General features: G+C 42.7%; 2 protein-coding genes across 4 annotated transcripts; both read left to right on the top strand.

Moving 5' to 3' along the window:
- Window positions 1-14,915: 14,915 nt before the first annotated feature.
- On the top strand, window positions 14,916-30,005 carry LOC110494421 (gigaxonin). Of its 3 annotated transcripts, none has more exons than XM_021569450.2 (12): window positions 14,916-15,189; window positions 15,579-15,776; window positions 16,135-16,249; window positions 16,488-16,838; window positions 17,067-17,287; window positions 17,696-17,817; window positions 20,186-20,298; window positions 21,569-21,718; window positions 21,812-21,948; window positions 25,306-25,440; window positions 26,946-27,055; window positions 27,184-30,005. In XM_021569450.2, the coding sequence occupies exons 2-12, from the start codon at window positions 15,586-15,588 to the stop codon at window positions 27,363-27,365; spliced, it is 1,827 nt and encodes a 608-aa protein (XP_021425125.1). In that variant the 5' UTR covers window positions 14,916-15,189; window positions 15,579-15,585; the 3' UTR covers window positions 27,366-30,005. The 3 variants fall into 3 exon arrangements, with proteins under 3 accessions (XP_021425125.1, XP_021425131.1, XP_021425116.1); XM_021569456.2 differs by having other exon boundaries at window positions 14,916-15,285; XM_021569441.2 differs by lacking the exon at window positions 14,916-15,189 and adding an exon at window positions 15,228-15,498.
- A 912-nt stretch (window positions 30,006-30,917) lies between these two features.
- Window positions 30,918-70,058, top strand: LOC110494415 (C-Maf-inducing protein). The gene is made up of 21 exons (XM_036953831.1): window positions 30,918-31,782; window positions 59,053-59,178; window positions 59,269-59,319; window positions 59,519-59,680; window positions 59,865-59,906; window positions 61,486-61,548; window positions 61,963-62,043; window positions 62,203-62,306; window positions 62,473-62,577; window positions 63,023-63,424; window positions 63,896-63,961; window positions 64,588-64,614; window positions 64,723-64,771; window positions 64,873-64,980; window positions 65,075-65,191; window positions 65,309-65,449; window positions 65,820-65,867; window positions 66,084-66,230; window positions 66,393-66,498; window positions 67,348-67,418; window positions 67,502-70,058. The coding sequence occupies exons 1-21, from the start codon at window positions 31,462-31,464 to the stop codon at window positions 67,553-67,555; spliced, it is 2,391 nt and encodes a 796-aa protein (XP_036809726.1). The 5' UTR covers window positions 30,918-31,461; the 3' UTR covers window positions 67,556-70,058.
- The last annotated feature ends 2,031 nt before the right edge of the window (window positions 70,059-72,089 follow it).

The following is a 72,089-nucleotide window of genomic DNA, read 5'->3' as shown; positions in this document are numbered from 1 at the left end:
TGTGGAATCAGTGAGGGTAACCAGAAGGGGTCTTGTGATAATTGTTTATGTTTCTGCTGGTCATTGAATTGTTTTGCTTTCAAGAAAGGGCACCATTATAAAGGAGTGATTACTGGGGTAGAAGTAAACGTGTGAAAGTTGACCAACTGAGGTGGAAGATTCCCGGTGTTTGTGATGCTTGTCGTTTGGTGCGACGCAGACAGGGTGGTATGTGTGGTGAAACAGAAGAGTCATTGTCTGTTCTTTTGAGTTCAGATGTTGAGTTTTTGCCTGACAAAGTGATGTTAGGATATAAGTTATTCTGTACGAGCTTTTGTGCCGAATACATTACGTTGTTACAGGTGTCAAGCTTATGGGCATGTTGCAGCAGAGTGTATGAGGGAGGTTCCTAGGTGTGAGAAGTGTGCAGAAGGGCGTGAGACAAAGGAATGTGTAGCATTGGGGAAAATAGTGGTATGTGTTAATTGTAGGGGTGCCCATGGGTCTGTGGAACAGAAATGAAGTGTGAGAGAGGCAGGTTGAGGTTTTCAGTGTTAGAGTACTGCAGAATTTGTCATATGCTGAAGCAGTGAAGAAAGTAGAGGAAGATGGGTCAAGGGGGAGGGATCCTGAGAGGAGTGGTGTGAGTAGTAGATCAGTACCAGTACCGAGGGATAGGGCAACAAGTGATAAATGTGTACGAGACTTGACGTCAGAAGAGTTACAGGGTGTGTTAAGTAATGGTGGCCCATCCATTCAGGCTGTTGGCCTGAAGTAGGACTAAATACAGTGCCTTGCGAAAGTATTCGGCCCCCTTGAACTTTGCGACCTTTTGCCACATTTCAGGCTTCAAACATAAAGATATAAAACTGTATTTTTTTGTGAAGAATCAACAACAAGTGGGACACAATCATGAAGTGGAACGACATTTATTGGATATTTCAAACTTTTTTAACAAATCAAAAACTGAAAAATTGGGCGTGCAAAATTATTCAGTCCCCTTAAGTTAATACTTTGTAGCGCCACCTTTTTCTGCGATTACAGCTGTAAGTCGCTTGGGGTATGTCTCTATCAGTTTTGCACATCGAGAGACTGAAATTTATTCCCATTCCTCCTTCAAAACAGCTTGAGCTCAGTGAGGTTGGATGGAGAGCATTTGTGAACAGCAGTTTTCAGTTCTTTCCACAGATTCTCAATTGGATTCAGGTCTGGACTTTGACTTGGCCATTCTAACACCTGGATATGTTTATTTTTGAACCATTCCATTGTAGATTTTGCTTTATGTTTTGGATCATTGTCTTGTTGGAAGACAAATCTCCGTCCCAGTCTCAGGTCTTTTGCAGACTCCATCAGGTTTTCTTCCAGAATGGTCCTGTATTTGGCTCCATCCATCTTCCCATCAATTTTAACCATCTTCCCTGTCCCTGCTGAAGAAAAGCAGGCCCAAACCATGATGCTGCCACCACCATGTTTGACAGTGGGGATGGTGTGTTCAGCTGTGTTGCTTTTACGCCAAACATAACGTTTTGCATTGTTGCCAAAAAGTTCAATTTTGGTTTCATCTGACCAGAGCACCTTCTTCCACATGTTTGGTGTGTCTCCCAGGTGGCTTGTGGCAAACTTTAAACAACACTTTTTATGGATATCTTTAAGAAATGGCTTTATTCTTGCCACTCTTCCATAAAGGCCAGATTTGTGCAATATACGACTGATTGTTGTCCTATGGACAGAGTCTCCCACCTCAGCTGTAGATCTCTGCAGTTCATCCAGAGTGATCATGGGCCTCTTGGCTGCATCTCTGATCAGTCTTCTCCTTGTATGAGCTGAACGTTTAGAGGGACGGCCAGGTCTTGGTAGATTTGCAGTGGTCTGATACTCCTTCCATTTCAATATTATCGCTTGCACAGTGCTCCTTGGGATGTTTAAAGCTTGGGAAATATTTTTGTATCCAAATCCGGCTTTAAACTTCTTCACAACAGTATCTCGGACCTGCCTGGTGTGTTCCTTGTTCTTCATGATGCTCTCTGCGCTTTTAACGGACCTCTGAGACTATCACAGTGCAGGTGCATTTAGACTTGATTACACACAGGTGGATTGTATTTATCCTCATTAGTCATTTAGGTCAACTTTGGATCATTCAGAGATCCTCACTGAACTTCTGGAGAGAGTTGGCTGCACTGAAAGTAAAGGGGCTGAATAATTTTGCACGCCCAATTTTTCAGTTTTTGATTTGTTAAAAAAGTTTGAAATATCCAATAAATGTCGTTCCACTTCATGATTGTGTCCCACTTGTTGTTGATTCTTCACAAAAAAATACAGTTTTATATCTTTATGTTTGAAGCCTGAAATGTGGCAAAAGGTCGCAAAGTTCAAGGGGGCCGAATACTTTCGCAAGGCACTGTATATTTAAATAGTGGAGTAGGATATATTTTGGGGGGTTGCCGGGGCGGGAGGGTTTGTGAGTGTAGTGTTTTTCATGTATTTTTTTCAAGCTAAGTATAAGGGAGTTATACTCCAGTCTAGTAGGTGGTGGTAGTGCAACATTTATTTGATGCCAACCACCATTAAACCTAGAAGAAGAAGAGTAGGTTACCTTGAAAACAACAGTCGTACATCTTGGATACAGTCTCCAGTTCTTATTATACCTCAGTACTTCAGCCCCATTCAGCAATGGTGTGCTTCAAATTAAAATACTTTCGGCTTCATACGCCATCAGGTGTTTTTCATAGAAATATGTGGATGACATCAGCACCACCACTATCTACTGATTTTAATGTTTATGGATTAATCAGACAAGCCTGGACCAAGCAGCCCCCTAGCTCTGAAGTTGATTATTAATTAGCTAGATTCTTCAACATCAAAAAAAATGACACATTTCTTCAGCAGCAGTGAGAAGTCAGGGCTTTGGATAGTAGCTCCAAACCTCGCTCTTTTTTCTTCCAGGAGGTTAACTGTAGGTTGCTAGGTGCTTGAAGTCCTAAAACCCAGAAAGCCATCCCTATGGGGAAAATCAATGGGGAAGAATAGGGTTTTGGGACAAACTCAGAAAATAATGTCTGAGGTTAACACGGGCTTAGGAGATCTTATACGTTTTGTTATATAACATATCAGTCAGTTGACATGACCTTTACGAATTATGAAGCCTTTGTGCTTATTTGTCATTACATAAATGCTTAAAAATGCAGGAAGAAAATGCGCTAGCTGATGAGGATTATCTCATAGAACAAAATGTATAAGATCTCCTAAGCCTGTGTTTACCACAGACCTTTTTTCAGCGTTTATCCAAAAACGCCATTCATTTCCCCATAGCGACGAAGCGTCCAACAAACCATGGCAGAGTTAGAGCCTACAAAAAAATGGCATTACTATTTCTCTCTATATCCAGGGATCTGTTCCAGTGGCGACCCTTCATTTTTGACAGGGTTTGCCTGTTTTACATGTTATTTTGGCACTAATACGTGTCACATATCAGTTTGCAAACAATGTAAAAAAATATATAATAATAATAATTCAGTTAATAAAGCAGAATACAAGTATGGTCTCTTTTTTGCTTTCTTGAGTAAGGCAGCTTCAAAATCCAGGTGTTTCAGCCTAGCTCTGTGCTTTCTGTGGTGGTGGGGCAGCCAGTGGGAAAAAAACTGAGCGTAGGGGTTGGTCATGTTCTCTAGTTGCGCTGTGATTGGCTCAGTGTTCTGTCACTCATGGGGACACAACGTCACCGCCTAGTCTAAAAGGTAGAGCTCGAAAATTGAAGCCCCTTGGGTGCTGCCATAGAGTTACATTAGAAGTGCCCATCCAAGAAGGCTCAAGATCATTGGTTACAGATAAAAGGATGTCAAATCACGTTATATCTACAGTAGCTTTGATTGGACTGATAATGTGAACATCATACTTTTAAAATATTAGCTAGCAGTCATCATCATGAATTAAGTCGACAATCTACTGGCAAATCCATTTTAATCCTTGTCATATGAAGAGAACTAATGAAGAGAAACTATAGATAAAATGTATCGGTGCTCATTGGCCATAAACATTACACAACAAGTTGGAAATTGCAAATTCAACAATGAGTGGTTTGGAAGTAATCAGTGGCTAACTGCAAGCAATTCAAAGCAATAACTAGCCTGCTATTGAGTGGAGTGGCTGTGTGATCCCAAGTCTGGCATAAAGGGTCTCTTTTCTAAGCTTAAAATGATAAACATTCAACATTGGCAATGCTGTCAATGAAGCATGATTTGTGCCGCACTCAAAACAACTGTTACACTCAGAACTGGGAAATCTGACTTCAGTGAGTTCAAGACAACTGGGCACTCGGGGAAAAAACTAGCTCCGACTGGGAAAATATGTTTTGAACGGACATCCAAGTCAGAATTGTAAATCGGGAAATTGGGCCTCTTTCTGGCGCTACAACCTGAAGATCACTGATGTCATCATGATTCAACCTTGTATTTTTTCCAAGTTCCCAGTTGTCTTGAAAACACCATAAATCCAGAGAATGCCAGACTGATGACAAAATTTGCCCACGAAGGACCGCCGCACCACCTTCCTGTTCAAGTGAGTATAGCACAACAAGGAGAGTCCAAAAATGTATTGTATGCTGCTGCATAAATTATGTAATATGCCAGGGAGATATGTATACTGTAGCTAAGAAAGTAATACTAAGTGTATGTTGTGTAGTAAGCTGTTAGTAGCCCACATGCCTCACCCTAATACTTTGGTTTCTTTTCCCCTCTTAATTTTGTCTACTGTTCTGACTTGGTGGTGCACATGTAGCCTTTAACATGTTTTAGAGAAATATAATCATTGAATATTGTAAGAGCTTTCATTGTCTGTTTATATGCCCCCTTTATTTATCCTACTGTTCTGACTTGGTGTACAGGGACAACACGGTAAGAATGTTCCATGTTCTGAATTCTGTCACTGTACATTTAAAAAGTGCTGAACAAATAATTATATTTCCTGTCCATCCTAGCTCGCTCATTAATGTTTTAATATAAATTACGGATTGCCTCTTATCCGCATGTTGTCCCCTTATGCCATAGTTTGTACATCTCAATTGTTAGTAGAAACTACATTTGTTTAAGCAAGTCAGCCATATCAGCTGTTTTTTTAAAGACAGTAAATGAGGCCGAATTAACTGTTTTGCTGCCAGAAAAGGCTCCGCTGATAGCCAGGGGTAGCAGTGGTAAGGTGTTGGGACTGCTATTAGGACTGCGCTGCTGGGACTGTGCTGTTGGGGCAGCGATATGTAGGCCCTACCGTTTGTCACCGTTATAGTGCAATTAATGTATTGTTCAGTGTTGTGTAGTGGCATGCATCCCACATTTATTTTTTTAGTTTGCCCCACCAAGATTTACATGCTAAAATCGCCACTGATCTATTCAATCTTGCAACAGTAAAATGTCATGGCTAAAAGGTATCCATCCAGCTTTTGTCAAATTAACATCAGATTTGACTTTGCGTAGCAGGTTATGAGAATTAGGTTAAGGTTAGGAAAGGGGTGAACTTTTGACATTCATTTGACAGCAGTAAACTGGAGCACCAAATATGCCATAATTAGAATTAAATGAATAAATAAATGCACACAAAAATATATATAAATACATGATTGGTGTCACACTTTTTCTCCATCCCTATCAAACACAGCTGATTAAATCAAATTGTATTCTAAACTGAAGATCATGAGGAGTTGATTATTGGATTCAGGTGTGTTAGCTGGGGCTGGGGCAAAACTGTGACACCAATCAGGCCCCCAAGGACTGGAATTGCCCACCCCTGTTGGGAATGTCCATTTGGCCAGAAAAGCATGGTAAGCTAACGTTACTGAGTGAGTATCATGCTAGCTAGTTTGACCACAACTGATAAAGTTGAGGTGGCTAGCTAGCTGCAATTTACAGGCACTCAGTTTTACACTTAGCTAGCCAGTTAATGAATTTAACTGCAATGATCATAAATCATTGCTAGCTAAGGTACCTAAATATCTGTCAGATGTAAAGCAAGCAGTATCGTGGCATGTCAGAAGCAATCCATGTTGACTAGCTCACGTTAGCTAGATCATTGATTAAGAAATAGAGTGGATACTTAATTAATAGGGTTGTCATTTAGTTAGCCAATGTCATTCTTGACATCATCCATCTTTGAAGCGGTTTGGCTGCAAAATTAGGTCTCAACAATCCAGGCATCTAAGATAGCAGCTAGCTACCTACAGTCAAATAAGAAGAAACATGTTGTTGTCATGGAATAATTCTCCTATGTGAAGCTAGCCACAATACGGATTAGCCAGAAGAGTGGAATTTGCTGTTCGCCTTAGCAATTGTTAGTGAGATGAAATGAGATGTGATACCACAATATATTAGCTTGGTATAAATTCACATATATGCCATGTAATTTGTCATAGCTATTATCACAAAATTGCATGTATACTTTTAATCAGATCTATTGCATTTACATACATGAATGTGGTGTAGGCAAACTGATACATTAATTCAAAATACAGATACCAGGTTGAGACTTTTGACCAGCAGGATCATTGAGCACTGTGTCAGTAAGTCATGAAATTGTTTTCCTTCACATTGCATGATACTAGGGAGGAGGCCATGGGCCAGTGGGAGGTCAGGGCTCTCTCTTTCTAGTATTCACTACCTCTCTGTCTCTCCAGGTGCTACTAAAACAGACTGGTTCATGAACATCCGGAGCTTTCTGACCAACTACCTGCAATCTCTCCAGATTGGATTGGATTTACTGTACTCATGTCAAAACTCATGCGCTCTCCTCCCTGTAAAAGTCCCCCAGACATTTATCAGATACATTACACAGGTGTCAACTAAAATATATATCCTAGACAAGATTGAAGAATGAGACAAGACAAAGTGAATATATGTAAGTGACTGTGTCTGTAGCAGTTTGTATGAATTTGAGTGGTTACTTGCAATACATGTTGACAGAATGGCTGCGAGACAGAGAGTGAGAGAACTGTTGCTGTACTCCCAGCACAGGAGGTAGGTGGCACCTTGAAGAGGAATTTTACCCTGGAGGAATCTGGGCTTGTTTTCATCATGTCTGAGGCATTTCTAGGACGATGAGATAATTACCCAGGAGAATCGCAGGTCAGGGCTTTGCGTGCGGAATGATAAACCCTATGACGGCTTCCGGTGTATTGATGGGGGGGGGGGGTAATCAAAATGTATGTAGTCCTGCTTTGTGGCATTTTGAAGGGTCTATGTTAAACTGATCATACTATACGTTTTTGTGGGTATAAATATGGTTGTCCTTGGACGTCTTTCAGAGATGTTCCTATTTCTTTCTATTAGGCTAGATATTGTGTAAAAGTAATCTCTGTGCCTGTGCACATGTATGCATGTTCAACTCGTCTATCCTAATGTTGATGCTATGCTGGCATGGTTCAACTGTTGTTCAAATTGTATAAATGTTTTAGTTAGTCTTCCAGAAAATATTGTGTGGTGCCTGGGCTTCTTCCTGGAGTGGATTCTAGATACAGAAACAGGATTCCTTTGCCTGCGTGTGTCATTGTAGAAGAACTGTATCCCTTGAACCATATCCCTCGAGGGATGAGACATTATGCTGGATTTCAAGCAGATGACTCATGAGGAGTTGAATGGCAGGTAGATCATGACAACACTCCTTCCACAACTTTACAAGTATTTCCTGAACTTACTGTATGTTTCTTTGGAATGGCAATTTTTTGACCATCTCTCCCATCTGCTGATCACCAGTTCTCTTAGCTAAAGATTGTTACAACGGATAATGTGATTTAACTGATTTATGGGGTACATTACTGGTCGTTACAGGATACAGTTGATGTCAAGTTTACATAAACAACTTTTAATGACTCCAACCACTCCACACATTTCTTGTTAACAAACTATAGTTTTGACAAGTCGGTTAGGACATCTACTTTGTTCAGGACACAAGTAATGTTTCAAACAATTGTTTACAGACAGACTATTTCACTGTATCACAATTCCAGTGGGTCAGAAGGTTACGTACACTAAGTTGACTGCCTTGAAAACAGCTTGGAAAATTCCAGAAAATGATGTCATGGCTTTAGAAGCTTCTGATAATCTAATTAACATAATTTGAGTCAATTGGAGTTGTACCTGTGGATGCATTTCAAGGCCTACCTTCAAACTCAGTGCCTCTTTGCTTGACATACTGGGAAAATTAAAATAAATCAGCCAAGACCTCAGAAAAAATATTTGTAGACCTCCACAAGTCTGGTTCATCCTTGGGCGTAATGTTCAAACTCCTGAAGGTACCGCGTTCATCTGTACAAACAATAGTACGCAACTATACAAACCATGGGACCACGCATCCATCATACCGCTCAGAAAGGAGACGCGTTTTGTCTCCTAGAGATGAACATATTTTGGTGCGAAAAGTGCAAATCAATCCCAGAACAACAGCAAAGGACCTTGTGAAGATGCTGGAGGAAACAGGTACAAAAGTATCTATAACCACAGTAAAACGAGTCCTATATCGACATAACCTGAAAGGCCACTCAGCAAGGAAGAAGCCACTGCTCCAAAAATCGCCATAAAAAAGCCAGACTATGGTTTGCAACTGCACATGGAGACAAAGATCTTACTTTTTGGAGAAATGTCCTCTGGTCTGATTAAACAAAAATGGAACGGTTTGGCCATAATGACCATCGTTAGGTTTGTCTCGCAAGCCGAAGAATACCATCCCAACCGTGAATCACGGGGGTGTTAGCATCATGTAGCATCATGTCGTGGGGGTGCTTTGCTGCAGGAGGGACTGGTGCAAATTATGTGGATATATTGAAGCAACATCTCAAGACATCAGTCAGGCATTTAAAGCTTGGTCGCAAATGGGTCTCCAAATAGACAATGACCCCAAGCATACTTCCAAAGTTGTGGCAAAATGGCCTAAGGACAACAAAGTCAAGGTATTGGAGTGGCTATCACAAAGCCCTGACCTCAATCCGATAGAAAATTTGTGAGCAGAACTGAAAAAGCGTGTGCGAGCAAGGAGGCCTACAAACCTGACTCAGTTACACCAGCTCTGTCAGGAGGAATGGGCCAGAATTCACCCAACTTATTGTGGGAAGCTTGTGGAAGGCTACCCAAAACATTTGACCCAGGTTAAACAATTTAAATGCAATACTACCAAGTACTAATTAAGTGCATGTAAACTTCTGACCCACTGGGAATGTGATGAAAGAAATCACATCTGAAATAAAAAAATTCTCTATTATTCTGACATTTCACATTCTTAAAATAAAGTGGGGATCCTAATTGACCCAAGATGATTTTTTTTTACTAGCATTAAATGTCAGGAATTGTGAAAAACTGAGTTTAAATGTTATTGTCTAAGGTGTATGTAAACTTCCGACTTCAGCTGTAGGTAATGTTTGGTGTAGCACAGAGAATTTTCCACCCACCGATGCCGTGTCCGTCCTTGATTTGGGGAAACATGGGTCTTAAAATGTCTGTGTCCAGTTGCAGGGGGTCCGTTTGGATTTACAAAATGATCCATTATTAAAATAAATACTTTTTTTGCTCCATAAAGTAATCCAACAATATGTGCACCGCCATCATGTCTATTTCAAGTCTTCTCATTGATCGAGATGGCTGTCTGTCATCATGACATGCAGAACTTTAGGGCGGACACCCACCTGTCTCGATCAATGAGAGAAGACTTAAAATAGACAAGATGTCAGAAAACAACTTTTAAATCACATTATCTGGTGTAACAATTTGTAGCTACGGTTCTCTGCACTTGTGCGTCTCTACACCTGAGACACACTGAACTACACTGTTCATACTAATTTTTTTTGTATGTTACTTTTACCATATAACATTTGTTGAATACCCAGTTCTCTTGAGTTAACATTTGTACACACAAATAAACATTCTTTGAGATCTGAATGTCTAGCATCTGTTTGATGCTACTGAGCCCTATCTTCTGTGAATCCATAAGGACAGACAAATGTCTATGATTGATAGAAAATATCCATATTTATGTTATGATGGCTTTCCAACCTTGTTCCTGGAGAGCTACCATTCTGTAGGTTTTCAGTACAACCCTAATCTAGCTCACCTGATTCTAATAATTAGCTGATTGATAAGCTGAACCAGGTCAGTTACAACTGGGGTTGGGGTGAAAACCTACAGAAGGGTAGTGCTCCAGGAACAGGATTAGAGACACTTGTCTTAACACAGGAGGTTGGTGGCACCTTAATTGGGGAGGACGGGCTCGTGGTAATGGCTGGAGAGGAATAGGTGGTATGGTATCAAATATATCGAACACATGGTTTCCAATTGTATTTTGTAAAGTGGTTTCTTGCATCAAACAGCACATTTTCAGTCACCTTGTCTGAAGGACAAGTGAATGAACAGGTTGTCAAACCCTGCATGTGTTTTTCAAAAGTCTCATGGAATGTAGGCCAACATTGAACACCACACATTTTATGCTACTGTAGGCTGAATGATATAATAGCTATTTCCATGTTATGGGATGCATTTTTCTCCATGATTTTAGATGATAAGCCATTCTGGTAGGCCAGATAATCAAATAGCCACAGTAGCCTACTTGGCCACTGTTAAAACTAACTTAAAGTGACTACAGCATCAGTGTTCACAGTAAACGTGTGATGGAGGTGTCAAAATTCTGTGCAAATGTTCAAGTCTGCTCTCAGCATTGATTATGAGCCACATTATTCAGCCTATTGTGTGAATTGAACATATACATTCAATACATTCAAAGTCCTGCAAAATGAGCTACAGTACAATGCTAATATTTGTAAACTCTTCACAGTTGTGTTCTCTGGATGTCACTGAGTAGGCTGATACCCAATTTTCAGGACCCAAGATCCATAGGTAAAGCTGTACATTGCGATATGAATGTACAATAGGCTGAATAGTGAGGCGATTTCCCACAGTTAAAGTCCTGCAATAAGAGCCCAGACGCTAAGATTTGTGTAAACTCTTCACAGTTATGAACATTTCATGGACCCAAGATCCATAGGCAAGGCTTTACCATGCCTCCAACGCAATTCTGAAGTCTTAATACATCCAGAGTGGGATTTTCAACTGATACATTTTTTTTGTTGGTCAAATTAACTCATTGTTGAATTGCTATAACAACATTCCGAACTTGTTAAGCATTATCTAGTACAATTATGTTATGATTCCACTATTTGTATCTGTTTGTGTCCATTTCAATGCTGACTTTTATTTTGATGCTCCCTCGAGCAATTTATATATATTTTTATTTGACCTTTATTTAACCAGGTAGGCTAGTTGAGAACAAGTTCTCATTTACAACTGCGTCCTGGCCAAGATAAAGCAAAGCAGTTTGACACATACAACAGAGTTACACATGGAATAAACAAACATACAGTAGAAAAGATCTATATACATACAGTGTGTGCAATTGAGGTAAGATAAGGGGCAATAAATAGGCCATGGTGGCGAAGTAATTACAATATAACAATTCAACAGTGGAATGATAGATGTGCAGAATATGAATGTGCAAGTAGAGATACTGGGGTGCAAAGGAGCAATATTAATAAATACAGTATGGGGATGGGCCATTTACAGATGGGTTATGTACAGGTGCAGTGATCTGTGAGCTGCTCTGACAGCTGTTGCTTAAAGCTAGTGAGGGAGATTTTTGCAGTTCGTTCCAGTCATTGGCAGCAGAGAACTGGAAGGAAAGGCGGCCAAAGGAGGAATTGGCTTTGGGGGTGACCAGTGAGATATACCTGCTAGAGCGCGTGCTACGGGTGGGTGCTGCTATGGTGACCAATGAACTGAGATAAGGCGGAGCTTTACCTAGCAAAGACACGTAGATGACCTGGAGCCAGTGGGTTTGGCGACGAATATGTTGCGAGGGCCAGCCAACGAGAGCGTACATGTCGCAGTGGTGGGTAGTATATGGAGCTTTGGTGACAAAACGGATGGCACTGTGATAGACTGCATCCAATTTGTTGAGTAGAGTGTTGGAGGCTGTTTTGTAAATGACATCGCCGAAGTCGAGGATCGGTAGGATGGTCAGTTTTACGAGGGTATGTTTGGCAGCATGAGTGAAGGATGCTTTGTTTTGCGAAATAGGAAGCCAATTCTTGATTTAATTTTAGATTGGAGATGCTTAATGTGAGTCTGGAAGGAGAGTATAGAGTCTAGCCAGACAGTTAGGTATTTGAAGTTGTCCACATATTCTAATTCAGAACCTTCCAGAGTGGTGATGCTGGAAGGGCGGCCAGGTGCGGGCAGCGATCGGTTGAAGAGCATGAATTTATTTTTACTTGCAGTTGGAGGCCACGGAAGGAGAGTTGTATGGCATTGAAGCTCGTCTGGAGGTTAGTTAACACAGTGTCCAAAGAAGGGCCAGAAGTATACAGAATGGTGTCGTCTGCGTAGAGGTGGATCAGAGAATCACCAGCAGCAAGAGCGACATCATTGATGTATACAGAGAAGAGAGTCGGCCCGAGAATTGAACCCTGTGGTACCTCCATAGAGACTGCCAGAGATCCGGACAACAGACCCTCCGATTTGACACACTGAACTCTATCAGATAAGTAGTTGGTGAACCAAGTGAGGCAGTCATTTGAGAAACCAAGGCTGTTGTGTCTGCCGATAAGAATGTGGTGATTGACAGAGTCGAAAGCCTTGGCCAGGTCGATGAATACGGCTGCACAGTAATGTCTCTTATCGATGGCGGTTATGAAATCGTTTAGGACCTTGAGTGTGGCTGAGGTGCACCCATGACCAGCTCTGAAACCAGATTGCATAGCGGAGAAGGTATGGTGGGAATCAAAATGGTCGGTAATCTGTTTGTTAACTTGGCATTCGAAGACCTTAGAAAGGCACGGTAGGATCGATATAGGTCTGTAGCAGTTTGGGTCTAGAGTGGCTCCCCCTTTGAAGAGGACGATGATCGCGGCAGCTTTCCAATCTTTGGGAATCTCAGACGATACAAAAGAGAGGTTGAACAGGATAGTAATAGGGGTTGCAACAATTTCGGCAGATCATTTTAGAAAGAGAGGGTCCAGATTGTCTAGCCCGGCTGATTTGTAGGGGTCCAGATTTTGCAGCTCTTCCAGAACATCAGCTATCTGGATTTTTATTTATTTATTTAATTTCACCCCCTTTTCTGCCCAATTTCGTGATATCCAATTGTTAGTAGATACTATCTTGTCTCATCGCTACAACTCCCGTACGGGCTCGGGAGAGACGAAGGTCGAAAGCCTCCGAAACACAACCCAACCAAGCCACACTGCTTCTTAACACAGCGCGCATCCAACCCGGAAGCCAGCCGCACCAATGTGTCAGAGGAAACACCGTGCACCTGGCGACCTGGTTAGCGTATACTGCGCCCGGCCCGACACAGGAGTCACTAGTGCGTGATGAGGCAAGAATATGCCTACCGGCCAAACCCTCCCTAACCCGGACGACGCTAGGCCAATTGTGCATCGCTCCATGGACCTCCCGGTTGCGGCCGGCTGCGACAGAGCCTGGGCTCAAACCCAGAGTCTCTGGTGACACAGCTAACACTGCGATGCAGTGCCCTAGACCACTGCGCCATCCGGGAGGCCCAGCTATCTGGATTTTGGTGAAGGAGAAATGGGGGAGGCTTGGGTGAGTTGCTGTGGGGGGTGCAGGGAGGTTTACCGGGGTAGCCAGGTGGAAAAGCATGGCCAGCCATAGAAAAAGGCTTATTGAAATTCTCAATTATAGTGGATTTATCGGTGGTGAGTGTTTCCTAGCCTCAGTGCAGTGGGCTGCTGGGAGGAGGTGCTCTTATTCCACATGGACTTTACAGTGTCCCAGAACTTTTTTGAGTTTGTGCTACAGGATGCAAATTTCTGTCAGGAAAGCTAAGGCTAGCTTTTTCAAACTGCCTGTGTATATTAGTTTCTACCTTCCCTGAAAAGTTGCATATCATGGGGGCTGTTCGATGCTAATGCGGTACGCCAGAGGATGTTTTTGTTCTGGTCAAGGGCAGTCAGGTCTGGAGTGAACCAAGGGCTATATCTGTTCCTGGTTATAAACTTTTTTGAATGGGGCATGCTTATTTAAGATAGTGATGAAGGCACTTTTAAAGAATAACCAGGCATCCTCTACTGACGGGATGAAGTCAATATCTTTCCAGGATACCCGGGCCAGGTCGATTAGAAAGGCCTGCTCACTGAAGTGTTTTAGGGAGCGTTTGACAGTGACGAGGGTTGGTCGTTTGACCACAGACCCATTACGGATGCAGGCAATGAGGCAGTGATCGCTGAGATATTGGTTGAAAACAGCAGAGGTGTATTTGGAGAGCAAGTTGGTTAGGATGATATCTATGAGGATGCCCGTGTTTACAGATTGGATGTTGTACCTGGTAGGTTCATTGATAATTTGTGTGAGAATGAGGGAATCAAGCTTAGATTGTAGGATGGCCGTGAACCGCAAATTGTACTATTGTGGCTAATCCTTTTTGTGGCTAGCTTCACATAGGGGGGTGCAAAAGCAATTGTGCTAGGCACTGTGACATTGATCAACCAATGCTTTTTTATACCCTGATGAAAACCGCTTGTCTGTCAACGTTGGATATTAGGTTATAAAATTATTGCATCTGAGCTCTCCTTTTAGTTTTTCAAGTGTTAGATACCACCGACAGATGTTTGATTGACACAGATGTTTTATTAACACCCCCTCATTATCATATTGGAGTAAGAAATACAGAAATGACAAAAAATGAATTAAAGTTTGAATTAGATAAATAATAAAATACATACAGATATGTATTTTTGTATTTTTTGTATTTCCTTGCTCATTCATTTGTCGATTTTATTGATTTATGTCATTATGACAGGTTTGGTCCTACATAGTAAACTAGTAAAGAGAAAACAAAAAACTTTAGTCGCGGGAGAATGACGTTTACCACGTAGAGTTTGTGGGCGTAACATGTGTGCGTCGAAAATACAGCACAATGGGGGCTGTGTTCGATTACTTTGAAGATGTATCCACCCTTTCTTCCTCGTGCATACACTAAACTGTATGAAAGCGGGAAACAATGTTGCCACGTATCCATATTTATCTCAGAAATGTGATTGTTCCAGGGGAAGGAATGTAAAAGTATTTTAACGGAGCCTGGCTTGTAAAATAGAAAAAGTGTGCTAAACGCTTCTTTAAAAAAAAAATATTAATCTCGCGTTCTGCTTCTGACTTGTGTGGCCCATGCAAGGTAGGCTACAGTGAAGTGGGACGAAGCCAATGACTATGTCATTCCATTTGGGACGCTCCCTGTTATTTGTTTATATCTAGTTAGTTAGCGAGCTAGGTAAAGTAGCGTACTATTATGGTTATGAATGTCACATGGGCCTGTGTGGTTGTATTGAAATGTTTGACCCTGCCAAGTATAACGTTAGATGATTAACTACCTATGCCACTTAATATTCAGCCCAAAATCCAGTCCAATAATTTCGTATAGGCAGCTGGCTAATTTTGCATGCTGACGTTAGCCTAGCCTACGGTCGGCTAATTCTGCATGAAGGTAACTCTGGCATGGTAAATTGCTTTATTCCTAGTTCGCAAGCCGGGCTGGTGTGCTAATGACATGTTTTTTCTCTGTAGGAACACAATGTCCAGTACTGAGTCCGAGGTTAGCGTTGCAGGTTCGGTGGTGTCAGACCCTCAACACTCTCAGAAACTTCTCAAGGCCCTTCGCTCCTTTTGGCAAGAACAATGCTTCCAAGACGCAGTGTTAGTACTGGACGGGGAAAAGATTCCAGTCCAGAAAAACATTTTGGCTGCGGCTAGTCCATACATCAGGTAATCCGTTAGTTATGTCTTGCTTTACCTTTGCAGAACTGTTGATGAAATCCATTCGATGGTTATTATAACTTTGATACGGCTGGGGATGTGACATTGTTTCCAGCTGTCAACAGGGCGTCTCCCGCAGTGTCCCACTCGATGCTGGTAGACTGTCAGATTTTTTTACCTGTCATGCTGATCAAATTTGTATTGGTTTAGTACACATATTTTGCAGACATTACCGCGGGTGTAGAGAAATGCTTATGTTCCTAGCTCCAACAGTGCAGTAATACCTAACAATACACTCAAAACCAAACAAAAAGGAATGAAGAAATACTAGAATGCGACACATACCGTATTCTGACATATTCCATAGAACAAAACTGAACTACAACCCTCCAAAGGAAGATGGATCCATGTACACCATTGAGCTTCAGGGAATCTCTGTCACTATCATGAAGCAGATCCTGGACTACATCTTTAGTGGGGAGGTGAGTAGTGTGCAATGCTGTAAATGGGCCTAGAATAATGTGTAAATGGGACTAGAATAATGTGAACATAAATGGGATTATTTTACTGGCTTTTAAATTGCCTATAACAATATTGTCCTGTACTTCCTAACTCTTTTGAGGGAATCCATATTCCTATTTGTAGCTTACAGTTTTTGAATCTTATGTTCCCTACTTGAACAACCCTGATCTTCCGTCCTGCTCATTGTTATGTGTGTAGATCAGTCTGAGTGAGGACACCATTCAGGACATGGTGCAGGCTGCTGACCTGCTGCTTCTGACAGACTTGAAGTCCCTGTGCTGCCAGTTCCTAGAGAGCTGCATTGCTGCAGAGAACTGCATTGGGATCCGGCTCTTCTCTCTACATTACTGTCTGCACCATGTTCACCATGTTGCCACAGATTTCCTCCAGACACATTTCCGTGATGTGGCTGCCACGGACGAGTTCAGGGAGTTACCCCCAGACCGGCTGTGTGAGATCCTGTCCATGGAGAAGCTCAACGTGGGCAATGAGAAGCATGTCCTGGAGGCTGTGGTGCGCTGGCTCGGTCATGACCTGGAGGAACGGAGGGTGAGGACCTTGTTTTACTACTAGGGGTGTGGGGGTTCTGCCCTTGTTTCTGTCTGTCAGAAAACAACCTGTGTAGTATTCCATGGCTACAAAAGTAGAATTATAACTACAATTATGTTCAGAGACTACTACATCATTTGAAGGACTTTTTTTCGCACACTATTTGCCTATCCATTACTATTGGCCTCTCAGCTCATCCCGAGTAACCTATTTCTGATCCTTCCCCAGGTGCACATGAAAGAGGTGATGTCATCAGTGTGGATCCAGGGCCTGGACCAAGGTTACCTGAGGGAGCAGGTATTGGGAGAGCCCTTGATGAGGGAGGTGATCAGGGAGTACTGCAACGCTCCACTGGGGGGTGCTGCACTGCAGGGTGAGGCTCTTCTAGCCGCCTTCAAACCTCGTGGCTACTCGGAGTGCATCGTCACTGTAGGAGGGGAGGAGAGAGGGTGAGTATTTGCTGACTCTTACTCTGGGAGGATGTCCAGGCATAAGATGTCTACATTCTGTTGAATGTGTATATGAATCATACAATGTGGCCATAACGCATTAATTCTCATTTTGCAGAATGCTGTGGTTTTGTGTGCGTATGCTTGTTATACAAACAGTTTGCAATGGAAGTTCTTGCAAAACATTCAGAGAACTGAAATTTATGACAAGCAAGATGAGAATTTATTAAGGGCCGTAAGAATAGTGTGGTTGATATACTGAGAGATTTGAGGTGACAGAGATTTTTATGGTGACACAGAGAGAGGATGATGTTAGAGAGAGGATGATGTTAGAGAGGGAGCCAGTGTGTCAGATAAAACCAACAGGATATAACTCACTTGACTTCCTGTTCTCTGGTTCCTGTTTAGAACGAGGAAGCCGTCAGCCATGGCACGCTGCATGTGTCCACTCTATGATCCAAACCGTCAGCTGTGGATCGAGCTGGAACCAATGAGCATTGGCCGAATAGGGCATGGGGTGCTGGCTGCAGGTTGGTATTGAATCCAGACCTAGTTTTATTTTTACAGTACCAGTCAAAAGTTTGCTCAGCACTTGTTGACTGCTTTTCCTTCACTTTTCATCCCAAACATCTCAATTGGGTTGAGGTCGGGTGAATGTGTAGGCCAGGTCATCTGATGCAGCACTCCATCACTCTCCTTGGTCAAATAGCCCTTACACAGCCTGGATGTGTGTTGGGTCATTGTCCTGTTGAAAAACAAATGATCGTCCCACTAAGCGCTAATCAGAGGGTGTATCACTGCAGAATGCTGTGGTAGCCATGCTGATTAAGTGTGCCTTGAATTCTAATTAAATCACCAACATGCTTCAGGGTGGGAACCAAACATGCAGAGATGATCTGTTCACCTACTCTACGTCTCACAAAGACACAGCGGTTGGAATCAAAAATCTCAAATTTGGACTCATCAGAACAAAGGACAGATTTCCACCTGTTGAATGTCCATTGCTCGTGTTTCTTGACTTAAGCAAGTCTCTTCTTATTATTGGTGTCCTTTAGTAGTGGTTTATATACAGCAATTCGACCATGAAAGCCTGAATCATGCAGTCTCCTCTGAACAGTTGATGTTACTTGAACTCTGACGCATTTCTTTTCTGAGGCTGGTAACTCTGTAATGAACTTATCCTTTGCAGGAGAGGTAACTCTGGATCTTCCTTTCCTTTTGCGGTCCTCATGAGAATCCGTTTCTTCATCAGTGCTCGTTCAAAGTTCTTATGTTCCGTATGGATGACCTTCATGTCTTAAAGTAATGATGGACTGTTTCTTGTTGCTTATTTGAGCTGTTCTTGCCATAATATGGACTTGGTCTTTTACCAAATAGCCCTATCTTCTGTATACTCCCCCTACCTTGTCACAACAACTGATTGGCTCAAATGCGTTAAGAAGGAAAGATAATCCACAAAATATTTTTTGATTTGTTTAACACTTCTTTGGTTACTACATGATTCCATATGTTATTTCATAGTTTTGATGTCTTCACTATTATCCTACAATGTATAAAATATTAAAAATAACAAAAAACCCTGGAATGAGTAGGTGTCCAACTGTTTGACTGGTACTGTACACACACAGTATATACAGTGTGTTCGGAAAGTATTTCGGTCCCTTTTTCCACATTATGTTACAGCTTTTTTCTAAAATGTATTAGATACATTTTTATTGGCGGGAGCTGGATCAAGCTGTCGATCCAGAGCATCCCAAACTTGCTCAATGGGTGGCATATCTAGTGAGTATGCAGCCCATGGAAGAACTAGGACATTTTCAGCTTCCAGGAACTGTGTACAGATCCTTGCGGCAAGGGCTACGGATAACGAACTGTGTGTGTACAGTACCAGTCAAACAGTTGGACACCTACTCATTCCAGGGTTTTTTGTTATTTTTAATATTTTCTACATTGTAGGATAATAGTGAAGACATCAAAACTATGAAATAACATATGGAATCATGTAGTAACCAAAGAAGTGTTAAACAAATCAAAATATATTTTGCTGAAGCATAAGGTGATGGCGGTGGATGAATGGGACGATAATGGGTCTCAAGATCTCGTCAAGGTATCTTTGTGCATTCAAATTGCCATCGATAAAATGCAATTGTTCGTTATCCGTAGATTATGCCTGCCCATACCATAACCCTACTGCCACCAAGGGACACTAATCACAATGTTGCCATCACAAAACCTCTCACACTCACAACGCCATACATGTGGTTGTGAGGCCGGTTAGACGTACTGACAAATTTTGTAAAATTATGTTGGAGGTGGCTTATGATAAAGAAATAAATTCTCTGGCAACAGCTCTGGTGGACATTCCTGCAGTCGGCATGTCAATTGCACACTCCCTCAAAATTTGAGACCTCTGTGGCGTTGTGACAACTGCACATTTCAAGTGGCCTTTTATTGTCCCCAGCACAAGTTGCACCTGTGTAATGATCATGCTGTTTAATCAGCTTCTTGATATGCCACACCTATCAAGGTGGATGGATTATCTTGGCAATGGAGAAATGCTCATTAACAGGGATGTAGAATACATTTGTGCATAAAATGTGAGAAATTGGCCTTTTGTGCTTCTGGGAAATTCTGGGGATCTTTTATTTCAGCTCATGAACCATGGGACTAATACTTCACATGTTGTTTGTTATTTCATAGTGTTGATGTCTTCACTATTCTACAATGTAGAAAATTGTAAAAAATAAAAAGAGTAGGTGTGTCCAGTCTTGACTGGTACTGTACCAGTGGAGTCTTCATGGCAGTTTATAATTATGGATCCCACAATTCTCATGTAAGTCAAACCCAACCCAGTGTAAGGGATCAACCATGAATTAACACCATTCTTTGTCCTCTCAGAGGGCTACCTCTTTGTGATGGGTGGTATGGATGAAACTAAGATGGTCCTGAGCAGTGGGGAGAAATATGACCCAGACACAAACACCTGGACCCCAATTCCTTCCATGAAACAGGTATTCTACTTAATTGATAATGCCCTCGAAACCGGTGTTTGGAGGATATATTGGCACGGGTGGTGGTTTGCCGGCCCTCGACAAAACATGCCAATATATCCTCCAAACATTGGCTTTGAGGGCATTATCACTTTTTTAATACAATGGGGTTACCAACATATTCATATAATGATTGACATATTTTCATATGTTGGTTTTATTCATGCCATGTCATCCTTCCACAAGATATATAGTTCTGACACAAATCTAGGGTTGCTACCTAAGCCGGCTGGTTGTTCGTTTGCCATTTAACGACTAGGTCACGTCTGTCTTTTTATTCTGTATCTATGAACGCAACCCAGTTGTTCCTTCTAAATGTTCCATTGCCATACTGGCTGGCAACGTTCTTATCCCTTGCTTGGTAGCTAGCCAACTATGGCTAACTTAGTCATGTCAAACAGTGTAGCCAGAATAACAATAGTACCTTCATTTGCATTTATGCAAGCTGTTTTCTAGTGACATTTATTTGGACACATCCATAAGAATGATGCCAGCTGATTCATGATTTCGACTGGCTGAGAAACGCTGCCTGTCTGGCTCATCCCGACTCCCGACACGTTCATTACTATAGGATAGTTGGAGATCAAATTTGAATATTGAAACAATGTTGCAATTGTCGGAGAGGCAGGCGGCAAGGTTTATACAAATCTCCGCTGTTGAAAACTAAATGTTAGTATAAAAGAAATGTGAGATAATGTCTAGATGCTTTTTATAGTTGATATCAAGTTTATAAATTGCCTGGTTGGACTGATGACTGGATTGCGCAGTCAGATGGAACAGAGTAAATAGGAATTTTAACGTCATAGATTTAGCCGGTGATAACTTGTGGAATTGACACCTTCTGGAATGCGGTTTTAACCAATTGGCATTCAGGATTGGACACACCCGTTGTATAATACTGCACACAACATAGAAACTGCAACTTTTTTTCCCTTTGCAATCCTTCTAACCTGTCAGTAGCAACATTCAACCCACTTGTTTCATAGACATTTCAAGTGATGCCATTTTGAAGTTACTTCAATTGGTTATATAGACCAAATGTCTTACACTGAACCAAGTAATTTAATCCATCAAACGCTCCATGTGTCCTTTTTACTTGTATAGGCTACTCACTGGTAGCCATGTTTTAATGTTCCTATCTATCCTTCTAAAGCGTTATCGTTCTGAGTAATGCCACCAGGGGACAGTATTGCCCACTGTTATTAAAGGCTTCTGCTCTTTGTTTGGTCAGGCGAGGCAGAACTTTGGTGTTGCAGAGCTGGATGGGATGATCTATGTTTTGGGAGGAGAGGATGAGGACATAGAGCTCCTGACTGTGGAGGTTTTCGACCCTCACTTTAACACCTGGACAACCCAAACCAGCATGACAATGGTCCGCAAGGTGAGACATGAGCACATCCAGCTTGCTATAAACACATTCACAAATTGCAACCTCTCCAAATCTCTCACCACTTGCCCAACGATCTCTCCTCAGATTGGCTGCTATGCCACCATGAAAAAGAAGATCTATGCAATGGGTGGTGGGTCATATGGAAAGCTGTACGACTCAGTAGAATGCTATGATCCGAAGACCAAGCAGTGGACTGCAATCTGCCCTTTGAAAGAGAGAAGGTACAGAATCAACTCAGTAGTTAAAATAAAATAGTTCCTGTCAAAAGTTTGGACACACCTAGCCAAGGTTTTTCTTCATTTTTACTATTTTCTACATTGTCTTTTCATGTAGTAACATTTTTGTATTTATTTTTTTAATCTAAATATCTTAGCGAGATTTCAAAGTAGCCACCCTTTGCCTTGATGACAGCTTTGCATACTCTTGCCATTATCTCAACCAGCTTCACCTGGAATGCTTTTCCTTCACTCTGCTATCCAACACATTTCAATTGGGTTGAGGTCGGGTGATTGTGGAGGCCAGGTCATCTGATGCAGCATGCCATCACTCTCTGTTGTCAAATAGTCCTTACACAGCCTGGAGGGGTGTGTTGGATCATTGTCCTGTTGAAAAACAAATAATAGTCCCACTTAGCGCAAACCAGATGGGATGGCGTATAGCTGCAGAATGCTGTGGTAGCCATGCTGGTTAAGTGTGCCTTGAATTCTAAATAAATCACTGACCGTGTCACCAGCAAAGCATCCCCACACCATTACACCACCTCCTCCATGCTTCATGGTGAGAACCACACATGCGGCGATCATCTGTTCACCTACTCTGCGTCTCACAAAGACAACGGTTGGAACCAAAAATCTCAACTTTGGACTCATCATACCAAAGGACAGAATTCCACCGGTCTCATGTCCATTGCTCATATTTCTTGGCCCAATAAAGTCTCCCTTATTGGTGTCCTTTAGTAGTGGTTTCTTTGCAGCAATTTGACCATGAAGGCCTGATTCACACAGTCTCCTGTGAACAGTTGATGTTGAGATGTCTGTTACATGAACTCTGAAGCATTTATTTGGGCTGCAATTTCTGAGGCTGGTAACTCAAATGAACTTAACCTCTGCAGCAGAGGTAACCGAATCTTCCGTTCCTATGGCGGTCCTCATGAGTGGCAGTTTCTTCATAGCGATTGATGGGTTTTTTGCGACTGCACTTGAAGAAATGCTCAAAGTTCTTGTAATGTTCTGTGTTGACTGACCTTCATGTCTTAAAGTAATGATGGGCTGACATTTCTCGTTGCTTATTTGAGCTGTTCTTGCCATAATATGGACTTGATCTTTTACCAAATAGCCCTATCTTCTGTATACCACAGCTACCTTGTCACAACACAACTGATTGGCTCAAACGCATTAAGAAGGAAAGCAATTCCACAAATGAACAAGGAACACCTGTTAATTAATGCATTCCAGGTGACTACCTCATGAAGCTGGTTTAGAGAATGCTAAGAGTGTGCAAAGCTGTCTTCAAGGCAAAGGGTGGCTACTTTGAAGAATCTAAAATATACTTTGATTTAACATTTCTTTGGTTACTACATGTGTTATTTCATAGATTTGATGTCTTCACTATTATTCTACAATGTATAAATTGGACTAAAGAAAAACCCTGGAATGAGTAGGTGTGTGTGTGTGTACACACTCTCACTAATGTTTAAACGTTTGGGATCACTTAGAAATGCCTCAAGTCCTCAACTTGCAGCTTCATTAAATAGTGCCCGCAAAACACCAGTCTCAACGTCAACAGTGAAGAGGCCACTCCGGGATGCTGGCCTTCTAGGCAGAGCTGCAAAGAAAAGCCATATCAGACTGGCCAATAAAAAGAAAAGATTAAGATGGGCAAAAGACCACAGACATTGGACAGAGGAACTCTGCCTAGAAGGCCAGCATCCGGGAGTCGCCTCTTCATTGTTGACGTTGAGATGTGTTTTGCGGGTACTATTTAATGAAGCTGCCAGTTGCGGACTTGTGAGGTGTCTGTTTGTCAAACTAGACACTAATGTACTTGTCCTCTTGCTCAGTTGTGCACCAGGGCCTCCCACTCCTCTTTCTATTCTGGTTAGAGACACTTTGTGCTGTTCTGTGAAGGGAGTAGTACACAGCATTGTACGAGCTCTTCAGTTTCTTGGCAATTTCTGGCATGGAATAGTCTTTATTTCTCAGAACAAGAATAGACTGACGAGTTTCAGAAGAAAGGTCTTTGTTTCTGGCCATTTTGAGCCTGTAATCGAACCCAGAAATGCTGATTCTCCAGATACTCAACTAGTCTAAAGAAGGCCAGTTTATTGCATCCTTAATCAGCACAACAGTTTTCAGCTGTGCTAACATAATTGCAAAAGGGTTTTCTAAAGATCAATTAGTCTTTTAAAATGATTTGGATTAGCTAACACAACGTGTCATTAGAACACTGGAGTGATAGTTGCTGATAATGAGCCTCTGTACGCCTATGTAGATATTCCATTAATCAGCCGTTTCCAGCTACAATATTCATTTACAACATTAACAATGTCTACACTGTATTTCTGATCAATTTGATGTTATTTTTATGGACAAAAGAAGTCTAATAAAAAAAATTAAAACACATTTCTAAGTGACCCCAAACTTTTGAATGTGTGTGTGTGCTTACCGAAAGTACTTGACATTATGGATTTATGGTACAGCCTTATTCTAAAATGGATTAAATTGGCGGGAACTGGACCACGGTCATACACTTTTATCCAGAGCATCCCAACCATGCTCAATGGGTGTCATGTCTGAGTATGCAGGCCATGGAAGAATTGGGACATTTTCAGCTTCCAGGAATTGTGTACAGATCCTTGCGACACGGGGCAGTGCATTATCATGCTGAAACATGAGGTGATGGCAGCGGATGAATGGGATGACAATGGGCCTCAGAATATCATCACGGTTTCTCTGTGCAATTCTGTTCGTTATCCGTAGCTTATGCATGCCCATACCATAACCCCATCGCCACCATGAGACAAACCTCTCGCAGTCACGACGCTATACACGTGGCCTGCGGTTGTGAGACTGGTTGGACGTACTGCCAAATTCTGTGAAAAATAAACATTAAATTCTCTGGCAACAGCTCTGATGGACATCCCTGTGTGACAAAACTGCACATTTTAGAGTGGCCTTTTATTGTCCCCTGCACAAGTTGCACCTGTGTAATGATCATGCTGTTTATTCAGCTTCTTGATATACCACACCTGTCAGGTGGATGGATTATCTTGGCAAAGGAGAAATGCTCAAAAACAGGGAGGTAAACAAATTTGTGCACAATTTGAGAGAAATAAGCCTTTTGTGCATATGGAAAAATGTTGCATCGTTTTTTTTCCACAGCTCATGAAACATGGGACTAATACTTTACGTGTGTGTCAGGTTTGACTTTAGAATAGAATACGCCGTTATTGTCCACATTTAGATGGAACATTTTATGAAGAAATCCCCTGTGAAGGATTTGTTTACTGTTGGTGTTGCTATTGATATGTTGTCATTGGGTGACCCCTGATGTTATGGTGTGAATGTCTCTGCCTTCAGGTTTGGCTCAGTGGCATGTGGTGTGGGTCAGGAACTCTATGTGTTTGGAGGCGTGAGGAGCCGTGACTCAGACAACCCAGAATCCAGCACCATGACCACCTGCAAGTCTGAGTTTTTCCATGATGAGATGAAAAGGTCAATAATAGGGCTTGTTACTTTGATCAAGAACGTACTTATTTGAATTTATGCTTCAGCCAGAATGTGTTGGACTGGGTACATCCTTGTTACCTAAAGATGTATGTACAGTTGAAGTTGGAAGTTTTTACATACACTTAGGTTGGATTCATTCAAACTCATTTTTCAACCACTCCACAAATTTCTTGTTAACAAACTATAGTTTTGGCAAGTCGGTTAGGACATCTACTTTGTGCAAGACACAATTTTTCCAACAATTGTTTACAGACAGATTATTTCACTTATAATTCACTGTATCACAATTCCAGTGGGTCAGAAGTTTACATACACTAAGTTGACTGTGCCTTTAAACAGCTTGGAAAATGCCAGAAAATTCTGTCTCCTAGAGATGAACGTACTTTGGTGGGAAAAGTGCAAATCAATCCCAGGACAACAGCAAAGGACCTTGTGAAGATGCTGGAGGAAACGGGTACAAAGGTATCTATATCCACAGTAAAACATGTCTCATCGTCATAACCTGAAAGGCAGCTCGGCAATGAAGAAGCCACTGCTATAGAACCGCCATAAAAAAAGCCAGACTACGGTTTGCAACTGCACATGGAGACAAAGATCGTACTTTTTGGCGAAATATCCTCTGGTCTGATGAAACAAAAATTGAACTGTTTGGCCATAATGACCATCGTTATGTTTGGAGGAAAAAGGGGGAGTCTTGCGAGCCGAAGGACACCATCCCAACCGTGAAGCACAGGGGTGGCAGCATCATGTTGTGGGGGTGCTTTGCTGCAGGAGGGACTGGTGCACTTCACAAAATATATGGCATCATGAGGCAGGAAAATTATGTGGATATATGGAAGCAGCATCTCAAGACATCAGTCAGGAAGTTAAAGCTTGGTCGCAAATGGGTCTTCCAAATGGACATTGACCCCAAGTATACTTCCCAAGTTGTGGCAAAATGGCCTACGGCCAACAAAGTCAAGGTATTGGAGTGGCCATCACAAAGCCCTGACCTCAATCTGATAGACAATTTGTGGGCAGAACTGAAAAAGCGTGTGTGAGCAAGGAGGCCTACAAACCTGACTCAGTTACACCAGCTGTGTCAGGAGGAATGGGCCAGAATTCACCCAACTTATTGTGGGAAGCTTGCGGGGAAGGCTACCCAAAACATTTGACCCAAGTTAAACAATTGAAAGGCAATGCTACCAAATACTAATTGAGTGTATGTAAACTTCTGACCCACTGGGAATACAAGCTGAAATAAATCATTCTCTCTACTATTATTCTGACATTTCACATTATTAAAATAAAGTGGTGATCCTAACTGACCTAAGACAGGGAATTTTTACTATGATTAAATGTCAGGAATTGTGAACCTGAGTTTAAATGTATTTGGCTAAGGTGTATGTAAACTTCCGACTTCAACTGTATGTATGTGGTCTCTGTTTACTGTATTTGTAGTTGATCAAAAATATTTAAAGTGTTTATTTTCCCAACCACGCTCTGTCCAGATGGATGTACCTTGATGACCAGACTCTCTGTGTTCAGACCAGTTCCTCTTTTGTGTATGGCGCTGTCCCCATTGGTGCCAGCATCTATGTAGTGGGAGACTTAGACACTGGTGAGTTAAAGGCAGGCTCCTGAAGTAAATTACCACTACTTGGCAAGCATTGGCAAATACATCTTACTGTATGCGTGCACTGTGTAATGTATACATCGATCTCTAAAGGTCTGTGTGTCTCTGTGCAGGTACAACCTATGACTATGTGAGAGAATTCCGTCGCAGCTCTGGGACGTGGCACCGCACCAAGCCCATGCTGACATCTGATCTGTGCAAGACTGGCTGTGCAGCCCTGCGCATCGCTAACTGCAAACTGTTCCGTCTGCAGCTGAAGCAGGGCCTGTTTAGACTCAGGGTCCCGACCTCCTAGATGGAGCTCATTTAGGTGCTCTGTCTCCACACTCACAGCAATGGAACATGAGAATGGAGGTTGAAGGGATGACCCAATGGGGACGTTTGGAGTATTTATCTGCATATTTTGGTGGCTTTCTTAGGTTCCATCAGGGTATTATTCTATGTGTGGGTACTTGCTTGAAGAGGGATGGCTTTTTAAACATGACGTTATTTCATATGCAATTTAACAATGGGTATGATTTGTAAATAGGTTTTACTGACCATTTACCCATTGCTTTTTGTTTACTACGTTCTTGCTGCTGTTTGGTGGGTTTTAAAGAATTTAACACAAATTTTAAGGGGAGAAAAGCAAGAATGCCATAGTACTGTCATTCATTATAGCATAGGTAGTCATTTTTAAGGAAAATCTATACCCATGTCTAACACTGCATTTTTTTGTTAAAGATCAGTCGCTGAATGACAACGAGACATCCCATTTTCGTTGTTACCTTATAGTAGCTAAGGGATTCGTGGCCTTTGAATAGACTTGGGCGATATGGACAAATCCATAATTATATTGTGACTGAATTGTCACGATAATGATACATTTATTGTATAACATTAATGTGCATCGGTTACTTTTTACATTATCCTTAGGTACAACACTCAAAGTAGTAGTTATCACTTGTCCTGTTAGCATTCGCCCATATTAGCAGCCTTATTTCGTTTCAAACTTCACATTTATTTAGTATAGACTACTTATCGATATCAGTAAGATGTCCTCGGTGGTGGGTTTGGTTGGTGGCAATAATTTTTCTGGTTTATCATGACAACTAGAGATACACGAGGAGACTTCTAAAATAACAGATGTGGTTTTACTTGTTCCCTTAGCTAAGGGACTTGTAGCCTATAAAATAAGCAAAATGTTGTCTTTACCCACAAACTTAACTTAGACTGTTTTTAAATGGACAGCTTTGAATGAGTAATGCCAGAAGCTGGAGCATACTTTGTATTGAAATGGTAACAGGTTTTATATAACGTTACTGTATCTTAAGTGAAATCTCTTTGGGACGTGCGTGTTTAGTGAATGTAAAGCTGAGTTAAGCCCCTTCCTTCCATTGGTTTCCCCTTAACCAAGCACTCTAGGCACTGTGTGGGCCAGAAATGGATTTAGAGTTACTGGTGTCACTCTTAAGTTGCTGGATGTATTTTGCTGATGACTTTTGAACTGGCTTTCCAGTCATTGTGGATGATTTTCTTGGCATCTGTTAACCCCATTTGTTCTGTGTGAGTTACAGCTGTTGCTGTCCATCCCATTTGAAGGGAAACTTGTCTCTCACACGGTACAGAACTCACAGAAACATATTTTTAAAATTCATTCACACGCCTTTATGAAGCCAACAGAGCTCAGGACACTTCTGAAAAGCACCAAGAACAAATGTAAGAACGGGTATCACAATTTACAATTAACACTGTATACTTGCAGCATGTTAGTGTATTGCTGAGAGACTCAACATTCCATAGTCTTTAGTGTAAACTGTGAGAGTGACACTATCTGCATTCTAGTGGTCCAAACAGTGCTTTCACAAAACATTCACCCATTGTGTAACTATCAGAACACTGTGATATGCGCTTTATGCATTGTTCTTTGAGGAATTCTGCAATAGTACCATCAAGTGGTTGTTAACCAAAGTTGGGATGTGAGAGGACCATGAATTCAAATCTGTTTATTTTTGTATTCAATTTTGTGGGGTAGCAAGGAAGGTGTCATGGAAAGAGCTCAATTATGAGTCTTCAGTTTAACAAGATGATTAAACAACACTGGCCAACTCAGTAGTTATTCCTCTGTGACTTCAGCCCTGGTTTAAATCAAGTAGCATTCAGGGTGTTGGAGTTTTGTTTTTATGTTTCAGAGGATTCAGGAGAAAATGAAGAGGTATTCCTCAAATAATCCATTATATTTGGGTAATTGTTTGTTTTAATCTCTCGGAAACAGATTTTCTTGGTAAACTGTTACAGATTCAGTGACACTGTTGACTTGTAACTGTGTGTGTCTTAGATGAGGGGCAAGCATCGGATTAAGACAACAGGTTTACTGAAGATAATCAGGATGGAGTTAACCAAGCTGCTCTCATGACTTTCTCAATTTAACTATAGTCTTGTGACTCAACACCGAGTGGCTAATGTTAAACTGAGCCCTGAGAGACTACTGCTTCTGCTGCAGTTTGGACACAGGATTTAGGCTGGGATTCAGCTTGGAGCACTGCCCACTGAACTTCCACTAGAAAAGACTTGTGGCATGTGAAGGGAAGCCTATCAGAAAGCCACCAGCGCACTACACTGCATTGACAAAACCTGTTTGAGATTTACATTGAGCATAATATTTTTTTAAAATAATAATGCAGATTGTAAAGTAATTAATTCCACAGACATTAAGAAACCTCATGTTATTCCATAAGGTCTTGAGCTTGTTTGTAGGCCTTCATCGTTGCATTTCAGTGTGGTGGATCATTTTAAAAGACACTACATATGGGGTTAAAGTTCCTCATATCTGACATTTCAAAACTGCATCATGACAGTCACTGTTTTTCTTTCACTTTCAGCTTTACTTAACATTCAGGCATGAGCGGCTGAGGCACATCTGCAATGTCGTGGTCAAGTTAAGTAATGGGAGTGGTTGGAATGGAAAAACTTTCTGAGAAATGTGTTCAGCTCCCAGTTGGAGCATCAAACTCAGTGGTCAGGCGATCTTAGAGCTTGTTTTCGACAGTGTGACCCATGAGATAATGAGTGCCCAAGATACAGTACGTCTCAAGCTCTTTCTACTGAGTCCCCACAAATAGAACAGTTTGAAAATGTTGTATAAAGACTGACTTAATGAAGAGAACAGGTACAATTGCTCATGACAGTAGTGTATGGTTACTCTATCTCTGCAATACTTATTCTACTCAATATGCTCTTCAGCATGCCCCTAGTCTTGTCAACATAGACTGTCATATTCAGTGGGTTTGTAACAACTGTTTCTTAGGTGAAATCTGGACACATGGATACTGGTAGTCTCTGACCCACTGCTGAAACAGTTTTAATGGGGTGTTGTGCACTCCCCAACCAGACAATTTGGATGCTTATCAATAATTTCTGCAAAGTACCAACGTTGAGGTCACAGTTAAAGGGAAACTGTTTGTGGTTCATGCTTATTGTAGCCTAGTGTTCATCAAAATGCAAAATATTTAGCAATAAAATGGAAAATAAGCCTTTTTCTGTTTGCAATTTAAACTGTACCGACAACTAATTAAATAGGACGACTTCCTCACATTAAATATTCGCATATGTTGCCCTCAGTATCATATCAGGTCTTATGATTCTTAAGGCCCATGATCCCAGCAACATTTATTGAATAGACTGATAGATTTGTGTCAAACGCCGTCTTCAACAAAAATGGAGACGGCACTGCTAGACGAGAGATAATTAGCATTTGTCGTACGTCCTCCATTTTTGTATTGAGGAAACTGCCCTCCTATCGCACAGACAGCAGACAGTGGAGCTAAAAGACTTACAGCGCATCCGCTTGCCTCCCCATTGACGTCACTTTGGTATCACATGAACGAGAAAGGACCAATCCAAGTGGCTCTATCGAAGTTATTTTGCGAAGATAGAGGAAGACCGAAAAGGGAACCTTACCAATGAACATTTAAAGACAAAAAACCGTCGCCTTTTGGATTTGGGTCTTTTGTATCAGAGCTACGTGATTAGTATAAATTAAATCTATGGATTATGTTAGCTGAACTGGGGCTGGCAATGGCCCAAACATATTGAATAGATCGTTGGGGGAGCGAAACGCGACGTTGTAGTGGGCTTTGTACGGATAAAGGATTATTTGCCTACACAATAACTGCTCCGTCGTGAAATACCCCCACCAAAGATTCGTTCATGGCTTTTCTGTCAGTGTCTCCGCCGTGTCTGTTTTCCGCTCGCAACACCATTTTAACTATTGAGGTCGCATCGCTGTAGTTTTGCTCCCAAGCCCTACAATCTACACACCGCCGGCTTTCCTTTTTATATATATATATTTTTTTTTTAACTACTAAAAGTACATAGTTACATAGTAGGATAATTTTTGCGACCAAATAAATATGGATTTTAACAGCAGCGGTGGGGGAAACGAGCTACATAATAACCAATTCTATCAATCTGAGGAGAGCAAGCCTTTGCTTGGAGAGATGTCTGTGCCGTTGGAGGGGAATAATAATAAATTATGCGCCGGGCCGTGCAAGAGAACCCTGCAACATTGCAGCAGCGGGATGCGATATAAACTACTACAGGAGGGAGACATCCAGGTGTGTGTGGTCAAACACCCTCGGACCTTCCTCAGCAAAATTCTAACCTCAAAATTCTTACGGAGATGGGAACCGCACCACCTCACCTTGACAGACAGCAGCCTGGCGTCTGCGACGGTGAGTTGCTACTGTAGTTAACTGTTTCCAAAGGCCCTAATGTATTTTTTGAGGGGGTGGGTGACATTGTTTTCACTTGGGATCATCGATTAAGCACGACGACTGACTTGTATGTCACTAACAGCAGAAATGTAGCCAATATTTGTTGAACATGTAGCGTTTCCTTTGTTACCTTCCATGTTCCATTTGCTCAGCTGATAATGTGATCACAACATTGTTTCTTTATTTCCCTCCTCCGTGACAGTTTAGTCGCTACACCTATACGCATCCTCGGACGACTATTTGCTGTGCTTTTATTCTAGCTGGCTACGTTTTTCAAATACCATTTGATAATCTCTAGGACTATTTGTTTAATCAAACATGGCTGTCCTACTGTTGTGCTACATAGGCAAGCACTGGCGTGTAATTTGATAAGAGCGCAAATTGTGGTGTGTGTGTATATATAACATTGTTTTGTGAGCAGCGAGATGGCTAGCACGCTCGTAAGTTTATTTGATTACGTTTTCTATAGGCTATGGAAGCTGAATTGGGTCTACTGTTATTGATCTCCCAACAGCTGCCGCCTATGGATTTGTCACCAAGAATAGTGTAGCATGTCAGCGGTCAATTTAGTTTAATTTAGTACATTCAATAAGTTAATTGAAATCCAATTCATGTATAAAATACTCAAACAATATGCACTTATCAATTAAGGCATTACATTTCAATGCACTTCCTGAATTCACTGAATTGACACCAACTGTGATTTAGGGGGTGTAGGCCTAGCTCTCAAACTCTAGATGGCATTCTGCCTTCACCCTACAGTTCTATGCCATTAGCTTCTTCCACGACTGCCTCGTGAACTACAACCCTTTTAACATTTAGAAACCTCAATAATCATTGCTTGGGATAAGGGCCATATCCTTCAAAAGCCTTATCTTTCATAAGTGAGAAGGAATCCTTCAAATAAAAAAAGATGCTAACTGGCAGTTTTGCACAGATCCATACAGCTAGGTTATGGGTGTCTCCACCCGATGAAACTACATTTCCGCTACACTTCCCGAGGATGCTGACACACTAGTATTCGGAGTGTGCTAGATAGCTAATTAGCACGAGTGGTCGCCTCATTTTCCGTCAAAAAGCGTAGCTCATAGATTAAAGTTATTTCTAAGAATATGGGTGTTAAATATACACTGAACAAAAACATTAACGTTAAGTGTTGATTAGAGGTCGACTGATTAATTGGCATGGCTGCTTACCGATTGTTATGAGAACTTGACAATCAGCCTTTTTGGATGCTGATTACGTTGCAATCCACGAGTAGACTGCGTGGCAGGCTGACCTGTAACGCGAGTGCAACATCAAAAGGACCTTGTGGCTGCAGGGAGCCAAGGTAAGTTGCTAGCTAGCATTAAACTTATCTTATAAAAAAACCATTTTAACATAATCACTAGTTAACTACACATGGTTGATATTACTAGGTTAACTAGTTTGTTCTGCGTTGCATATAATCAATGCGGTGCCTGATAATTCATCACTGAATCACAGCCTACTTCAACTTCGCCAAACGGGTGATGATTTAACAAAAGTGCATTTGCGAAAAAAGCACAGTCGTTGCAATAATATACCTAACCATGAACATCAATGCCTTAATTAAAATCAAAACACAATTATATATATTTTTAACCTGCATATGAAGTTAAAAGATTCATGTTAGCAGGCAATATTAACTAGGCAAATTGTGTCACTTCTCTTGCGTTCAGTGCAAGCAGAGTCAGAGTATATACAGCAGTTTGGGCCGCCTGGCTCGTTGCAAACTGAAAGGCCATTTTTTTCCCAACAAAGACTAATTAATTTGCCAGAATTGTACATAATTATGACATAACATTTTAGGTTGTTAAATGTAACAGTAATATTTAGACCTAGGTTTGACACCCGTGCGATAATACGGAACGGTTCCTTAACGTTTTGTTTTCAAAATAATAGTTTCCGGATCTGACCATATTAATGGCCAAAGGCTCGTATTTCTGTATTTATTATAATGAATTAAGTCTGATTGAGCAATGGTAGGCAGCAGCAGCAGGCATCATAAGCGTTCATTCAAACAGCAGCTCTTAACAATGCTTGAAGCACAGCGCTGTTTATGACTTCAAGCCTATCAACTCCGAGATTAGGCTGGCAATACTAAAGTGCCTATAAGAACATACAATAGTCAAAGGTATATCAAACACAAATGGTATCGAGAGAGAGTGTCCTATAATTCCTGTAATAACTGCAACCTAAAATTTCTTACCTGGGAATATTGAAAACTCATGTTAAAAGGAACCACCAGCTTTCATATGTTCTCATGTTCTGAGCAAGGAACTTAATTAAATGTTAGCTTTTTTACGTGGCACTTTTACGTCTCCAACACTGTTTTTGCATTAGTTAAACCAAATTGAACATGTTTTATTTATTTGAGACTAAATAGATGTTCTTTATTATATTACGTTAAAATAATAGTGGTCATTGTTCATTCAGTATTGTTGTAATTGTTATTTATTACATATATAAAAATGGGCCGATTTTTTTTTTTTTTTTTAATCATTATCTGCTTTTTTTGGTCCTCCAATAATCGGTATCGGCGTTGAAAAATCATAATCGGTCAACCTCGTGTTGATCCCATGTTTCATGAGCTGAAATAAAAGATCCCAGAAATGTTCCATACGCACAAAAAAACATTTCTCTAAAATGTTGTGCATGAACTTGTTTACGTTCCTGTTAGTGAGGATTTATCCTTTGCCAAGATAAACCATCCACCTGAAAGGTGTGGTATATTTGATTTTTAACCTTTATTTAACTAGGCGTGTCAGTTAAGAACAAATTCTTATTTACAATGATGGCCGACGCTGGCCAATTGTGTGCCGCCCTATGGGACTCCCAATCACGGCCGGTTGTGACACAGCCTGAATTCGAACCTCAAGCGCTGAGACGCAGTGCCTTAGACCGCTGCGCCACTCGTGAGCCCTCTCAAGAAGCTGATTTAAACAGCATGATCATTACACAGGTGAACCTTGTGCTGGGGGCAATAAAATGCCTCTCTAAAATCAGCAGTTTTGTCACACAACACCATGACACAGATGTCTCAAGTTTTAAGGGAGTGTGCAATGGTGGCATGCTGACTGCAGAAATGTCCACCAGAGCGGTTGCCCGAGTTAATGTTGTCTCATTTTAGAGAATTTGGCATTACGTCCAACCGGCCTCAGAACCGCAAACTACGTGTATGGCGTAATGTGGGCGAGCAATTTGCTGATGTCAATATTGTGAACAGAGTGCCCCGTGGTGGTGGGATTATGGTATGGGCATGCATAACCGATGAACACAATTCCATTTTATCGATGGCAATTTGAATGCACAGAAATACTGTGATGGGATCCTGAGGCCCCTTTCTTTTAAGGTATCTATGACCAACATATGCATATGTATTCCCAGTTATGTGAAATCAATAGATTAGGGCCGGAGGGTGCACTACCGTCTTATCCGCTCTTGACCAACCATGCTATTTTGTTTTTTCGCATTGTTCGTAACATGTTTTGTGCATAATATTGCTGCTATCATCTCTTATGACCGAAAAGAGCTTCTGGACAGCAGAACTGGGATTACTCACCTCAAATTGGGTGAAGAGTTCTTCAATGAGTCGGACGCGTGGGATATACTACGGACACCTGACCAGGCCCAGATCCCCGTGAATCGCTGGAAAAGGAAATGTCGGTTTCACGGAAAGAGATCCGGCTGCCTTGTGAGGATCAGGCGACGTGTGACTAATCTGCCCTTGCCTTCCGTTCTGCTAGCTAACGTTCAATCACTGGAAAATAAATGGGACGAACTGAAAGTATGTATATCCTACCAACGGGACATTAAAAACTGTAATATCTTATGTTTAACGAGTCGTGGAAGAACGACAACATTAAGAACATACGACTGGCGCGTTATACACTCCATCGGCAGGACCGAACAGCAGCCTCTGGTAAGACGACGCGGGGGCCAGAACGTGTATTCCAAGCATGCACTGACCAACTGGCAAGTGTCTTCACTGACATTTTCAACCTCTCCCATGTTCAACCTCTCTGAGACTGTAATACCAACATGTTTCAAGCAGACCACCATAGTCCCCGTCTCTGAACATGACTACCGACCCATAGCACTCACATCTGTAGCCATGAAATGCTTTGAGGCTGCTCATGGCTCACATCAACATCAACCGAGAAACCCTAGACCCATTCCAATTTGCATACCGCACCAACAGATCCACAGATGATTCAACCTCTATTGCATGCATTCCACTATGCCCTTTCCCACATGGACAAACTATGTGAAAATGCTATTTATTGACTACAGCTCAACATTCAACACCATAGTTCCCTCAAAGCTCATCACTAAGCTAAGGACACTGGGACTTAACACCTCCCTCTGCAACTGGACCCTGGACTTCCTGTCGGGCCACCCCCCAGGTGGTAAGGGTAGGTAACAACACACCGCCACACCGATCCTTTAACACGGGGGCCCCTCAGGGGTGCGTGTTCAGTCCGCTCCTGTACTTCCTGTTCACTCATGACTGCATGGCCAGGCACAACTCCAAAACAATCATTACGTTTGCTGATGACACAACAATGGTAGGCCTGATCACTGACAACGATGAGACAGCCTATCAGGAGGTCAAAGACCTGACCGTGGGGCGCAAGGACAACAACCTCTCCCTCAACGTAACCAAGCCAAAGGAGATGATTGTGGACTACAGGAAAAGGAGGACCGAGCATGCCCCCATTCTCATCGACGGGGCTGTAGTGGAGTAGGTTAAGAGCTTCAAGTTCCTTGGCGTCCACATCCCCAACAAACTAAGATGGTCCAAGCACACCAAGACAGTTGTGAAGAGGGCATTACAAAACCTTTTCCCCCTCAGGAGACTGAAAAGATTTGGCATGAGTCCTCAGATCCTCAAGGTTTTACAGCTGCACCATCGAGAGCATCCTGACCGATTGCATCACTGCCATCCAGGACCTCTATACCAGGCGTTGTCAGAGGAAGGCCCTACATATTGCCAAAGACTCCAGCCATCCTAGTCATAGACTTTTCTCTCTGCTACTGCACGGAAAGCGGCACCGGAGTGCCAAATCTAGGTCCAAGAGGCTTCTAAACAGCTTTTACCCTCAAGCCATAAGACTCCTGAATAGCTGATCAAATGGCTACCCAGACTATTTGCATTTTCTTAAATATATACAGTACCAGTCAAAAGTTTGGATACCTACGCGATATCTAAACTATGAAATAACATATGGAATCATGTAGTAACCAAAAAAGTGTTAAACAAATAAAAAAATATGTAATATTGGAGATTCTTAAGTTCTTTTGTGGAATCTCTTTCCTTCTTAGTGCGATTGAGCCAATCAGTGGAGTTGTGACAAGGTAGGGGCGATGTACAGAAGGGAGCCCTATTTGGTAAAAGACCAAGTCCATATTATGGCAAGAAAGGCTCAAATAAGCGAAGCCAAATAACATTCCATTATTTTAAGACATGAAGTCAATCTGGAAAATTGTGTGGTCACATAAATTGCTATGATGAAACTGGCTCTCAGGACCACCACAGAAAAGGAAGACTCAGTTACCTCTCCTGCAGAGGATACGTTCATTAGAGTTGCCAGCCTCAGAAATTGCAGCCCAAATAAATGCTTCACAGAGTTCAGACACATCTCAACATCAACTGTTAAGAGGAGACTGCGTGAATCAGGCCTTCATGGGCAAATTGCTGCAAAGGAACCACTACTAAAGCATACCAATAAAGAGACACTTGCTTGGGCCAAGAAACATGAGCAATGGACATGAGACCTGTCCTTTGGTCAGTTTTGTCTGAATTTTAGATTTTTGGTTCCAATCACCTAGTCTTTGTTAGACGCAGAGCAGGTGAACGGATGATCTACACATGAGTGGTTCCCACCGTGAAGCATGGGGGAGGTGGTGTGGGGGTGCGTTGCTGGTGTCACTGATTTATTTAGAATTCAAGGCACACTTAACAGCATTCTGCAGTGATATGCCACCCCATCTGGTTTGCGCTTAGTCCCACTATAATTTGTTTTTCAACAGGACAATGACCCAACACACCTCCACCATAATTTGCGAAAAAATACATTGTAGGATTTTCAATGTGATTTTCTGGATTTTTTTTTCTCATTTTGTCTGTCATAGTTGAAGTGTACCTATGATGAAAATTACAGGCCTCTCATCTTTGTAAGTGGGAGAACTTGCACAATTGGTGGCTGACTAAATACTTTTTTGCCCCACTGTTTACTACCCAATAATGTCAATAAAAACATGTTATACATTTTTGCTAATTTATTGAAAGTTAAATACAGATCTCATTTACATAATTATTCACACCCCAGTCAATACATGTTAGAATCACCTTTTGGTAGTGACTACAACTGAGTCTTTCTGGGTAATTCTCTAAGAGCTTTGCACACCTGGATTGGACTTCATCAAGTTTGTTGTTGATCTTTGCTAGGACAGCCATTTTCGGGCTTTGCCATAGATTTTCAAGTATATTTATGAATGCTATTTCCCAAAATGGAACGATTTATTTATTGCTTAAGGTAATTATTCATGGCTCGCTTTATTTTATTTTAAAACTAAATGAATGATTAACTTGTATGCTTTGATGACATGAATCAATGATTGATTGATACAGTAGCCTATAGAAGTATAGGCGATATTAAGACTAAACGGGATGTGCTCTAATTTCTACAGCTCGATGGTGGTTATACAAGGCTGCTATACTAAGCAGTGCGCGCTAACCAAGGTTGCCAGGTGCATGGTGTTTCCTCCAACACATTCGTGCGGCTGGCTTCCAGGTTGGATGCGCGCTGTGTTAAGAAGCAGTGCGGTTTGGTTGGGTTGTGTATCGGAGGAGGCATGACTTTCAACCTTCGTCTCTTCCGAGCCCGTACGGGAGTTGTAGCGATGAGACAAGATAGTAGCTACTAAAAAACAATTGGATACCATGAAATTGGGAGAAAACGGGGTGAAGTTCATTAAAAAAAAAATACATTTAAAAAAAATATATATAATAGTAATAAGGAGATAAAGGAAAAATAATCATTATTTTTAATTATTTTTGGAACAGAGGCTGTTCTAACGGGAAAAAAGTGTAAAGCCTTTTACAGCAAAACGAAGATTTAAAAACAGCCAACTTTGTACATTTATTTACTTGACATGTCGTTGCATGAGGTTTGGTGCTTACGGAGTCAGTAGGCTATTAAACACTCAAACAGGCAACAGAAGCAGGATCTGTCTTATTTCTGTAGATATATTGACGATTTATAAAGCCAGGCACATTTAACAGTTAAGATATTTATTATACACCTAATTATGTTTGGGTTTAATTTCTCCTCACTTTTCTTAGACAATAAGGCAAGGGCTATTTTCTCATCTCCTCATTCTGCTGCTGCCTCCACGGTATTGTTCTCAACACCAATATGCTGGTTAACTTTGCTATTATGCACATAGCAACATGTTCTAGGAAAAGGCGCCAATTCAACAGCGCACTGATGTGTTTCAGAACCGTGGACAGCGACCGCTAACCAAAGAGGGAGATTGCATTTGGTATAAAATAATCTTTTTTTATTGGTGTTGCACAATGGTTATGTAATATAATCCTATACAATTTCAGTAACATGTCTTGGACTGATGGACTATGCCACCCCCACGGCCTCCATAATGGATCAGTCCAATCAGACAGGAGCAATTCAGACAGGTGTCTTGTACACCGTGATATTTTTTTGTCTACTGCTCAACTAAGGCTGTTGGACGACCCAAGATTTTCTTATCGACCAAACAATCGACCAGTCTACTTAATTGGACCAGCCCTAATATAGAGTGTTCATAACAAGGTCATATACGGTTAATTAATTGCACGTTGAGGCCCCCAAGGAAATAATTTCCCTCATACCTTGTAATTCCACAGCTTGACTATATATCAGACAAGTCCGGTCAATAACTAGTTCAATCACAGATGATAGTGCAGAACAGTTGTTTTGTACTAATAACGACTTATTGGAGTTCTATTCGAATGTCGTATTGGGTAACCAAACTCACTTAAACCTGAGCCACGTCCCAACATTCTCAGTGGCATTTTCTCACATTCCAAGTGCTAACACATCAGACTTCCTCCTTTCCTGTCATTATTTATATTAGGGGGGGAAAGCCAGCCCTGTGGATGCTTCAGGTTCAATAATTGAGGTAGGCTACTTTATAAAGAGGTCTTAGGGACCAGTATGAGAAGTGACTCACTACTTAAGCATAGGGCAGTCACTATTGAGAACCTGCATCATATTTGCATAACACTAACCTATTTCAAGAACTTCCTGTCACTCCTCCTTTTCAAAGGCCTCCAATAAAAATGATCTTGCAGTTCTGATATTTCAAGGGTCCTGTTCTATCTTGAAGCAAACACAAACTAAGAACGGGAGGTTGACTGTCTAATAGAGAAGGGTTAGGCCACATTGCTCCCTAAAGGGCTCAGATTGGACTGAGATACCTCACTATCAGCAAGAAACTGAACACACTATCTAAACACAAAAAAAGTAAGACCTAAAAAGCCCAAATTGTTTTCCACGTCATACTCCACCTAGGGCTAATATTGTAGCGTACAATGAAGTGAAGAGATGTATAATACACATTTGTGACACACTGAAGCCTCGTAGAACCTCATGGCAGACATCAATACTGTTTTCACATTCAAATACATGACCTTTTTTGGGGGATAATCACCCATTATGAGAAGATTTGACTTATTGTCTGTAATGAAGCTGCCGTGCCCTGCCATATATGGTTTCTTATCATTGATCTGAATTGGACTTTTCCCTTTGCCAGAACATGCAGTAGTGGGAGAAAGACAGAAAATGTGTGTAACAAAATAATTACATTCATTTTAGATATATAGGCCTGTTTGTCCACCTGTCCTGTGTTTGTATTTATTATGGATCCTCCTCGGGTCCAGCAAAATTAAGGCAGTTATAATTCTTTTAAAAACATTACAATACAGTCACAGCAGATTTCACAACATTAAGTTTGTGCTCTCAGGCCTCTACTTTACTACCACATATCTATAAAACAATCTGTGTATGTTATCAGGTGTTTATCTGTTTGTGTTGCATCACAGTCCCCGCTGTTCCATAAGGTGTATATATATTTTTGTAATCTAATTTTACTGCTGGCATGAGTTACTTGATGTGGAATAGTGTTGCATGTAGTCAAGGCTCTGTGTTGTATTGTGCACTTCCCATAGTCTGTTCTGGACTTGGGGTCTGTGAAGAGACCTCTGGTGGCATGTCTTGCATGGGTCTCTGAGCTGTGTGCCAGTAGTTCAAACAGACAGCTCGGCTGCTTTTAGTTTTTGAAATATTTAGGACTAACTTATTCCTTGTCACCCATTCTGAAACTGCAGCTCTCATTTCAGTCACTGTGGTAACTGACGTGTTGAGTCATCCGCATACATAGACGCACTCAAAGCCACTGGCATGTCCTTAGTAAATATTGAAAAATATATGTTTACCGTCTTATTAGAAGTGTACAGTGGCTTACCACCTTAAGCGTCTAACCTTTGCACCTAGGCCTACTGTATGCCATAACAATGATGAGCAGGGGTTTTAGCTTTGTGCTAATTGGACCAAGGGGTGTTAATCAGAAATCCCTTTACAGGAAATGTTATAGATATTTGAACTGAAGTCAAATTTAAACTTAAGTTTATATGTCGTGTACACATATTTGCAGATGTTATTGCAGGTGCAGCCAAATGCTTATGTTTCTAGCTTCAACAGTGCATTAATATCTAGCAATACAATATCCCCAAAAATATGAAATGTCAGAACAAGCAATGAGCAAAAATATTTCACTGTCCCAGTACTTTTGGAGCTCACTGTCTCTATACACACTACATGACCCAAAGTATGTGGACATCTGCTCGTCTAACATCTCATTTCAAAATCATCATGCGCATTAATATGGAGTTGGCCCCCCCTTTTCTGCTATAATGGCCTCTACTCTTCTGGGAAGGCTTTCCACTAGATGTTGGAACACTGCTGCAGGGACTTCCATTCAGCCACAAGAGCATTAGTGAGGTTGGGCGATTACACCTGGCTCGCAAGCAGCGTATCAATTCATCCCAAAGGTGTTCGATGAGGTTGATGTCAGGGATCTGTGCAGGCCAGTCAAGTTCTTCCACACCGATCTTGACAAACCATTTCTGTATGGATCTCACTTTGTACATGGGGGCTTTGTCATGCTGGAACAGGAGAGGGCCTTCCCCAAATTGTTGACAAAGTTGGAAGCACAGAATAGTCTAGAATGACATTGTATGCTGTAGTGTTAAGCTTTCCCTTCACTGGAACTAAGGGGCCTAGCCCAAACCTTGAAAAACGGCCCCAGATAATTATTCCTTCTCCACCAAACTTTACAGTTGGCGCTGCATTTGGGCTGATAGCGTTTTCCTGGCATCTGCCTAACCCAGATTCGTCCATCAGACTGGCCAATGGTGAAGCGTGATTCATCACTCCAGAGAAGGCTGCTCCAGAGTCCAATAGCGTCGCCCTTTACACCACTCCAGCCGACACTTGGCATTGCTAATGGAGATCTTTTTCTTTAGGGGACAGATCAGCTTGTAGCTTCCATCAATATAATTGTCTATCATTTCCAATCCCCCATATATTTTTTTGTGTGTTCCTTCAGAAAGTTTTCAGACCCCTTGACCTTTTCCACATTTTATGTTACAGCCTTATTCTAAAATTGATTCAATAGTTTTTTACCCTCATCAATCTATACCCAATAATAACAAAGCAAAAACAGGATTTTAGAAATGTTGCTTTTTTTTCTTTTTAAATACGGAAATATCACATGAGTATTCAGGCCCTTTACTCAGTACTTTGTTGAAGCACCTTTTGGCAGCGTTTACAGTCTTGAGTCTCCTTGGGTATGACACTACAAGCTTGGCACATCTATATTTGGGCAGTTTCTCCCATTCTTCTCTGCAGATCCTTTTAAGCTTTGTCAGGTTGTTTGGGGAGCGTTTGCTGCTCACAACTATTTTCAGGTCTCTCCAGAGATGTTAGATCGGGTTCAAGTCTGGGCTCTGGCTGGGCCACTCAAGGACATTGAGACTTGTCCCAAAGCCACTCCTGTGTTGTCTTGTCTGTGTACTTAGGGTGGTTGTCCTGTTGTAAGTTGAACCTTTGCCCCAGGTCCTGAGCGCTCTGGAGCAGGTTTTCATCAAGGTTCTCGCTGTACTTTGCTCTGTTCATCTTTGTCTCAATCCTGACTAGTCTCCCAGTCCTTCCACTGAAAAACATCCCCACAGCTGATGTTCCAGACACTTGGCATTCAGGCCAAAGAGTTCAATCTTCATCAGACCAGAGAATTGTTTCTCATGGTCTGAGAGTTTTTAGGTGCCTTTTGGCGCATTCCGATTGGGCTGTCATGTTATGTTTTACTGAGGAGTGGCTTTCTTCTGACCACTACCATAAAGGCCTGATTGGTGGAGTTCTCAAGAGATGGTTGTCCTTCTGGAAGGTTCTCCCATCTCCGCAGAGGAAGTCTAGAGCTCTGTCAGACTGACCATCGGGTTCTTGGTCACCTCCTTGTCCAATGCCCTTCTCCCCCTATTGCTCAGTTTGGCCGGGTGGCCAGCTCTAGGAAGGGTCTTGGAAGAAGTTTGGAACCACCATCTAAGCATGATGGAAGCCACTGTTTTTGGACCATCAAGGCTGCAGAACTGTTTTGGTCCCCTTCCCCACATCTGTGCCGCGACACAATCTCGGGGCCCTGCCCCGCTCTCCTTTCGGAAAAGCTGACCACGACTCCATTTTGTTGATCCCTGCCTACAGACAGAAACTAAAACAAGAAGCTCCCGTGCTGAGGTCTGTTAGACGCTGGTCCGACCAATCTGATTCCACACTCCAAGACTGCTTCCATCACGTGGACTGGGACATGTTTCGTATTGCGTCAGACAACAACATTGACGAATACGCTGATTCGGTGAGCGAGTTCATTAGAACGTGCGTTGAAGATGTCGTTCCCATAGCAACGATTAAAACATTCCCAAACCAGAAACCGTGGATTGATGGCAGCATTGGCGTGAAACTGAAAGCCCGAACCGCTGCTTTTAATCAGGGCAAGGTGACCGGAAACATGACCGAATACAAACAGTGTAACTATTCCCTCCGCAAGGCAATCAAACAAGCTAAGCGTCAGTATAGAGACAAAGTAGAATCTCAATTCAACGGCTCAGACACAAGAGGCATGTGGCAGGGTCTACAGTCAATCACGGACTACAGGAAGAAATCCAGCCCAGTCACGGACCAGGATGTCCTGCTCCCAGGCAGACTAAATAACTTTTTTGCCCGCTTTGAGGACAATACAGTGCCACTGACACGGCCCGCAACTAAAACATGCGGACTCTCCTTCACTGCAGCCGACGTGAGGAAAACATTTAAACGTGTCAACCCTCGCAAGGCTGCAGACCCAGACGGCATCCCCAGCCGCGCCCTCAGAGCATGCGCAGACCAGCTGGCCGGTGTGTTTACGGACATATTCAATCAATCCCTATCCCAGTCTGTTGTTCCCACATGCTTCAAGAGGGCCACCATTGTTCCTGTTCCCAAGAAAGCTAAGGTAACTGAGCTAAATGACTACCGCCCCGTAGCACTCACTTCCGTCATCATGAAGTGCTTTGAGAGACTAGTCAAGGACCATATCACCTCCACCCTACCTGACACCCTAGACCCACTCCAATTTGCTTACCGCCCAAATAGGTCCACAGACGATGCAATCTCAACCACACTGCACCCTAACCCATCTGGATAAGAGGAATACCTATGTGAGAATGCTGTTCATCGACTACAGCTCGGCATTTGACACCATAGTGCCCTCCAAGCTCATCATCAAGCTCGAGACCCTGGGTCTCGACCCCGCCCTGTGCAACTGGGTACTGGACTTCCTGACGGGCCGCCCCCAGGTGGTGAGGGTAGGCAACAACATTTCCACCCCGCTGATCCTCAACACTGGGGCCCCACAAGGGTGCGTTCTGAGCCCTCTCCTGTACTCCCTGTTCACCCTCGACTGCGTGGCCACGCACGCCTCCAATTCAATCATCAAGTTTGCGGACGACAACAGTGGTAAGCTTGATTACCAACAACGACGAGAGTTTGGTGTCAGGAAAATAACCTCACACTCAACGTCAACAAAACTAAGATGATGATTGTGGACTTCAGGAAACAGCAGAGGGAGCACCCCCCTATCCACATCGATGGAACAGTAGTGGAGAGGGTAGCAAGTTTTAAGTTCCTCGGCATACACATCACAGACAAACTGAATTGGTCCACTCACACAGACAGCATCGTGAAGAAGGCGCAGCAGCGCCTCTTCAACCTCAGGAGGCTGAAGAAATTCGGCTTGTCACCAAAAGCACTCACAAACTTCTACAGATGCACAATCGAGAGCGTCCTGTCGGGCTGTATCACCGCCTGGTACGGCAACTGCTCCGCCCACAACTGTAAGGCTCTCCAGAGGGTAGTGAGGTCTGCACAACGCATCACTGGGGGCAAACTACCTGCCCTCCAGGACACCTACACCACCCGATGTCACAGGAAGGCCATAAAGATCATCAAGGACAACAACCACCCGAGCCACTGCCTGTTCACCCCGCTATCATCCAGAAGGCGAGGTCAGTACAGGTGCATCAAAGCTGGGACCGAGAGACTGAAAAACAGCTTCTATCTCAAGGCCATCAGACTGTTGAATAGCCACCACTAACATTGAGTGGCTGCTGCCAACACAGTGACACTGACACTGACTCAACTCCAGCCACTTTAATAATAGGAATTGATGGGAAATTATGTAAAATATATCACTAGCCACTTTAAACAATGCTACCTAATATAATGTTTACATACCCTACATTATTCATCTCATATGTATATACTGTACTCTATATCATCTACTGCATCTTTATGTAATACATGTATCACTAGCCACTTTAACTATGCCACTTTGTTTACATACTCATCTCATATGTATACCCTGCACTCAATACCATCTACTGTATCTTGCCTATGCCGCTCTGTACCATCACTCATTCATATATCTTTATGTACATATTCTTTATCCCCTTACACTTGTAACTATAAGGTAGTAGTTTTAGAATTGTTAGCTAGATTACTTGTTGGTTATTACTGCATTGTCGGAACTAGAAGCACAATCATTTCGCTACACTCGCATTAACATCTGCTAATCATGTGTATGTGACAAATAACATTTGATTTGATTTGATCATGGCTTGGGTTTTGCTCTGACATGCACTGTCAACTGTGGGACCTTTTTATATAGACGTGTGTGTGTCTTTTCAAATAATTTTCAATCAATTGAATTTACCACAGGTGGACTCCAAGTTGTAGAAACAGCTCAAGGATGATCAATGGAAACAGGATGCACCTGTGCTCAATTTCCAGTCTCATAGCAAAGAGTCTGAATACTTATGTAAATAACCTATTTCTGTTTTAGTAATTTTTATAAATTTGCAAACATTTATAAAATCCTGTTTTCTCTTTGTCAGTATGGGGTATTGTGTGTAGATTGACGGACTTTATTCTTTAAAAAAAATCAATTTTAGAATAAGGCTGTAATGTAAGAATGTGGGAAAAGTCAAGGGATCTGAATACCTTCCCACTGTACCATATACCGGGGTGTTTGGAAATAGCCACTTGATGGTTTTTCAATACCATCAATACTGTTGAAACTATTCCTTTTTATTTTAATATTTGTAGCAATATAAGTAAATACCTGCAGTCAATAGCAAGACTATATACAGTGGGGTACCGGTACAGAGTCAATGTGCGGGATCACCGGGTGGTTGAGGTAATATGTACATGTAGGTAGAATTATTAAAGTGACTATGCGTAGATGACAACAGAGTAGTTGCGGTGTCAAAGGGGGGTGGGGTGGAATGCAAATAGTCTAGGTAGTCATTTCAGGAGTCTTATGGCTTGGGGGTAGAAGCTGTTTCAAAGCCTATTTTACCTAGACTTGGCACTCCGGTACCGCTTGCCGTGTGGTAGCAGAGAACAGTCTATGACTAGGGTGGCTGGAGTCTTTGGCAATTTTTAGGGCCTTCCTCTGACACCCCGCCTCGTCTTGAGGTCCTGGATGGCAGGAAGCTTTGCCCCAGCGATCTACTGGGCCGTACGCACCTCCCTCTAGTGCCTTGCAGTCGGAGCCGAGCAGTTGCCATACCAGGCAGTGATGCAACCCTGATGCTCTCGATGGTACAGCTGTAGAACCTTTTTGAGGACCCATGCCAAATCTTTTCAGTCTCCTGAGGGGGAATAGGTTTTGTCGTGCCCTCTTCATGACTCTCTTGGTGTGCTTGGACCATGTTATTTTATTGATGATGTGGATGCCAAGGAACTTGAAGCTCTCAACCTGCTCCACTACAGCCCCCTCGATGAGAATGGGGGCATGCTCGCTCCTCTTTTTCCTGTAATCCACAATCATCTCCTTTGTCTTGATCACGTTGAGGGAGAGGTTGTTGTCCTGGCTCCACACAGCCAGGTCTCTGCCCTCCTCCCTATAGGTTCTCTCGTCGTTTTCAGTGATCAGGCCTACCACCTGCAAACTTAATGATTGTGTTGGAGTCGTGCCTGGCCGTGCAGTCATGAGTGAACAGGGAGTATAGGAGGGGAATGAGCACGCACCCCTGAGGGGCCCCTGTGTTGAGGAGGATGTGTTGTTACCTACCCTTACCACCTGGGGGGTGGCCTGACAGGAAGTCCAGGATCCAGTTGCAGAGGGAGGTGTTTAGTCCCAGTGTCCTTAGCTTAGTGATGAGCTTTGAGTGCACTATGGTGTTGAATGTTGAGCTGTAGTCAATAAATAGCATTCTCACATAGGTGTTCCTTTCGTCCATGTGGGAAAGGGCAGTGTGGAGTGCATCATCTCTGGATCTGTTAGGGCGATATGCAAATTGGAGTGGGTCTAGGGTTTCTGGGATAATGGTGTTGTGAGCCATGCCCAGCCTTTCAAAACGTTGTTCATTTGCACAATGTCTCTCGTTCACATTTTCTTGTGAATGTCCAAACTCACCATAAACTACATTCGTTAGTGCCTACCTAATATATGTATGAGCTGGATTGTTTATTTTCATTTGTGCTCGTTAGCATATCAAGCTAGCAGCCTCAATGGAAATGTGCAAAAGTTGTTAGTATTCTGGTAATAGACACCCAATGGGCTTTGAGTTTTTGGCACCCCCCTGTGTATTAAACCGGTAATACCGTATATCCCGGGGTGAGAGATGGAACGGTATGATAATATATAAAATCAAGCTTTATTTATACATTTCAGACATGGAATGCAATGCAGTGTGCTTTACAGGGGAAAAAAACTATGTAAATAAAAGCTGAAATATTTACTATACAACAAACATAATATAAAAATCTAAAGAAAGACGCACTGAATAACTAAAGCACCCTAAGAAAAAGCTAAGCTACAATTGTGTTTTAAGATCTCTTTTAGATATGTCCACATTTTCAGCCCCTCAGGTTCTCTGGCAGGCTTTTCCAGAGGCTGGGGGCGTAATGACTAAAGGCAGCCTCTCCATGCCTTTTGGTCCTAGGCTTTGGGATAGTTAAAAGGCACAACTTAAAAGCATGTCTGACGTGTTGGGGTGCACAATCTTGGATTGATTTACAAACCAAATTAATTCTAAAACTCACAAGCAGCCGGTGCAAGAGATCTTAAAACCGGTGTAATGTGTGCTCTTCGTCTGGTCTTGGTCAGTATCCATGCTGCAGGATTCTGTATGTTTTGCAGTTGACAAATGGCTTTCTTGGGTAGACCAGGCAGGAGAGCATTACAGTAGTCAAGCCTGCTCGTAATAAAAACATGGATAGGTGTCTATCAGTCTGAGAGGGAAACGGGCACACCGTGGCAATGTTCCTCAGGTGATACAAAGCTATTTCTGTCACATTCCTAATGTGTGATTTTAAGAAATTTAGTTCAGAATATAAATATCACCTAGGTTTTTTTACCTGGTGTGTAATGTCTGGTACCAGTCAAAAGTTTGGACACAGATACTCATTCAAGGATTTTAGATTTTTTTTGTATTACTTTTTTGGGGGGGAAATGTAATCAATTTTAGAATAAAGCTGTAACGAAACAATGTGGATACTTTACGAATTCACTGAGCATATAAAGTGGGTAAAACAGTACGTAAACATAAAAGTGACCAACGTTCAACGAATCTATGTGCATAGGACAGCAGTCTGTAAGGTTCAGGACAGGGGGCTGGGCGGAGGCTGGCTATTGTGGCTATTTAACTGTCTGATGCTCTGGAGATTGAAGCTGTTTTTCAGTGGCTCGGTCCCAGCTTTGATAAACCTGTACGGTCTCCTCATCCTAGATGGTAGCGTCCATGGCCTTGATCATCTTTTCTTTCCTGCGAAGGGTGCTGTAGATGTGCTGGAGGGCGCCCTGTGATGCTTTGGGCCGACTGCACCGCCGACAACCGCAAGGCTCTCCAGAGGGTGGTGCAGTCGGCCCAAAGCATCACAGGGCGCCCTCCAGCACATCTACAGCACCCTTCTTCGCAGGAAAGAAAAGATGATCAAAAGATGCTTTGGGCCGACTGCACCACCCTCTGGAGAGCCTTGCAGTTGTCGGCGGTGCAGTCGCAATACCAGGCGGTGATGCATGTTGTCAATGTGTGGAGGGACAATTTCAGGTCCTCAGTTTTTGTTCACGTGAAAGAGCTTGATGCTTTTGACCCTCTCCATTGCAGCTCCGTCTATGTCAATGGGGCGTGTTCACAATCAGCTCCTACGCTTTGTTGACATTGAGGGAGAGGTTCCTGGCACTACTCCACCTGGTTTCTCACCTCCCTGTAGGCTGTCTCGTTGTTGGTAATCAGGCCTACCACTGTTGTCATCAGTGAGCTTGATGATTGAGTTGGAGACATGAGTAGCCAAACTGTCATGGGTGAACAGGGAGTACAGGAGGGGTAGAAGCACACACCCCTCGGGGGGCCCCTATGTTGAGGATCAGTGTGGCGGAGGTGTTGTCTATCTTCAACACTTAGTTAGGGTCGGCCCTTCAGGAAGTCTAGGACCCAGTTGCACAGAGAGGGGTTCAGTGATGAGCTTGGACGGCTCTATGGTTTTGAAGTTTAAGCTGTAGTTGAACAGCATTGCTTGAATATCTTACTCACGTTGGCCACGGAGATGGGGATCACACAGACCTCGCGAGCGTTAGGGGTCACGTCTGCGGCTCTTTTTTTCCCTTAAGGCGGGCAAAGAATGTGGTTAGTGTTTGAGTGAGGTGTCAGTGTCTGCGACATGGTTTCTTGGCAATTTCTCTCATGGGATAGCTGTGATTTCTCAGAACAAGATTAGACTGAGTTTCAGAAGAAAGATCTGTTTCTGGCCATTTTTGAGCCTGAAATCTAATCAAACCCACATGCTGATGCTCCAGATACTCAACTAGTCTAAAGAAGGCCAGTTTTGTTTCTTTAATCAGCACAACCGTTTTCAGCTGTGCTAACTTAATGGCAAAAGGGTTTTCTAAAGATCAATTAGCCTTTTTTAAATGATAAACTTGGATTAGCTAACACGTGCCTTGGAACACAGGAGTGATGGTTACTGATAATGGGCCTCTGTACCCATATGTAGATATTCCATAAAAAATTTGCCGTTTCCAGCAACATTAGTCATTTACAACATTAACATTGTCTACACTGTATTTCTGATCAATTTGATGTTATTTTAATGGACAAAAAAATGTGCTTTTAAAAAAAAAGAAATGTAGTGTACACCGGATAGATGCAGTGAAATGTGTTTTACTCCAGCATTGCCGTTTTGGTTTAGCTCTCGGGGTGAATGAGGCTACCGCGTAAGTCCAAAAAGGATCCAGGGCAAGGAAGTCAACATTTTGGTGAGTGACCGCGGATTGATGTCCAGATGTTATTTTTGGCTGTAGGAAACATTCTTAGCAAATAATGTAAGAAATAATACTTCATTTTTTGTAAAAAAATTTTTATGCAAACGTGGCTAGGAACTAGAAACCGGGTGACGCGTCTGTCTGTGCCATCTTGTACTAAACTACTGTAAGTTTGAGCTTGCCACCTTTTTTGTTGTAACCCAATCTGTACAGTAACACTGGAGCAGGTGCTAGCAAATATACTGTAACGACCCTGGGTTTATAAGCGCAGAAATCGACTCTGCCGCACGAGCATGCTTTTACAGCACAGTCGATAGCGTGCCGGACCTCGGGCTCGAAGGTCATGGGTTCGAGACCTGCTCCCTGCTGTTTCATTACATTGGTGTCAGAAGTGATCGTACCTTGCATCCACGACAATGCGTGTGCTTGGCACAACATGTAAAGTGTTGGTCCTATGTTTCGTGAGCTGAAATAAAAGTGCCCAGAAATGTTCCATACACACAAAAAGCTTATTCATCTCAAATGTTGTGCACAAAGTTGTTACATCCCTGTTAGTTTGAGGATATCCCTGCTGGCCAAACCCTCCCTAACCCGGACAACACAGGGCCAATTGTGCGCCACCCTATGGGCCTCTCTGTTGCGGTAGGCTGCGACAGAGCCTGGACTCAAACCCAGAATCTCTGGTGGCACAGCTAGCACTGCAATGCAGTGCCTTAGACCACTGGGAGGCCTACCACAGATGTTTTAAGGGAGCGTGCAATTAGCATGTTGATTGCAGGAAGGTCTACCAAATCTGTTGTCAGAGAATGTAATGTAATGTTAATGTTCTCTACCATAAGCTGCTTCCAACATCGTTGTAGAGAATTTGGCAGTAAGTCTAACCGGCCTCACCCGCAGACCATGTGTAACCACGCCTACCCAGGACCTCCACATCCAGCTTCTTCACCTGCAGGATTGTCTGAGAGCAGCCAATCGGACAGCTGACGAAACTGAGGAGTATTTCTTTCTGTAATAAAGCCTTTTTTGGGGGGAAAAACTCATTTTGATTGGCTGGGTCTGGCTCCCCAGTGGGTGGTCCTGGCTCCCAGGTGAGTGGGCTTATTTCCATTCATGTGAAATCAATAGATTAGGGCCTAATGAATTTATTTCAATTGACTGATTTCCTTATATAAACTGTAACTCAAAATTGTTGCATTTTATATTTTGTTCAGTATGTATTTGTGTATCCAATACTCTGACACAATACAGTACATGGGATCCTTGGTATTTCTAAGTGAGGGAGTAACAGAGGGGTGAAAGAAAGGACAGTAAGCTGGTTAATGTGGCATGAGGAGAACTCATCATATGAGAGCCTTTGGAAACGCAGCTGTGGTGAGGTCCTGACTGGGCTCTATTTTGTCTCTGTCACAGATCTCACAGTACATGTCCCAACGTGATACCGTTTAGATTTATTTAGTTTTGTGTTTGTTGTTTTGTAATGTTCATAGTGAAATCCCAGTTACAGGGTCCTTCATTCCTTCACAATAGCTTGTTTGAGACAGCAGCCTGGTGGGTCATTTACAACCTACTGTTTGGTTCCTTATTATTATGGAGGGAAGTTACTGTAGTAATAATAGTAACCTGTTTTGTCACAGTAGCTCTACTGTGTGTGCAGCTGTTTAACACAGTTCTGCATCATTCATTTTGAGACAGTACAGTGGCCATTTGCATGAAATTTGGGAAGTCATGTTTGCACAATCATATTCTTAAAAAAAATGTAATCAATGTGTTATCAAGGGCTCCCGAGTGGCGCAGTGGTCTAAGGCACTGCATTTCAGTGCAAGAGGCGTCACTGCAGTACCTGGTTCGACTCCAGGCTGCATCACATCCGTCCGTGATTGGGAGTCACATAGGGCGGCGCACAGTTGGCCCGGGGTAGGCCGTCATTGTAAATAAGAATTGGTTCTTAACTGACTTGCCTAGTTCAGGATAAATGCATCTAAGCCAAGTGTCATATATTTCCATTAGTTATGTAATGGTTATTTTCCAGCGTTGTATAATGCAATGCTTGATCAATTTGATCTGTATCCCATAATCTATTCCACTTTGATCTTATCTTCCAAATGCCCCAAAAAATTGTATTTAATATTTTTTTATATGTATTATAAATTGTTACATTTGTGCAATTTTGTATTTTTTGACCACCTTTTAACTTGGCATCTCAGTGACGCCTCTTGCACTGTGATGCAGTGCCTTAGACCGCTGCGACACTCGGGAGCCCGAATGTTGAAAGTACTTTCCTGAAGTACTCTGCTAGTATTACTAGTACAACAGAACCACAGTCGGTGTAAAGTTGATCAAGGAATTGGCAAAGAGGAAACCACAGTGTCAAATGTTTATTGGGTGAGAGAAGAGAACAGGGTAAAGGTTGCATACACGTGCACATCCACTACAGCTTGTCTCTGGTGTATCTCTGATTAGATCAAACCACACATTGTGCAAGTCACAATCAGTATATGGAGGTGTCCCCATACACCAGTCACAGCTTGAATTGATTCACCTTCAGTCCACTAGGTCATGCCTGATAATGCGCCTCCAATATCTCACCTTCTGCAGACTGATGCTGTGTTACAAAGTTATGTGCCTTTCAACCACTGTGTCCTCTCTCTAAATCACTCAGTTTCAGGCTGCAATTGAGAATTTATTAATTGGATATCCTTCATACAAGCTACCCAGAGGCAACTGCCATCTACTGGTCTAGAATGTTTATAACATGTGATAATTAGAAAATGGTGGAGAGTACTTGGCTAGCAATACCCATAATGGCTATATAATGGAAGGAGAGATGTGATGCTGCATATTGTGAATAGGTGATTTCATGCATCTTTTAGTTGCATCAGAATGCAAAAGGACCTGGCAATATTGGATTATCTATACATTCTTGAATTCACAATGAATGAATTGTCTGTTTTTTTTGTTTTGTCAAATGACATGCATCAACAGATACGTTGATATAAACATCCTATCAAGACACATGGGGTATGATCATGTAACAAGGTGAGCACAGTATTGAATAGGCTTGGGAGATATAGTGGGGCAAAAAAGTATTTAGTCAGCCACCAATTGTGCAAGTTCTCCCACTTAAAAAGATGAGGCCTGTAATTTTCATCATAGGTACACTTCAGCTATGACAGACAAAATGAGAAAAGAAAATCCAGAAAATCACATTGTAGGATTTTTAATGAATTTATGTGCAAATTATGGTGGAAAATAAGTATTTGGTAAATAACAAAAGTTTCTTAATACTTTGTTATATACACTTTGTTGGCAATGACAGAGGTGAAGACTTACAGAAAACATTTGACAAGGTTTTCACACACTGTTGCTGGTATTTTGGCCCATTCCTCCATGCAGATCTCCTCTAGAGCAGTGATGTTTTGGGGCTGTTGCTGGGCAACACGGACGTTCAACTCCCTCCAAGGATTTTCTATGGGGTTGAGATCTGGAGACTGGCTAGGCCACTCCAGGACCTTAATGCTTCTTACGAAGCCACTCCTTCGTTGCCCGGGTGGTGTGTTTGGGATCATTGTCATGCTGAAAGACCCAGCCACGTTTCATCTTCAATGCCCTTGCTGATGGAAGGTTTTCACTCAATCTCACGATACATGGCCCCATTCATTCGGATCAGTCGTCCTGGTCCCTTTGCAGAAAAACAGCCCCAAAGCATGATGTTTCCACCCCCATGCTTCACAGTAGGTATGGTGTTCTTTGGATGCAACTCAGCATTCTTTGTCCTCCAAACACGATGAGTTCTATTTTGGTTTCATCTGACCATATGACATTCTCCCAATCTTCTTCTGGATCATCCGAATGCTCTCTAGCAAACTTCAGACGGGCCCGGACATGTACTGGCTTAAGCAGGGGGACACGTCTGGCACTGCAGGATTTGAGTCCCTGGCGGCGTAGTGTGTTACTGATGGTAGGCTTTGTTACTTTGGTCCCAGCTCTCTGCAGGTCATTCACTAGGTCCCCCCGTGTGGTTCTGGGATTTTTGCTCACCGTTCTTGTGATCATTTTGACCCCACGATGTGAGATCTTGCGTGGAGCCCCAAATCGAGGGAGATTATCAGTGGTCTTGTATGTCTTCCATTTCCTAATAATTGCTCCCACAGTTGATTTCTTCAAACCAAGCTACTTACCTATTGCAGATTCAGTCTTCCCAGCCTGGTGCAGGTCTACAATTTTGTTTCTGGTGTCCTTTGACAGCTCTTTGGTCTTGGCCATAGTGGAGTTTGGAGTGTGACTGTTTGAGGTTGTGGACAGGTGCCATTAATACAGGTAACGAGTGGAGGACAGAGGAGCCTCTAAAAGAAGAAGTTACAGGTCTGTGAGAGCCAGAAATCTTGCTTGTTTGTAGGTGACCAAATACTTATTTTCCACCATAATTTGCAAATAAATTCATTAAAAATCCTACAATGTTATTTTCTGGATTTTTTTCTCATTTTGTCTGTCATAGTTGAAGTGTACCTATGATGAAAATTACAGGCCTCATCTTTTTAAGTGGGAGAACTTGCACAATTGGTGGCTGACTAAATACTTTTTTGCCCCACTGTATATACCGTATAGACCGGGTATTTATTAATATTTTTTAGACTCTTTTTCTCCACAATTTCGTGATATCCAATTGCGACACAATTACGATCTTCTCTCATCGCAGATGCGAAAGTCGAGTCATGCGTCCTCCGAAACATGACCCGCCAAACCGTGCTCCTTAACCTCTTTGGAAATGGGGGGCAGTATTGAGTAGCTTGGATGAATAAGGTGCCCAGAGTAAACTGCCTGCTACTCATGCCCAGAAGCTAGAATCTGCATATAATTAGTATATTTGGATAGAAAATACTCAAAAGTTTCCAAAACTGTTGCAATAATGTCTGTGAGTATAACAGAACTCATATGGCAAGCCACAACCTTAGATTTCCCACTTCCTGGTTGGATTTTTCTACGGTTTGTAGTTTTTTAAAGTGATTGCCTATCCAATATACTGTCTATGGGTTCAGATTGCACTTCCTAAGGCTTCCACTAGATGTCAAGTCTTTAGAAAATTGTTTCAGGCTTCTATTGTGAAAGGGGAGCGAATAAGAGCTGTTTCAACCAGTGGTCAGGCTGAAAGCCTCGAGTTTGTCGCGCTCGGCCGTGAGCACGAGCTCCGTTCCATTTTCTTTCTAATGACAAAGGAATTATCTGGTTTGAATATTATTGAAGATATATGATAAAAACATCCTAAAGATTGATTATATACATCATTTGACATGATGACATCTACAAACTATAATGGAACTTTTTTTGACTTTTCGTCTGGACTTTGTAAGTGCGCTTTGTGCATTCGGATAACTGGACTAAACGCACAAACAAAAGGGAGGTATTTGGACATAAAGATAAACTTTATCGAACAAAACTAACATTTATTGTCTAAAATGGAGACCTGGGAGTGCCATCAGATTAAGATCATCAAAGGTAAGTGATTCATTTTAATGCTATTTCTGACTTGTGACACAGCCATTTTCCAACCAAGGAGAGGTATGGTTTTCCGTGGCTAGGCACTGACCAAACAATCGCATGGTGTGCTTTCGCCTTTTTGAAATCTGACACCGTGGCTGGATTAACAAGAAGTGTATCTTTAAAATGGTGTATAATACTTGAATGTTTGAGGAATTTTAATTATGAGATTTCTGTTTGAATTCGGCGCCCTGCAATTTCACTGGCTGTTGGAGAGGTGGGACGCTAGTGTCCCACATATCCCAGAGAGGCTAACCACTTAGCTACTAAATTTGCAAATCAAAATGGCACATTGCAGAGCATTTAGCACATTTTAGAAAGTTAGCTTAATAGTTATGAGATATCTAGCAGGCAAACATTCTTCTGGCTCCGGACTCTCCTTATTGTGTGCTTGTAAACAAACACCACGTGACTGGGGACTACCGGTAAGCTTCATAATTAACAATTGTGACAGGTAAAATGAAGGCAATCTTCTAACATTGCACAAGTTGACAGCAGGTATTTACTTAAAAAGTAGCAACAAATATTCAAATTATATATTTTTTAATAATCAAAAGATGGCGTAGCGGTCTAAGGCAATGCATCGCAGTGCTTGAGGCGTCACTACAGACCCGGATTCGATCCCAGGCCGTGACTGGGAGTCCCATAGGGCGGCACACAATCAGCCCAGCGTCATCCAGGTAGGGGAGGGTTTGTCCGGGGGGCTTTACTTAACTCATCACTCCTTGTGGCAGGCCAAGTGCCTGCAGGCTGACTTTGGTCGTCAGTTGAATGGTGTTTCCTCCGACACATTGGTGAAGCTGGCTTCCGGGTTAAACTGGCGGGTGTTAGCTTCTTCCAAAATCAAGCTTCGCTTGGAAACAGCAGAGAATCCCCCCCCTCGATCAAGCGCCTTTTTCTAATAATTGTTTTGTGTGCAACAAACTGTGAGTAGCATGTTTGAGTTACTTGTATAACTTTGAGCTGGGATGTCTGTCCTGCAAATGGTTTAGAGCAGAGATTGTGTGCAATGCGCTCTTTAGCATTTAGTTAGTTTTCTCTATGGGATTATACATGTACTTATTAGCATTGCTAACATTTGGATTACAGAGGTGAAGTGGGGTTTGAAAATAGCCCTCCTTGTGTTTAGTGTTGCTATTACAGAATATCCCGGGATGGTATAAGGTCGGTATAATCTGGATACCGCCCAAGCCTTGTGTTGAAATAGGAATTGTTTATTACTAGAGCTACAGATTTGATCATGAACACTGAGACCTGCTGTGAGTATTAATTGAGCAGGATCAACAGATTTTCTTTATCGTTCATATGATCAGTTTGCCAGTGCAGCTTAATACAGAGATTCTTTCTGCACATCTTTGTCCACCTGGTTCTCCCTGGAAACACAAAAAACAAGTCTTGATTTCACCTACTAGTTTCCATGGCAACATAGCTGTTTTGGGGAGGAGAGCTCTACTCCACTTTTCTTTTAAGAAAAGCATAATTAAAAAGGACAGAATGAGATGAAGAAAGACCGTGAGCAAAATAGATGGAGGAAAACATGAGGAGTGAATGCTAGAGGAAGATAGATTGGTGCGGGTTACCACAGCAAGGTGTTGTGCAGGATATGACTTCTGATGGTTATTTTAATCTGTTTGCTCCTGTTCTATATTGACTTTGTCGTTTGAGTTTCTTAGAGATGCAAACTTCCCCTTATCTATTGTGAATTTCGTATTTTGTGTTTTATTTGTGTGTGTCCGTCCAAGTACATGCACTTTACGTTCAATTAAAAATGGTTTTGAATAATTACTTTTGTTTTCAAGATAAATATGTGATGTAGAAATAGTGTGTAATGAAAACCCTCCTGATTTCACAATATGGCTACTACATTTCAAGCATCTCCATCTCAGGAGGGAGATGCGATGAAGAACAGCTAGCTTACTCTCACCTAGAGAGCGAGATGTAAATAAAGGGAATTTGTTTGTTCTTTTACAGGGGGAGGGAGATACAGGGAGGAACTGCTTATTTGTTCTATTAGACAGGAGAGGCAGAAAAGGAGAGATGCAAATAAACGAACAGCCTGTTTGTCGCCCTCATTGAAGCTAAGGAACCCCGTTAATTAGAATTTACAAAGAAATGGCTCCGGTGTGCTAGTGCAGAGGGAGGGCATCAGAAGTAAAAGGAACAGCTTGTTGATTTGACTGGAGGGAAGGTGTCACTAATAACGGAACAGAGGGATGGAGACGCAGAACAGCCTGTTGATATTTCAGGCCATGTGACCAGAAATGCAACAGTCAGTCGTGCAGCTGAAAAATGTGTTTGTTTTTTTTCTCTCCCTCGCTTTACCCCTCTCGTTCTATCTTTTGTTCTTTTTTCCCCTTAACTTTCCTTTACTAGTATCAATTCCCAAATATTCAAGGATTTATGTCACAATAAAGTAAACTGCTTGACTACCTTTTGAGGTCAGTGATGGAAAAACTAGCAGCCGGTTCAAATGTGATATTCGAGCAACCATAGGATGGCTCAATGCATGACCCAAATGCAGAAGTAGGCCTTTTCACACAGTCCTGTATTTTCTCATAGTCCTATAAGGCCATCTCTGTTGGGTGTTGAATACTGCCTTGTACAAGTTGTCAATACAGTGATCATTGTGATTTACCAATGAGCGATTTGTTTAACACTGCCTGCCTGTGTTGGTCTTGTATTCGTCTTCACAAGTGTGTAACCTATATGAATGAGTGGTTGACATTATTTCTCTCCTCTACTGGTCTCTAGCCCACGGGGTACATGGAGGCTGCCCTGTCCTACAGCACCATAGAGGACCTGCAGCTGCTCTCCTGGGATAACGCCCCCAAATACTGTGTGCAGCTCAGCTTCCCCGGGGGCACCGTCCTCCTGCAGGTATGTTCTGTCCCCCTCCCTCCCTCTTCATGTCACGTGTGTGTGTGTGCCAATCGTATCTTTTACTTGACTGACTATGTGCCCTAACAGGCAGCCAACAGCTATCTGCGGGACCAGTGGTTTAATTCTCTACAGTGGAAGGTAGGATTACTAAGTTTAAGTATTCATTGGTTTGCGTTCATGGGGGTTCAACAAGATTCACAGCACTTTGGGCAGAGATTTTATCTGTAGTCTACACAGAACGCTGCATACATTTCCTTTATGCATTTTTGCGTTGGTTTGATAAGCACATAAAACTGTATCTGTATGTGAGTATGTGTGCCTCTTTATTTCCAACCAGAAAAAGATCTATAAGTACCGTAAGGTTCTGAACAACCCAAGTCGCTGGGAGGTGGTTCTGAAGGAGATCAGATTGCTGGTGGACATGGCCCTGACCTCTCCCCTGCAGGATGAGTCCATCCACCAGGCCCCCCTGCAAATCATCTCCACCCTGCTGGCTGAGGTAGGCCCATCTGCAGACCACACACACACACACACCTGCTACTGGGAGGTCAGCTCAAAACCCACAGATGTCTGCTGTTTGGCAGAATAAAAGTTGTTTGGGAGTGTCTCTATTACATTTATTTGTCTGAGCTCTCTGTTGCTGATCATACCAGTCTTATTTCTGTTGTCCCCTTCCTCCTCAGAACACCAACCTCAGCACTCAGGACCATGAGAACATCATTGTGGTGAGTTTGAAGTTGCTGTTATAGTGTAATGGTGGATTCATCGGGATGTGTTTGTGTCCCTAACCCCATGGGACCTGGCCACTAGATATGGGATGTTGCAGCTCTTGAGGTACAGTTTAATGTACACTTTTTTTTTTTACATGGGAGAAGTTGCTCAACTCATTTACCTGCCTTGGGGTGAATTACGAGCTAAGATGATGAGAGAATTCTAGGTACACCGGTGTATTTTTAGGGTGAATTCTGCAGTAACTCTTGGGAATTACAGGCTAGGCTTAAGCTCTCGTGGACATATTATGTAAACATCAATGGTTGAGCATCTGACCAAATTATGCAAGATTTTAGTTCTGGCTTAACCGAGATTAGGCTAGCACTCTCTTTATTCACCCATGGAAGGTTTATCAGCTGTATGCCCGGGCTACACTTGGAATACACTGTCCAACGAAATGCTTACTTACAGCTTCCTTCTCGATAATGCAACAACAATAAGAAAATATAAGAATACGAACATAAAGTAAATGGCTCAGTAGAATAGAATACACATTTTAGCATAAGTACAATACAGATGGGCACAATTTATAGTCCAATATTTACACATGTTTTGGGGAAGGGGTATTGGGGGCAAAATGTTTAAATTGTGTGGTATTTAGCAATAATAATATGAGTCTGGTAGTAGCAGTTGTAGAGTGTGTGTGTGTGTAGTGTGCATGTCTGTGCGGGTGCGTGCGTGAGAGAATGCATGTGCGATTTGGTGCGGAGAATCAGAGCAGGTGGTTGGTTCAGTTATCTTGTTCACTAGTCAGATAGCTTGTAGTACTTTATTTTTTGTACTTTTGTCCCTTTTCATCCCCAATTTCGTGATATCCAAATGTTAGTTAGTCTTGTCCCATCGCTGCAACTCCCAGACTCAGGAGAGCCGAAGGTAGATAGCCATGCATCCTCTGAAACACGACCCCGCCAAGCCGCACTGGTTCTTGACACACTGCTCGCTTAACCCGGAAGCCATCCGCGCCAAATGTGTCGGAGGAAACACTGTACATTTGGTGACCGAAGTCAGCGTGCATGCGCCCGGGCCAGCCACAAGGAGTCGCTAGAGTGCGATGGGAGGAGGACATCCCAGCCAGCCAAACCCTCCCCTAACACAGACGACTCAGGGCCAATTGTGCGCCGCCTCATAGGTCTACCGGTCGTGGCCGGCTGCGACACAGCCCGGGATTGAACCCAGGTCTTTAGTGCCTTAGACCACTGTGTCACTCAGGAGGCCCGGCTAGTACTGTTTCACCCAATTGATGTATACTGTATTCTAGTCATGGCTCATACTATATAACTTATTATAAAAACAATTGCTAGGTATTACTGTGCTGTTGGAGCTAGAAACACAAGTGTTTCGCTGCACCTGCTATAACGTCTACAAATCTGTGTACGTGACCAATAAACTTTCATTTGATCTAGTAGAAACTGTCTCTGAGCCTGTTTATCAGACCTCATGCACATGGTCATTGTAAATAGAAGATCACATGGCTGGGGAAATTGTGAGGTTATATTAATCAGTCCTGTCTCTGGTATCTCTGTGTGTCCCTAGGCCATCGCTCCTCTCCTGGAAAATAACCACCCTCCACCGGACCTGTGTGAGTTCTTCTGCAAGGTAAAGATGGGCCCCACTTCAACCTGTTGTCAAAATCAAACCCCATAACTGCCTTGGCCCTTCGTGCTTGTGTAACGGAGTTGAATTGGTAACCTCACTACTCCGCTTGAAATGCCTCCACCTGCGCCATCGAATAGTTAGCTTTTCAGTGGCGTAGCTGGTTAAGGCATTGTCTAGAGGGTGGTCACGTGTGTTTGCGAGGACAAAGGACAGATCAAGGTCCGGTAAGAGAAGGAAGCTGTACTGTTAAGCAAGCACTGTGACGTCCCTCACACTAGGGCCGTTGTTGGAGCGGAAGATGGAACCACTTTGCTACCATGGCTGTCATTAACAGCCCATGTACAGTTTATCCAGGCCTAGGTAATAGATTCACATTATTGTTAAGATGATTGAGTGAATGGTTGTTTTGTGCAGCACTGTCGGGAGCGTCCGCGGTCCATGGTTGTGATTGAAGTGTTCACCCCTGTGGTCCAGAGAATCCTCAAACACAACATGGTGAGCTAAGCGTTCCGTCTTGTTCCCTGTATAGGTTCACACTCAGTTTGTTTCTTTTCTTCTGTGGTTATATATTGGAGTGTCAAAGCCCACTGTGCCGCCTCTTGTCCTCTCTCTGTCCCCGTGTTTATTTCTCTGCCTCCTTTCTGTCTGTGCCAGGACTTTGGGAAGTGCCCCAGACTGCGTCTCTTCACTCAGGAGTACATCTTGGCTCTAAATGAGCTCAACGCTGGGATGGAGGTCGTCAAGAAATTCATTCACAGGTGAGTCAGTGACATGTTTTTAGGATGGTGATTTTTTTCTTTTCTTCCACCAACCAGGAAAAGCTCAGGCCCTAGTTATTTTCAATAGTACTCCATGATTTACTCTGCTTTCTCCCTGTTCCATGGAGTCTATTGGGTGCTAATTGTGTGTGTGGCTGTGTTTCAGCATGCATGGCCCCACCGGGCAGTGCCCTCACCCCCGTGTCCTGCCCAACCTGGTGGCAGTGTGCTTGGCTGCCATCTACTCCTGCTACGAGGACTTCATCAACAGGTGAGTGATCTGCTGTACTGTAGATCCAACACACAGACTCGACTCTCTGGCCCAATGAACATCCCTGGTTAGCTTAGGTTACTCACCTTCCCTTTAAACATTTACCGAGGTGTTGACTTGAGTAATGAGTTATCATTATATCATCACCCCTGGGTCCTCAGCCCCTGGAGGAGAAAATTTGCTGGATTTCCGTTGCATTGTCACCCCAGAGAATCATTGCTCGGATACATGACCCTCAACACGCTCCCTCTAAGTATACAGGGGCTAATGCCGTTGTAACAGAGGCCTGGCTACAACCCCAGCAGAATGACGATGTATTCTAACTATGGACTTCTGAGTGTTAGTCTTGAGACGATTATGTCATGTGTGATACAATGACTCTCCATTCTTCTATTACACAAAATGGTCTCTCCATCTCCCCAACAAAATCTCTCTCTCTGTGCAGCCGGGACAACTCCCCCAGTCTGAAGGAGATAAGGAACGGCTGCCAGCAACAGAATGAGCGTAAACCCCCTCTGCCCCTCCGCCTACTCCGCCCAGAGCCCCTGACACCCGCACCCACAGGTCTGCTGTCCCTCTCCCCTCCCCCCTCAGCTCCCCTCCCCCCTCCCCCCACACTGCCCCTCTCTCCTCCGCCTTCCATCGTCAACTCCAGTGAGATCCTGGTGGAGTTGGAACGCAACAACAACACTGCCAACGCCAGGCGGAAGGGCCCAGGGGGAGGCGACAGTGAGCCCAACCTGATCGACTGTCTGCTGGTCAGCCCCGCCCTCAACGCCCTGTCAATCCAGCTGCCTGCCCAGGCCGACCGCGTGCTTGGCTGCTTCGCACTCATCCTCAAAATGCTGTGAGTTACCACTACTATTACTGTATCCCCTCTGCCTTACTGTCTGCCTTACTGTGTGTGTTTAAATGTTAACCAGGGTTCATGTTTGGCACTATCTGTGTGGGCTGTGCTGAGTAGCATAACACAGCTGCTGCCTCTGATCTCCTACTGGAGAATCATTCAAAAGGAAGGAGTGTCTGCTAGTGTGTCTCTGAATGGATGGATGACATGGGCGTGACGATGTTTTGCAAGAGGGAAGTGGCACAAGTGGTTCTATTATGTGTGTGGGAACGGGGAATGACTGTAACTGTGACACTTAACAGACAGGAATCTGATCCTCTCCTCGTCCCATTGAATTGATGGGTTTGTTTGGTGTCATAGGGCGACACTCGGGTTACCTCTCGTGATTCCCTGTGTGCCCAGCCCCCTGCTCTCATTATGTGTCCACCTTTCTGTTCTTACTCTTATCTCTTTCTCTCTGCAACCATTCAGGTCTGACTACGATGACTGGAGACCCGCCCTGGCTAGCCTGCTGCAGCCCATCCCATTCCCCAAAGAGTAAGTATACTGCCCTGGCTCTACACCTATCCACTTCCACCTCTTGTGCTCCCTCACCTTTTCCTGGTCACTCCCCGGCCCTCCACCCTTCCTCCTCCAGGCTTTGTGGTCAGGGCTGGGACTTTGGGTGAGGGCCTGTCTCTGCCGTGTAGTGGCCTGGGAGTGGTGTTGACGTGGCTGTGCTGCTGAGGTGCCCTGCTGGGGATGAGGCGCCCCCCTGAGTGGCTGTTGTAATTGGCTCCTCAGTCCGGGCCCTCATTACCAGTCACCTACAGAGGGATGTTGTTGTCACAGCCGGCAGACTCACCTGCTGCTCACCTGCGCACCAGAGCCTAATCCAAGCGTTCAGGCGTCATTAGAAAGGGCAACAACACTCCGACACAACTCCTAGAGGGATTGAGTCAGACAGAAAACACACACCCCCAACTTCCGATAGATTGACATGTATTTGTGTGTTGTTGCTCAGATATGTTCAAACCAATAAAAAAATGGGATGTGTTTCCTATGCGATCCAACTGCAATCTGTTCAACATCTTACTGCATGTTTAAACATGTTTTATTCTCCATTTAATCATAATTATTGTATTTCATCTTGTTTTTAATGTGTATTCTTACCACCTCTTTAGGGCCCTTGCACATGCCAAATTTACAAAGTAAGTATCTACAGCCATGACTTCTAGTTAACAAATCTTACATTTCAGTTACCATCCCACAAGGAAAGCATGAGGATTGTGCCTGACTTGTCTGTCTGTTTTGAACAGAGAGCTGAAACATGTTATTCAGAGGTTTGCAGAGGACCCCAGACAGGAGGTTAGTGTGTGTGTGTGAATCTCTGACCATACATCACTGTTTCGCCTTAGTTCAGTGTTGGATGTGTGTGTGTGGTAGTCATTGTTGTGTGGTTGTTGCAGGTCCACTCCTGTCTGCTCAGTGTGCGCTCAGGAAAGGACGGTTGGTTCCAGCTCTACAGTCCAGGGGGTGTGGCTTGTGATGATGATGGGGAGCTCTTTGCCAGCATGGTGAGTGATTGGTGGTATTACCCTAATAATCCTGACCCTCATACCTACCTTCTGTTCTGATTGGCTGGACTTGACCTTTGACTCTCTCCTCCAGGTTCACATTCTTATGGGCTCCTGTTACAAAACTAAGAAGTTTCTCCTGTCCCTGGCTGAAAACAAGCTGGGGCCCTGCATGCTCCTGGCTCTGCGTGGGAACCAGACCATGGTTGAGGTGTGTGTGTGTGTGCCCTATGTACAGAGCTGACTTGTTTTTATTACTGTGTGTTTTTAGAGGTGTGAGTGCACAGGAAGCAGAGGTGATGTGTGTGTGTGTGTGTGTTTGTTTCAGATCCTGTGCCTGATGCTGGAGTACAACATCATTGAGAACAAGGACACCCAGCTGCAGATCATCTCCACCCTGGAGAGCACTCCGGTGGGCCTTCACATGTACGAGCAGCTGTGTGACAGGCAGAGGGAGCTCAAAGAGCTGGTGAGTTAATACCGCACTGTGCACAAACAAAGGCTCGAACACGACACGCTCAACCTCACACTGCATTCCCAATTCTACTGTAATGTCTTCTCAAAATACACAAGGTCTGGGCTGTCAGCGGACAACTGTAGTATCTGCTCAGTTAAAACTGTTACTACTCTACACTGTCCACTCTGCTAGAGTTATCTATTCATTATCCCGTGTTACCTAGTGTTTCTGTATTGTTACTTCATGCAAATATGAACCCTTTATCTCATTTAAGAGACCTCCTATTTCATCATTGGCACATTGCTCATAGACACCACCTGCTGTCTGAATAGGGAACTGCTGTAATCAGTCGCCATTTTTTTTTATTTCCTTTCTCCCTCAGCAAAGAAAAGGAGGCCCCACCCGACTCACTCTGCCCTCCAAGTCTACAGTGAGATTGGCTTTTATTACACTACTGCCATTTCCTCAAGCATTATTTGTTTTTCTTTCACCCGAACGTGATATTTTTTTATACAAAATGTTCAAATTTAACTGTTACATTTTGCGAGAAAGATGACCTGACTCTCCATGTCTCAATTCAATTTGAAAAACATGATGTCGCTCCCTGCCTCTGTATCTGACCATGTCTCTGTGTATCTCTGAGTAGGATGCAGACCTTGCCAGGCTGCTGAGCTCTGGCTCCTTTGGGAACCTGGAGAACCTGAGTCTTGCCTTCACCAACGTCACCAGTGCCTGTGCGGAACAGCTCATCAAATTGCCCTCTCTCAAACAGCTCAACCTTTGGTCCACCCAGGTCAGAACACACACACACACACACACACACACACACACACACACACACACACACACACACACACACACACCACATTTTTTGTTTTTATTTGAACTTTATGAGTAATACTCTGTATGACTTTGAAAGACAAATCCTCTCTTCCTGTTTCTGTCTTTCCTTCAGTTTGGAGATACAGGATTGCGGTTGCTGTCTGAACACTTGGCGTGTCTGCAGGTGTTGAATCTGTGTGAGACACCCGTGACCGACGCCGGCCTGCTGTCCCTCAGCTGTAAGAACTCATCTAAATCATTTGACTATATGCTACTCGCATATGGTATGCAGTGGGGCAAAAAAGTATTTAGTCAGCCACCAATTGTGCAAGTTCTCCCACTTAAAAAGATGAGAGGCCTGTAATTTTCATCATAGGTACACTTCAACTATGACAGACAAAATGAGAAAAAAAATACAGAAAATCACATTGTAGGATTTTTTAATGAATTTATTAGCAAATTATGGTGGAAAATAAGTATTTGGTCAACAACAAAAGTTTATCTCAATACTTTGTTATATACCCTTTGTTGGCAATGACAGAGGTCAAACGTTTTCTGTAAGTGTTCACAAGGTTTTCACACACTGTTGCTGGTATTTTGGCCCATTCCTCCATGCAGATCTCCTCTAGAGCAGTGATGTTTTGGGGCTGTTGCTGGGCAACACGGACTTTCAACTCCCTCCAAAGATTTTCTATGGGGTTGAGATCTGGAGACTGGCTAGGCCACTCCAGGACCTTGAAATGGTTCTTACGAAGCCACTCCTTCGTTGCCCGGGCGGTGTGTTTGGGATCATTGTCATGCTGAAAGCCCCAAATCGAGGGAGATTATTAGTGGTCTTGTGATTTTCTGGATTTTTTTCTTCTCATTTTGTCTGTCATAGTTGAAGTGTACCTATGATGAACATTACAGGCCTCATCTTTTTAAGTGGGAGAACTTGCACAACTGGTGGCTGACTAAATACTTTTTTGCCCCACTATACTTCACACCTGCCCTACAACCTCATACATTCAGTATAGAACAGGCCTTCCACACAGCCTCCTAGATCTATACATATGTTAAGGTGACATGTTTATGCGTGTCTCTTCCAGCCATGAAGAGCCTGTGCAGTTTGAACATGAACAGCACAAAGCTCACAGCAGACACATACGAGGACTTAAAGGTAAGATGAACCGTGAGACCCTCTCTGTTGATAAGAACACCGAATTATAGTTTGGTATCTTTTCTCCTCTCTCTTCCTGTCAGGCCAAACTCCCCAATCTGACGGAGGTGGATGTCCGCTACACCGAGGCCTGGTGAACACATCCTGTGTGACATCACTAGAACACCAACTCCCACACCATCCAAACATGAGGATTACCTGATATCAACAGAACACATAGTCTCTCTTACATCAACAACAAGAGGATCCTCTCCCATCTGCAGACGAGGACCTTTTTTTTTTTTTAATCTGGAGATGACATCAGAACGCCTGGACCTCTCTAGTAACATCATGTCAAGCGAGAATTACTATCTTTCTAGTGACATCGTCAAAATACAAGGAGCTCCTTTTTAGCGACATCATCAAAAAAGCAAGGACCCACTTTCTTGTGACACAAGGGACCTTATCTTTCTCTCTCATGCGTGGTTTCTCACTCTGTTCCTGTCCACATCATCCTATTTGCCCTCAATAGACTCCTCATAGATTTATTCAGTGTTGTGTCAAATGTACACAGAACACCAAGTAAACAAGTGGATATTTCTCCCCTCCCTCTCTCCCACTCTCTCTGAGGACCTTTATGTTTAAATGCACTCTTCCCTCCATTTACTGGGAGCTCTTCTATCCTTGTCTGATCAAGGTTAGATAACCAGGTCACATTCCAGTACACTTTTGATATTGCCTCTAGTTCAATCCAAATGTAGCTCTAAAGATGTGTCCAATTGTCATTTCGGTCTTGTTTTTTTTTGTTTGGGTTCTTTCAGGTTCAGATTCTGGCCTTTCCAGTCCTTTATTGGGGATGAGGTGCTACCTCAAACAAAATAAAAATTGCAAGACTGTGCCTAATTCCTCATATGACACTCAATCAATTTTTATCAACTTGAATGAACATATTTTTCCAGACATCTCTGCATTCATATATTGTGTGTGACATTTAAGCAGACATTTCAGGAGCTCTGCTCTGTGGTTGCAACACTATTAAAAGGAAGAAATGTTTCCTTTTAATTTGTGTTTTCAATGTACATAACTCCCATATTTAATAGAATGATTGTGTAGTAGGTGGTCTGGGACTGCCTTGTATTTATGATTTCTCAACTTCATATCCCTCTTTCTGCCTCCCATTATTTTCTCATATGTTAAGACACTTTCCAGGCATACCGCAGTTGACTTTCATCACACAATCAATCGAGATGTTGCCTAACATTCTTATCCATGCGGAGGCCTAAACTGAAGCCCTATGTGCACCTTGCATCAACCTCTCAATGTTGACTTTTTTTTTTTTCTAAAGATAAATATGGGATACATTTTGATATTAGCTGTAGATATACAGGCCATGGTCATCCTTAGGAGTATTTTGTGATAAATGTCAGGAGTGAACAGACTCTGTAGAGGCAACAGCATGGTGTATAGATGACCCTGTTTAAAAAAGCAGCACATAACCTGCCCAGAGTCTCTAGAATAAGACCTTTGTGGTTGGTCGGTCAGTACCAGAGTGGAAAGCCAAACAAGTTCATTTCTGTTTCAATCCATTTTTTTTTTGTTGCCATACTGCACTTCAGACACAAATATATTGTATCATACATCAGTACTATCTGATACAGTGGCATAGAATCACGTGCTAATCATTTGTTCACAGAGCCACATTTCTCTCTACTCTGACTAGGTATCCCTCTTTCCCTTTGCCCATCAAGCATGGAGAGAGGGCACTGTTTTGGAGTATGCTCACCCATTTATGTAGTACATGTAGCTGGGGTAAAATGTTTCATTCCTCCATCTTCATTTGGAATCATGAGAACACTGTTTGCATGGGCAATACCACCAGTTCTGAATAGATTTCCTATATTATTACCAAGGAATGTGATATTACAGCATTCAGGTATGTGGTAACTTGGCCCACACAAACTGCAGAAGAGTTGTCCCTCTGTCTCTTCTGCTTTAGGTGGTTTTGATGAATCTGTTCCTTCTCTGTGCCCTTTCAGGGCGTCTCGTACACAATCGGAGCGTTATTCTGTATGCCCGACTCTGGTTCCTTCCACTTTTGTTTTCTCCAGAATGCTCAAGAATTCTTTCCGTTCAGTTTTGGCAGAACTTTCAGGACACAGTTGGACACCGTCCAATAAGATTTCAATGCTATGTTGATTTTGAGTGCCACGACGGTTCGGTGCACTAAATGTTGTTGTATATGGCCACCAGGCTTAGGACCTCATGCTGTCACATCCTGTATAATGTAAATACAAGTGTATATAATTTTCTGTCCCTCTCTATGTTCCCCTCCGCTCTGTGTTTCTCTTAGTCTCCCTGTTAGGGAGGCTGTTGCCTTCATCTTCAGGATGTGTGCGTGTGGTCATTACTTTAATTTTCACACAAAGTGCACTGTAATCTAACTTCCATTATGTTTTCATGGTAATTGTTATGGCTGATTTTGTATTTGTTTCAACAGTTTGTTTGATTTGATCACTTTAATCAAGTGTTTGTCATCTGTTTTGTATATACAGTACCAGTCAAAAATGTGGACACTTACTTTCTTTTTACTATTTTCTACATTTTAGAATAATAGTGAAGACATCAAACCTATGAAATAACACACATGGAATCATATAGTAACCAAAAAAGTGTAAAAACAAATCTAAATATATTTGAGATTCTTTAAAGTAGCCCCTTTGCCTTGATGACAGCATTGGACACTCTTGGCATTCTCTTAACCAGCTTCATGAGGAATGCTTTTCCAACCGTCTTGAAGTAGTCCCCACATATTCTGAGCACTTGTTGGCTGCTTATCCTTCACGCTGCGGTCCCAACTCATCCCAAACCATCTCAATTGGGTTGAGGTCGGGTGATTGTGGAGGTCATCTGATGTAGCACTCATCACACCTTTGTCAAATAGTCCTTACACAGCCTGGAGGTGTGTTGGATCATTGTCCTGTTGAAAAAGAAATAATAGTCCCACTAAGGGTGAACCAGATGGGATGGCGTATAGCTGCAGAATGCTGTGGTAGCCATGCTGGTTAAGTGTGCCTTGAATTCTAAATAAATCACTGACCGTGTCACCAGCAAAGCACCATCACACCACCACCTCCATGCTTCACGGTGGCAACCACACATGCGGAGATCATCCGTTCACCTACTCTGCGTCTCACGAAGACACGGCGGTTGGAATCAAAATTCTCAAATGTGGACTCGTCAGACCAAAGGACAGATTTCCACCAGTCTAATATCCATTGTCGTGTTTCATGGCCCAAGCAAGTCTCTTATTATTAGTGTCCTTCAGTAGTGGTTTCTTTGCAGCAATTCAACCATGAAGGCCTGGTTTGCGCAATCTCCTCTGAACAGATGTGTCTGTTACTTGAACTCTGTGAAGCATTTATTTGGGCTGCAATTTCTGAGGCTGGTAACTAATGAACTTATCCTCTGCAGCAGAGGTAATTCTGGGTCTTCCTTTCCCGTGGCGGTCCTCATGAGAGCCAGTTTCATCATAGTGCTTGATGTTTATTGCGACTGCACTTGAAACTTTTGAAGTTCTTGAAATTTTCTGGATTGACTGACCATGTTTCTCTTTGCTTATTTGAGCCGTTGTTGCCATGATATGGACTTAGTCCTATTGGTAAAATACCATCTTCTGTATACCACCTCTACCATATCACAACACAACTGATTGACTCAAATGCATTAAGGAAAGAAATTCCACAAATGTACTTTTCATAAGGCACACCTGTTAATTGAAATGCATTCCAGGTGACTACCTCATGGGGCAGCAGGTAGCCTAGTAGTTAGAACATTGGGCCAGTAACCGAAAGGTTGCTAGATCGAGTCCCTGAGCTGACAAGGTAAACATCTGTCGTTCTGCCCCTGAACAAGGAAGTTACTAGGCCGACATTGTAAATAAGAATTTGTTCTTAACTGACTTGCCTAGTTAAATAAAGGTCAAATAAAATGAAGCTGGTTGAGAGAATGCCAAGTGTGTGCAAAGCTGTCATCAAGGGTTGCTACTTTGAAGAATCTAAAACATATTTTGATTTAGTTTCACTTTTTTTTTTTTACTACATGATACCAAATCTGTTATTTCATAGTTTGGATGTCTACAATGTACAATGTAGAAAATTGTATAGAAAAACCATTGAATGAGTAGGTGTCCAGACTTTTGACTGGTATATCAGCTGATGTTTTTTTTATTTTAACTTTATTTTTTACGATTTTGAATATGAAAAGGGTCAGATCACTAGCTCTGCAGTCGCCCTACCCCCTTTGTCCATGGGTTACCACGATGTTCTGATCGAAGCGCAATGATGAGCAGTACATGTCGTAGACCAGCGACTGAATCACCTTTGTGTGATTTACAGACCTTTTGTATTGCTGGAATACATTAGCTTGTGCACAAAATACTGTGTATAAAGATATGAACATAGTATGTATGTATGCCAGTGAGTTTACTGGTTACTGTACTGTTTGTACACTGGTGAGATACTGTGTGATAAGTAGAGAGAATCAATATGTGGAATTATTTTTTTGTAACCGTTGACAGAATCTGCTCTTGGACCATTTCTATTGATGTGGTAATAGTGGGTGGGGTGGAGGGGGGGCAGTGGGTTTTGTAGCCCTGATGCTCCTCTAGTTTTTAACATTTCAAATGTATAGTTA

Source organism: Oncorhynchus mykiss, chromosome 2, assembly GCF_013265735.2.
Source record: "Oncorhynchus mykiss isolate Arlee chromosome 2, USDA_OmykA_1.1, whole genome shotgun sequence".
In the NCBI taxonomy this organism is placed as follows: Eukaryota; Metazoa; Chordata; class Actinopteri; order Salmoniformes; family Salmonidae; genus Oncorhynchus; species Oncorhynchus mykiss.
The sequence above is the reverse complement of the archived record's forward strand: the minus strand, read 5'-3'. Positions and strand labels throughout refer to the sequence as shown.

Bases quoted from the DNA above. Each gene is read 5' to 3' on its own strand.
- LOC110494415 (XM_036953831.1), top strand. From the start codon at position 31,462: ATGGATTTTAACAGCAGCGGTGGGGGAAACGAGCTACATAATAACCAA. The intron at 59,907-61,485 runs GTGAGTTTGAAG...GTGTGTCCCTAG, and splicing joins ACCATGAGAACATCATTGTG to GCCATCGCTCCTCTCCTGGA. The intron at 66,231-66,392 runs GTCAGAACACAC...TCTTTCCTTCAG, and splicing joins TCAACCTTTGGTCCACCCAG to TTTGGAGATACAGGATTGCG.
- LOC110494421 (XM_021569450.2), top strand. From the start codon at position 15,586: ATGTCCAGTACTGAGTCCGAGGTTAGCGTTGCAGGTTCGGTGGTGTCA. The intron at 17,288-17,695 runs GTGAGTATTTGC...GTTCCTGTTTAG, and splicing joins GTAGGAGGGGAGGAGAGAGG to AACGAGGAAGCCGTCAGCCA. The intron at 20,299-21,568 runs GTATTCTACTTA...TTGTTTGGTCAG, and splicing joins CAATTCCTTCCATGAAACAG to GCGAGGCAGAACTTTGGTGT.